General features: G+C 40.3%; 2 protein-coding genes across 2 annotated transcripts; both read left to right on the top strand.

Moving 5' to 3' along the window:
- Positions 1–14,382: 14,382 nt before the first annotated feature.
- On the top strand, positions 14,383–16,971 carry LOC127527709 (zinc finger protein 239-like). Its single transcript, XM_051927327.1, has one exon. The coding sequence runs from the start codon at positions 14,591–14,593 to the stop codon at positions 15,503–15,505; it is 915 nt and encodes a 304-aa protein (XP_051783287.1). The 5' UTR covers positions 14,383–14,590; the 3' UTR covers positions 15,506–16,971.
- Positions 16,972–44,248: 27,277 nt separating this feature from the next.
- Positions 44,249–64,395, top strand: LOC114664609 (gastrula zinc finger protein XlCGF26.1-like). Its single transcript, XM_028818806.2, has 2 exons — positions 44,249–45,058; positions 61,237–64,395. Exons 1-2 carry the CDS (start codon positions 44,596–44,598, stop codon positions 62,484–62,486), a joined length of 1,713 nt encoding a protein of 570 aa, XP_028674639.2. The 5' UTR covers positions 44,249–44,595; the 3' UTR covers positions 62,487–64,395.
- The last annotated feature ends 7,694 nt before the right edge of the window (positions 64,396–72,089 follow it).

Below are 72,089 nucleotides of genomic sequence, written 5' to 3'. Positions count from 1 at the left end.
TGCTTCGCGGGTTTCTGCGGACAATGGGTCTTTTAATTTCTGGTACATGCTTCCTCAGTTGGTTTGCCCAGTTGATTTCATACAAGGGACGCTATTGGCAGATGGCTGAGAAGCTACCCGGCTTACTTTTCTTTCTTTTGCGCTGACTTTCTCTGATCCTGACGTAGGGGGATTGAGCAGGGGGGTTGTTTGCACACCTAGACAATACGGACGCTCGTCTAAAAATGCTGAAAGATTATCTTCACGTTGTGATCTTTTGTGCAGCTGCTTCCTGAAACGACATGCTGCACGGAGCTTCGCATACTTAAAAGCTCGAAGGGCACATATTGATTTTTGATTGAAAAACTAACTCTGTCTCACTTTGTCTGCTCCTGATGGAGGGGGTGTGAGCTGCCGCCTTCAACAGCTTTGTGCCGCGGTGCTACACATACTTAAAAGAAAAACAGCCCTATTGATCTGTTTGCTTTTCTCTATCTCTGTGACATGATCTGCTCCTGACACGCACTCCTTTGAAGAGGAAGATATGTTTGCATTCTTTTAATTGTGAGACGGAACTGTCATCTCTGTCTTGTCATGGAGCACAGTTTAAACTTTTGAAAAAGAGACAAATGTTTGTTTGCAGTGTTTGAATAACGTTCCTGTCTCTCTACAACCTCCTGTGTTTCTGCGCAAATCTGTGACCCAAGCATGACAATATAAAAATAACCATATAAACATATGGTTTCTACTTCGCGGATTTTCTTATTTCGCGGGTGGCTCTGGAACGCAACCCCCGCAATGGAGGAGGGATTACTGTACAGCATTTCACCTTGAGTTATATTTTGTTTTGCCACATCTTTTCTATCTCATTACCTTATTATTATTTGTTAAATTTATGCTTTCTGGTAAATAAAGCTATATTTTCATTCGTTTCATCACAATTCGTGAAAGTCTTATACTGTATATCATAATTAAAATATTCATGTTTGTGCTGTATATGCAAAGTTATGGAGTGATTGAAAAAAGCCTCTCACTCTGGCTTCAGAAAGCTTGAAAGGTTTGACGCTGATTCCAGCTTAAATATGCAGCTTTTATATGAACCATTTATTTATTTATTTTTAACCATTTATTATTCTGATTGATTGGTAATTATTCTTTTTTTATTTTATTGATTTTATTTAAATCACACAACATTCCATACAAATAGATCAATTTTACAAAAATAGGATTGAAAACAAATCAACCCCCACCCCTGAGAAAGAGAGCGTGGGCAGCAGAATAAAACTTAAAGCTAGTAAAAATAAGTAAATAGATGAATCAGTAAGTGAATAAAGATAAATGGAGAAGAAAAAGAAATAGGGAGAGAATCTTATTCCTCGGTGCTTTAAAAGCTTATTCTAAAATGTTATTGATTAGATCCTGTCAGGTTTTGAAAAAATTCTGCACAGATCCTCTAAGTGAGAATTTGATTTTTTCCAGTTTCAAATAATATACAACATCAGTTACCCACTGACTTAAAAGAGTTGAGTTAGGATTCTTCCAGTTTAGCAAGATAAGTCTATGTGCCAGTAGTGTAGTAAAGGCAATCACAGTTTGATTGTCCTTCTCCACTTTAACCCCCTCTATTTGAGCCCACCAAACACAGCAGTTAATGAGTTAGGAGTTATTGTGACACCATGACTGTCTGAAAAACATTTAAAAATTTTGGTCCAGAATGATGTTAATTTGGTGCAGGCTCAAAACATGTGACCCAGTGATGCTGGAACCTGATTGCAACGTTTGCAGGTCAGATCTTGCCCTGGAAACATTTTGGACAATTTTAAAATGAGACAGATGTGCTCAATATATAATTTTGAGTTGAATAATTGCATGCTTTGCACATACGGAGTTCGATTGAATTCTCTGCATTGCTACCTTCCATTCCTTTTCTGAGATGTTGAGTGAGAGATCCTTTTCCCACTGTCCTCTTGGATCTTTGAAAGGGAGGGACTGTAAAATGGTCTTATATATTGCAGAAATACTGTCTAAGTCCTTGAAACTGAGCAATATTTTTTCCAGCATAAAGGGAGGTGGGAGGTGAGGAAAATTGGGCAGGTTCTGTTTAACAAAATTTCTAATTTGATGGTAGTGAAAGAAATGTGTTGCTGGAAAGTTAAATTTGGAGTGTAATTGTTTGTAGGATGCAAAGATGTTGTCTATGTACAGATCTCTAAGTGATTTAATCCCAAATGTTTTCCAGACATTATAAACTGTATATGTTTGCAAGGGTTGAAAAAGTTGGTTCTCATGCAGAGGAGTCACTGATAAAAGATTCTCTATCTTAAAATATATACATACAACCTTGTTAGGTTGTGTTAAGTTACATTCACTTACTTACATAATAACTCATTTTTAAGAAAACAATAGTACTAGGGTTTTGTGCCGTGTTAGCCATTATCGATGTAGTGAGAAGTTAAGCGAAATGACACCTTTTATTGGCTAATAATAATAATACTTATTTGCATTTATATAGCGCTTTTCTCACTACTCAAAGCGCTTACTAAAAAGATTACAATATGCAAGCTTTCGAGGCAACTCAGGCCCCTTCTTCAGGCAAGATGTAATACAGAAACTGGAGTTCCCTGTGTTTATATACATACTAGGACAAGAAACAACATTGGTAAATCTAAAAAATTAATAGATTTCTTCAGGCTAGGGTTCATTTAACAAGAGAGAGAAGAACAATGTCTGGTCAAGATCTTTGGATAAGATAACTGTCCAACAAAGTCTTTTGAAGTTTCTGATGAGTTTTTCAAAACAATATGGGTCTGTAGACAGGTTGTCTGTGTCAGTCCGAGAGATGCAAACAATCCTCATATCTGGCCATAAAACTCTTGTCTCTATTCAAACCATGTTGTAATGTGTTACATTTTAGCATTAGTTTAACTTCCCATTCTTTTCTCTCTTGCTGTGTTTTGAAGTTGTCCATAAGCACTGTGACTTTAAACATATTGTAATCTTTTTAGTTAGTCAATAAAAGGTGTCATTGTGCTTAACTTCTCACTAAGAAAAAATAGCAAATGCTTTCAAAAGAATTATCATCATGTACAATTATATTACTCAAATATTAACAAAAAATACTCGGTTAAGTCTGAATTACATTACAACAACGTTTTTTTTAAATAAGTGCGCTGTGAAGAGTTCAAGTGAGACTTTTATTTTGATACTTTCATACAAGTCTTTTTTTATTTTAGGACCGGAAATACTTTCCCCTCTCTATTGTGCAATAACTCTGGCGCGGAGTTCGAGTGGGTGAAGTGAACGGTTCAAGTGGGGCTTTTATTTTGATACAAGCAACAGCGTTTAGAAGCGGACTCTCCCCACCCTCCAACTGTTGCTCGTTTCACACGGCACTCTGGCGCAGTCGACTTCGCGAACTGGGACGAGGTAAGCTACAAACACCGAAAGCCATGTTTTAAATGTGTTTTTTGTATCTGTTTATTGATTTAAGGCGATGTAGCGGGAAGAAAAACTTGTAAGAGGGAACACGAGGTACGTGCTGTTGTAAGAACGGAGCAAGTAAGAAAGGAAGTGACGAAGCAAACTCAGTCCTCGTTAAGCTCTGCTTAACCGTCCGTATGGGCCACGTATTGGAATAGCGCACAGACTTCTGTGTCCATGGTCACGTTACAGTATCGGTTATCACTTGAACTGTAAAGTGTCCGGACTAACTGTCATTTTCGTCTGTCTATAATTTCCATTATTTGGTGCGTATTGGGTTTCAACTTGTCTAGGCCTACCGCGCCATTTTTCACAGTCGACTTTGAAAGCAGCATTTGTTGCGGGTGTGACTCAAACCGTGATTGTTACTTTGAGTTGAAGCAGGGCACAGGGACAGCTCATAAATACCATAAGATGCATGCTTATTGAACATAAGAAATGTCAGATATGAATGCATTCCTGCATACCCTTGTTTGATACGTTGTAAAAGAAACAAAACAGTTTCTTTGGGCTGTACGCAACGTGACTGCTAAGTTGGCATATATGTTAATGTAAAGGGGTTAACCAGTTTATTAAAGCACAGTCTTTAATTTCAATACTGTTTAAAAATGTCTAGTTCAGGGTGACCATATTATCGTTCAAAAAGAGGAGGGCAGTGGGGGCTGAAGATGGTAACTGATATTAAATTATCAGCATTTATCACTTTTTCTAACCAAAGTAAACTTTGTAAATGGTTGTAATATCGCTATTTCTTTTTTTTATATTTAAAAATTTTGTTGAATTTTTTAAAATCAACACTCCATACACATAACTCGAGCTTTACAAAAAGAAAAACAAAGAAAAAGGTTTGAAACAAATCAACCCCCGCCCCTGAGAAAGAGAGTTAGGTCAGCAGTGTAAAACTTTGCTAGTAAAGACAAATGAATAGATAATAAATGAATAAAGATAAATGGAGTAAAAGAGGGGGGAGAACCTGCTTTCTCAATTTAAATGCTTATTCTAAAATGTTATTAATTAGATCCTGCCAGGTTTTGTAGTATTTAACATCAGTTACCCACTGACTTAGAATAGGTGAGTTAGGATTCTTCCAATTGACCAAGATAAGTCAACGTGCCAATAGTGTAGTAAAGGCAATTACAGTTTGTTTGTCTTCTCCACTTTAAGCCCATCTGTGAGCCCACCAAACACAGCTGTTAATGGATTTGGAGGGATTGTGACACCAAGGCCATCTGATAGGCATTGGTCCAGAATGATGTAAATTTGGTGCAGGCCCAAAGCATGTGACACAGTGAGGTCGGAGCTTGATTGCAGTGTTTGCAGGTTGGATTTTGCCCTGGAAACATTTTGGACAATTTTAAACGAGAGAGGTGCACTCAATATATAATTTTAAGTTGAATAATTCAATGCTTTGTGCATATGAAACTCGAGTGAATTCTGTGCATTGCTCCTTTCCACTGCTTTTCTGAAATGCCGAGTAAGAGATCCTTTTCCCACTTTTCTCTTGGATCTTTGAAAGGCTATTTCTTTTCCATAATGGCAACATTAAAAAAAAAAAAAACATTTTTAATCTTAGTTTTGTTTTTTCCCTGTTAATACAACAAAGATTTTTCAAATTTGATTAAACAAGAAGGTTCAGCATAATTTAGGAGAAATCCTAATTGATTTTAAAAAGTCAGTTTTAATGACATAATGAAAGAAAATATTTCTCATGAGCATAAAAATAGCTAGACATACAGACAGACTTAGTTGTACATTCCCATGACCTGGCACTATTTACCCTCTGGTACAGTTCTAGCTTTCTCTATTTTACTGGAGCTTACAAGCAGTTTTTGTTTAAAGCAGTTGGGTGCATTCTTTAGTGGACATCAGAGAAGTTTACACCTTTTATTTACTACTGACCGCTATGAGAGAGTTCTACAAAGAGTACTTTTGGGTTCCCATTCGCTTTGTTTAGGTTGAGAACAAGCATATTTATTTTACAATTCATCTTTAAATTGACTCTTTCATTGAGGCATCTTTTGTACTGAAGCTTTGCCTTGGCCAATTAAAAACGGTCAAACTGTCATGTATGCTTACCACTGAACAAACCTTAGTGTTTTTCTATCAACATTTGCATCAAGTTATAAGAAGTTCAAAACATCCTCTGGCATTGCACACAATGATTTTTTTTTCTCAAGTAATATCTGGTTTATGTAAAGAAAAATGCAAAATTTTGGACAATTCTAACAACTAATGAACCAATATTTTAGGCATTTAAAAGAGGACATATTGGGGGAGAAAGAGGATGTCTAGACACCCTCTGATTGTTTTATATCAGACATTTTTTAGAAGGTTATTCCCAGGCTAAATGGAAAATAGGAGGTAAAAGATTGAACATTTCAGTACTGTAGCCTTCAATTGTGTGTATGCTGTTTATTTTTTAAACTTTTATTTGTGACCTATTAGTGGCATGTTATTGTGACTTGACTCAAGGGACACAAGTACTTGTAATCAACCAGCCATGCACAACCTAAAGATGACATCTCAATGTGACTTTTCCAAGGATTTACAGTTATAGTCTTTATTACAGCATCACACAGAGTTGAGGACTGTCAAAAGTTCACGCCTGTCAAGTGGCCAGTCTTATTGTGTGACTCCCAAATCCAGCTGGTTTAATTTTCTCCTATAGAGTGCTAGACTTGACAGCCAATGAGTACTTGGTCAGAACTGCAATTTTTTCCAATCCCTGTAAAATGTGACAAATGAGGGAGGATGCAAGGGAAGAAGGAAAGCCAGTGTTGTGGATGATGTAAATGGAAGAATGGCTTATTGAACTTAAAAGCCTTGCAGCTGTATGTGTTTGGAGAGAAAAAAAAAAAAACATCGGCTGAGGATGTGGTTGAGTTCAGCATCTGCCAAGTGTTTGTTCAGGCACTAGGGTGACTACAGAAAGTCATTGAGGATTGACTGCCAAAGTTGTGTGTTCTGGCAGTACTGTTGGAATACAATATTAAATTGAGAAACGTGATGAAGAGTTGTAAGGAAAATCCACCCTTACAATTCCTGGTCATTATGTCTGACTCCCATAGAGGCAACAAGGTTAAAAAACCGTAGTTATATTCGCACGCTCTCTGGTTAGAAATCACGCTCGTATCATAGACTTTTTTGTGATCTTTGCCTGCCAGTCCTAGTGTGTGTGTTTGTGTTTTTTGAGACAAAGGACAATAACTTCGGCGACCTTGAGTTGCAGTGTTCTGTGTCAGTTAGGATGGCACTAAGGAATAACTTAAATTATTTTTAACTGGCAGGGACAAATTCTTTACTTTTACTAACGCACAATCAAATGTGTGGTTCTGTGTTGAACACTCTCTAAGGTAAAAGAAAATTAGGATTTGCTTTGATAGTTTTGATTAAGAATTAAGGTTGACTTTTTTTTTTTTTTTTGTTTAGAATTCAAATCAAGGTTGTTGTAAAGTTTTAATGTCACACCAGAAGTTGTGGTTCCCTCTAACACCTGTCGTCCTACTCACCGACTGTACTTATTTCTTTTTTCATATATCTTTCAATACAACATTGAGATTCGCTTCACAGTTTGCATAATTTGTTTTGTGGTCTAAAAATTTTTCTAAATTGGCGATTGAGTGATTAAAAAAAAATAACTGTGTTGGTGTGGAATAGCTTTTCAAATTTACATTTCTTGGCCTGTCATGTAAGTAGACTGCTTTGATTGGCACTGCACCACACCCCTCCAAGTGGTTAATTCCAATGCATTCGTCCTTCACTGTGTTCCTTACACCAGTGTTTATTAACCATTATTGTCCCGTGACCCAGTTTTGTGTTCTTAACTGGCTAGGCGACTCACTGATGGAACAACCTAGTGGTTGTGGAATGCCTGTCTTGCCATGTGGCTGCCAATATGCAAAGATCGGTTCGTGCTGCTCCATACCGGCAGTTAAAGTATGCAAAAGGCACAGCATGCTGAGTGTTACAATAGTAAAACCCAGACAGGCAAATGGTCAGAACCGGAGATCAGTAGAAACTGGCAAACTAGAAGAAAATGGTGAGACGAGAACTGAAAGTCAAAGCAAAGTTGAAACCAAATCTAGTGCTAGGGCCTACTTGTATTTTAAAACAATTCCACAAAATATCTTAATGGAGTGCATACTGTAGGCACCGCCATACGTATATTGTCACAGCCGTGACCTTGGAACCGCAGTGAACACTATCACATGCCACATCCAAAAGGCATCACAATAAAAACAATAATAAAAAAAAAAAACTACTGGAGAAAAAAAAAAAAAACAATTGAGACTTAAACTTTAGAAACATAATCCTAATTAAAGATTACTGGAGAGACAAAAAATACTTGAGAAAAACATTAATATCACAAACAAATAGATTCACTTTTCTGCTGTCGACATCCTCCACACATACTTGTATTGTTATGATCTAGTTGATTTTGAAAACTTGTTTCTACAATTTCCTGTGCTTGTCATCGTTTGTGTGTGAGCTTGTTTTGATTTGTTAAATTTCAATTTTGTTTTCTTAGGGTAAAGAAATTCAGACTTGAGTGTCGGTAGGCTTTGCGCCCTAGGAACCAAATTCCCCAAACTATTCAGTAACATTTCAGTAATCATTTACTGCTCTGATTCTGATCCTTCTGATCATAAAATAGGTCATTATGATAGCAATTGATGAGAAGAATTCATAATTAATAAGTTTAGTGTATTTTCCGTCAAGCTGTTTTAGCTCTAGACCACTGTGACACAGAGACAGACACACACCCATCATAGAGATGTCAGTGTTTTCAGTATGTGGTAACTCTAAAATGCAGAGATCTGTCAAACTGGAAATTGAAAATTTTGACAAATCTAAAGCTTTTGCTCCTCCCCTATAGATTATAGGTTTTGGTGGGGGAGGGTGCAAAGCAAAAAATGTCCTTTCTCTGCAGTGCTGTTTTGTTTTATATGGACGTTAACCATTTTGTGAGTGGTTTGCTATATTGCCAAGTACAGACGGATGGATACCTGTGGCACATGCTGTCACTGTAACGATAAAGGTCAGTATCCTGCATGTCCTTGTTGTCTAAGGTTACAAATTCAACCAAACCTTTTGTGTGCTTTCTAAAAGAAATTTGTTTTTTCTGGATTTCAAATTTCTGACTACAATTTAGTTTACTGTTTTGGTAGTGATGACAAGGTTGTATAGCTTTAATGACAATAAATGTTGGCTTGCTTTTCTGATAGCTTTTAATCTCCTGATTATTTATTCTATTTAACTACCATTTGTCTCCTTGGCAGAGTATCTGTAAGCTTTTGCTTTTTCTGTAGTTATCCATTGTTTATCTTGATAGTGCACTTAGAGGTCATCACCAAGCTCCTGTGAGCCATCGCATATGTTTTTGGTTCTGTAATTGTTAAATCCGGTGGCTTACATGAAAGAGGGGTTTATCTGGTCAAGCCCAAGGCAGTCTGCTCAATTTTGGAGCATTCAAAGTGATGCAAGGGAGATTTTTAACCACCGTAGCAATATACCAACACATAAATTCCCTTAGTATCTTGAAAACTGATGAGTCGTGTGTGGAAATGCTTTTTGTTCAAGGCACAATAGCTGCAGCGTACATCTGCAGAAATCATACTTGTTATCCTATTATGGAATTCAAAAAAATATTTGTTTGTGCTTTGAGAGTGAAATAACCAATCAGATGAGGTGTAACCATTTAACTTGTATTGGCATGTATTTGTAAGAGGAGATAGAGACTTAAAAACTTTTTAGTACACTGGCCTTCCGATAAATCAATGGAAGTTTCATAGTCATTCCCTGATTATAATGAGCTGTTCTACAGTTGTGTTTCACTCCAAGCATCTGCCCATTTTCTAGCTGGTGTATACTTTTCAAAATCACAGGTTGGGGATGAACGGGTTTTGTGAAATTGACCTTACACACATCCAGAGTTACACGTACAGGAGTTTGAGACTGGAAGTGCTAACAGCTATAGCCAATAAGTGTAGAGGCAAGATTTAAACAAAGTGGCCATTTGTCGTATCCACACCAGCAGTGACATGAGCTGTTCTGTTTGTTAATATCAAAATGAAATGTATTTAGTGCTTTGAACGACAAGGCATATTTCCCTATTAATACGCTACCCCCCCCAATTATCCATGTCATACACTTGTCTTATAGTAAATTTATTAAGTACAGGTATTGACTGATCAATGTGACCAGTAGGATGTTGGAGCAATCACAGAAAGGATAGTTGGGGCACCGGATGAAGGATCCCTGTTTAATATAGAAAAAAAATTTGCAACAATAACAAAAAAGGCTGCTTTTTTTTATATATATATATATAAATAAAAAGTGCACACAGCAACGTGAGCTGCCGGATTACTTGCCTTCACCCACAATTAAGGAGTTCTGTATCTACTCTGACCTTGAATCTGTCAACAGATCTGTCATTTTTGGTACAATAATGAAATATAGAACTGCTTACCTAGAAGGGTTGCGTCATCAGATAAGAGCTGGGGGTGTGGTCACTCCTCGGCTGGGCGTTTCTTTCCATTGTAGATGAAGAAGAGGAGATAGTTAGCAGCAGCACTCCCTCTCATCCTAGGGTGGTATTTCTCATCTGAACAAATGTCTGCAGGTGATTCCTTGCTACACATTATTTTTCTAATTCTGGATTTATACACAAGCACAAACAATAACAAGGTGTCATTACTTTTGTAAGAAACATCTAAAGCAGTTAAATAAATGCTGCTTAACAGGAGTTCTGAAATAAAGGATAAATGCTGATTTCACAGTGGAAGCTTCAAAGCTGGTAAAAAGAAGGGGCAGATTTAGAAAATTAAAGCATGACAAGCTTGTGACATTTGATTTTTGATTTAATTTGACAATTCTGTTAAATATTGCTCTTTAGTAATTTTAACCAGCTAATGATGCAAATTTAAATCTTAAAATAGCAAGTGTTGCAATTCAGACAGAATGGGTCTGTGATTAACTAGACTTTAAAACCATGTTGTTACAAAAACATCTTAGAGTTTTTATTTAAATAAAAGTATCCTGAATAATCTTGGAATTCACTAATTCAACAGTACAAGTATAATAATGTTTTGAATTTTAATTTTTAGTATGGATTTTAAGCAGTGTTTTTCAACTACTGTCTGATTAGAAATGTGCACATGCTAAGATAAATGAGAGTTCATGATATCATTCTTTTTAAACTCTATGCTAAAACTCCCACCAAGATTATAAACCCTACCTTGTGTTATTGCACTGGGGGCTGGGGGATCTCCATCTTTGCCCCACATTAAATTTTAAGGCTTGCATTATATTTTGAGATTTATGAATACCAGTACTACTTTAATGGGAAAAAATGAATAGGATTTCTGTGTTTGCTGTGGTATCAAAAGGTATCCAGCATTGTAAAATTTCATTGTATTGGCATCACATACAAAAGTTCTAATATCGACAGATGACGCAGAGTCATAATGGTGTGTCATAAAGGCATGAAACACTCTCTGAGACTTTCATATCTGGTCACCTGGTATGAAGATTGATTACTTACTCTGCCCATGTGGTCTCAATGAATAACTTGATTTAGCTCCTTTCTTAACTGATCAGGACATAGAAAAATGGGACTTAAATGTGTTACATTTGTATTGCACTTCTGAATTAATTAAACCTTGTGTTCTGTACAGAGAAAAAGATGCCAAAAATGTATCCAGCTGGCCAGAAGAGTTTACAGAAAGATTGTAAACATGAAGAGGATGTCTCTGAAAAGAGGAACAAAAGAAAGGGTACTACTAACATTCAGAGACCCCACAAAATTATAACCTGTATCAAGGTGGAAGACTGTAATCCTCAATATATGTGCCCAGATGAAGACTTAAACAGATTAGGCTCCAGTTTGGGCAGACAATGCTACTTGAAGGACAGTAATGCCCACAAGCTGTCAGAATCCTTGAAGACTAACACAGTGAAGCCCAAGAAGAAATTGTGTCCAAAACAAACTGGAGAAGGTATGTGCTAAAATAAAATGTCAATGTAAGGCAGTTGTGATTTATCTGAAGGGTGCTTTCTTGCATTTTCACTCTGCTTAGAAACAAAGGCTTTTTTAAAAATATGGGTTCCATTTGTAAAGTATAAGGAACAGAAGCAGTGAATCATTTTGAATGGAATGAGGAGGCATGGCTTAGTTGTTCTTGCAGTTTTTTTCACCTAATACTATCAGTTCACAATTTCCTTGGTTTGGGTTTATCTCTTTTTAATAATAATCACTAGCTTAATGTCTTTATTATGAAGAAAACCTTTTTAATAGATTTTAGACAAATTAAAGAGAAGTCATAAGAAAAAAAATAAAATCTGTTACTAGCTTTCTTTAAAGAAACCCTGTCAAACAATAATGTATTGCCTTTTTACTTTCTCCATATGTAGTATAGTGGAGTAGACATTTCACCCATTTGACTGTTCAATAAATGTGCACAATTTAGACACTCCTGAATGAAAGTGTTTCACGCCTGCCTATGTGCAAGAATCTCTGTGCATCAGCGGAGTGCAAAACCTGTGAATGGATAAACCAGTCCTGTTCAAATTTATCATTATGTATTTTGAAATTGCAAAGACTTTGTTAATGTGAACAAAATTGGTTCACTGAACTTCACTGAGTTAAACTTTTTTTTTTCTTGATGTGACATAAACAAAATTGTTAATTAAAGCAGGATTTCATCTAAAATGTGTGAAACATTCTATGAAATTAGTTTTAAAGGATTTTGATGCTTTTAGCCATTTCCTGCTTACTGTCAGTTCAGTTGTACCATTTGAAAAGGGCCTGTTCTTTGTGATGTGGTGACTTTATTTTTGAAGTGGTTGAAAATACAAGTTGGTACAGTACTTGCAATCTTTTTTTTTTTAAATTCTCATCCATTTTAGAGCAATAGAAGAAAAATGTTCATTCAGTTCAGGTCATTTTTATTTTGTAGCACTGTTCACTGAGTGGTGGCTCTAATAAATTCACATGTATGATTAAACATTTTACATATTATTAATCACATAATGAGTTAAAACAGGCAGGAAAACAAAGCCGTTTCAAACTGATTAATGCAAATGGAACAGAACAGTATCTGTCCATGAAGATTTTCATTCAGATATGACAATGGAGTAGAGGACAACAAAAATTCTAGTCGACAACATCCCAGGAGAATATAAACCTCTGGAGTGTCCACGGTCAATTATAATGGATAATCACCAGTGTGAAGACCTAATGTTGACAATGTGCCTCCCCATCCACCTTCAAGAACCCTGCACTTAACAAAAATTCACACCATGTTTATTTCTGTAGAATATTATTTGTTCTATTTATCATTTTTGACCATGAATCTGGGATCTGCTGCCAACTATACTGATTACAATATTGACAAGTCATAAGCCCATCTGAGTCCATGTCTTTGGTTTATATAAAACAAACTACTAGCACTTGTCTATCAAAATATTAGTAGGATGGTAATGGGAAGCCAGTTACACAGTTTGGCTGCTATACACACCACAAAAAGAATTGGCACAACAGCACAGAGTGAATGAAAGTAAAAATATTAGAAATTAAAAATGTGATGAAGAAACATCCCAGTTTGACCTTCATAATATAACACTTGTTGTTTAAACGTTTACTTAAAAACCATTATAATGCATGGACATTTTAATTTTTATGAAAAGGTGAGTAATCTGATAAGAAAACTTAGGAGGTGTATTCTTAACATCCAGCAACCTCGATGTTTACAAAGACCGGCAGGGTCAGTCCACATTAAAGCAAACAATCTGGAAACTTAAGGCAGAATTTAAGGTAAAAGCACACAACAAGTTCCAAGTCCGAAATATGCAAAAACAAACTTTAACTATAGGAAGACAGTTCAGTTAGTACAGCCAACATGACTGTGCCACCCAGTAAAGGCATTTAGTGTTAGGAATTTATTACTTTTTTTTTTTTTTTAAATAGCTAAGGCAAACTGCAAAAATTCAAAACAATTGATTTAGAAGAACAGTCCATCCACCAACAAACCATGGATGAGTCCATCAAAAAACTACGTGGAGTGAAGGAAAATGTCAGAATTAAAAGCATGATCTTCTCAAAATAAATACTATTCTGGTGCCGTATCAGTTTAAAAAGGGTCACTATGTAGACTGATGTCTTGGGTCTCTAGCCATGCCTTTGCCCAACTTTAATGATAGAAGTAGCCTTACATTTGCAATCAGAAAATCATTTGGCAAAGAGCTTTTCAAAAAGTTTTTGAGCCAAATTCAACTTTTCACAAAACTGTTAAATATGTATTTATTTAAAAACTGATGGAAAAGTGGAGAGGAAGGTGACTCAAGGAATCTAGAATGACAACCATACAGGCACTCAAATGGTGACATTTTAGGAGCAGAGTGAACTGGTACATTCCTAGCAGAGTCCGCAATGGGTAGAAAATCACTGTGCGTGCAGATGTACTGGCTTTATCATCCTTGACATTTCTATAATGGGTCTTCTCTAAAAGGTCTGGAAGTCATGTTGGCCACCATTGCTGCCCCAGTTGTTCTCTTTTTTCAGGCCGTCACCAAGCCATTAATGATAGTTACTCATGGCTTGTTCCTGGTTCATGGTAACTGCATCCTAATATGGCTTCATGTGTTTGCTAATTCAGGCTGCAAATGTTGGGATTGTTGAAGTGTTAACTCCATTAGCATGCTTTTGTAAAGTGGCTTGCAAAAGGAATATACTGTTAAACACTGAATAATCTCTTGTAGTGCTATTTTAAATATTGGTCATTTAAAACTTTTAACTCTTATTTTTATTTCTGTAGATTTTCAAGAGAATGACAACTTGTCCTCTCTTCAGGGCCGTCCACAAATTAAGCAACCTGATAAGAATAGGAAGAAACTGGCATCTGCAACAGAGAACTTGGTAACAGCCTCTCAGCACCCTAAATTTCAGCCTATTGTGAAGCTAACAAGGGTCAATGCCATCGAATCTCAAGGAGTGTACAATATAAATCATATCCGCCAACAGTGTGTGGAAACATTTAAATACAAATTGAATTCTAAACATAATGAAGGGATTCGTGGGAGTAAGAAACCGTATCACTGTCCTGAAGGTGGGAAACAATTCTCAGATAGTCACATGCCTAAGAAACATAGAGAAGATAATACAGGGAAGGAGCCATACCACCGTTCTGAATCTGTTAAGAACTTTTCAAAACACAGCCATACCACAACTCCCATTATAGAGAAACCATATTGTTTGTCTAAACGTGGCAAACGATTCTCACAAATAAGCCACCTTCAGACACACATGAGAGATCATGGAGGACAAGGTTCATGTCGTTGTCCAGCATGTGGTAAACATTTCTTTGACCAGAGCAGTCTTTGCAAACACAAAAGAATTCACACTGGAGAGAAACCATATTGTTGTTCGGAATGTGGCAAACGGTTCTCACAAACAAGCCATCTTCAGGTACACATGAGAGTGCACACGGGAGAACAGCCATTTTCCTGTTTTGAATGCGGCAAACGATTTTCAGATAGCAGTAATCATCAGAGGCATTTAAGAATTCACACTGGTGAGAAGCCCTATTGCTGTCCTGAATGTGGCAAAAGATTTTCCAACACGAGCAGTCTTATGAGTCATGCAGGAGTCCACACTAAAGACCATCCTTATGCCTGTTCTTATTGTGGCAAGACATTCTCACAAAGAAGCAGTCTTCGTATACATATAAGAACACACACTGGAGAGAGGCCATACTCTTGTCCTGATTGTAATAAGCTATTCACCGATAACAGCAGCCTTCATAGACACAAAAGAATTCATTCTGGATTAAGGCCATATTGTTGCTTTGAATGTGGCAAGCGATTCATACAACCGTGCAGTCTTCAGCGACACGTAAGAATTCACACAGGAGAAAAGCCATACCATTGCTCTAAGTGTGGAAAAAGATTCATACAGAAAACTCATCTTCAGGGACACATGAAAATTCATGCTAAAAAGGCAAAATCCAAAGAGACTGTAAATAACAAAAAGAAAAAAAATCTGAAATAATTCAGTCAAGTGTGGAAAGAAAATTGGAATTGCTCTGCTAGTTGGTTACACAGAATGCATTTGACAAAAAATTGCAGACTCTTTTAGGCAACCCTGCTTATTAATTTCAGTTCATTTACCATAAGAAAGAGGCATTTGCTGCTGAGGCCAACACAGGTCTTACGAGTCTAAAAAGTCAAATGTAATGTACAAAACATCCAAATGCCACAAGAGATGATAAACATGCAGACTTCAAAAATACAACAACAGAAGCAAAATCAAACCATACAAGGATGAGCAAATACAACCATTTTTAAAAGGGGAGAAAGGTGTCATTAATGGAGGAAACACAGATCTCATAGTTAAAAAGAAAAGGCAGTTGGACATGGTCAAGATGGGTAGATGCACAAAAGAAACAAGTTGAAGAAGATAAGATGAAAATGTACTCTCTTGAATCCAAAGTGAAAAACTCCATAACAGAGATAAAATCTAAAAACTTTTGAATATAAAGAACACTGACTATCTTCAGCCTCCTACAATACCAAACCACAATGTTCATTTCCATAGCAATGGAAATCGAGCCCAAAGAAAAGGACATACAACTAGAAACTTGAAACAAGTTTACATTTTTATTCAGCTTTGGTTCCCCTTGTTGAGCATAAAATATAGCTCATTACCATCTGTGCTGTTTATTTCCACCCATGTTTACATTTTTATATCCAGTCAGTCCAGCTTAGGGTATACTGGGGGCCAGAGGCTATCCCAGCAGCATTTAGTGCAGAGCCTTTGAAAGTTTTAATTATTACACATTCACAAATACTCTTGGGAGTTACTAAAAGTTTAACCTGCAAGTTTTTGTAACGAAGGAAAACTGGAGGCGTAATCAATTCATAGGTAGAAAATATTTGTAGAGATTTAGAATTCTCTGCAGATGATTGATTTTATACAGGTATTGTAGTGTTTTGTTTTTGGCCTCCTTAAGTTTTCTTATGTAAATTAACATGCTTTTTATCATAATTTTGCACCAAATTTTTTGTCATCTTTTTATTAGTCAATTTACATTATTTTTATCTTAATAGTGTAATATATTTCAGAGTGTAGGGTCATTTTATTTTATTTGGTTTTCTTCTGTTTATTTGTGTAATATTCTTTGTATCATAGTTATGCAATTGCATTTTAATGTATAGTGTAATTTTATTTTATTTGCTCTTCTTACATGTATTGATTAATTTAAATTTAACAGTCTTTCTGTTTTTATTTGCCATATGTAAAATGTCCGGTCTTGTACTAACTGGGCTTTCCATTTATAGTGCATTACCATTAACTGGTAAGCAAGTGAAATTCCCAACTGCTTTGCCAAAGAAGAGCCAGAAGTGCAGCGTGGGTTTTGTCTTTGGGCCTTTCAGCTGCTAAGACCGGCTGTGTCTGATTTTGGGAAACTGCTGGATGAATACAGAACAAGAAAGATATGGAAGGTGGTGTGTTTTTTTTTTTTTTTTAACTTTCTGTAGCCCGTGAAACATCCATGTTTATTAAAAGTGAGACTGTTTTTTTTTATAAAGATTTGCTTATGTAAAAGGCAGATTAAGAAATGCTAAGTATATCAGTTAGGAAACTGAACTCTTCATGTCACTCCTAGAAATCTGTGCATGCTCCCTACCTAGAACCCACAATGAGGGAAACCGTGAAGTCTGTTTACCATTGAGCTTCATGCCACTGCCATGTTGTACTATGCTGGAATTGCTTCTATGGAAACATGAACATACCTTGCTTTGATCTGTCTATTGTGCACATTTACAAACAATAAAGTGGAATTTAAACCCATTCTTAGTTGCCACAGTTATTGTGCTGCCTGTCTTCTTTTTTCTTTTTTTTTCACCATACCATCTCTGACTCCTCCAGAAGGAAGAGACTTTTAACCTGTTCCAATGTAAGTAAGAAATAACAAGTTAAAAGAATTAGGTTTTGTTATATGCTTCATTAGTGTCAGCATCCTAGGTAGATGACAATCCTCCTGTTTCCTCAACCCAGTTATCCAGAGCAAGGTCATCAGATGGCTGTGGCCTATCCAGCAAGCACTGGGTGCAAGGCAGGGTCAATCCCCAGACAGGGTGCTAATCCATTGCAAGGTGAACTAGCACACTCAACAAAACTGGAAAAAATTGGAGCACCCAGAGGAAAGCAATGTAGACACAGGAAGAACACACACAGACCACCTGGGACCTAAACTATGGAGTCCTTGTGAGGTAGTAGTGCTACTTACTGCACCACCATGCTTCCACAGGCAAATCAAATGGAGGCAGAAGTCGAAGAACATGTCTTTTACCGAAACACTATACAGTAGCAGACTTTGCAGGACAGGGGAAAAATCCTATTGGTGTGCTTCTTCCAAAAAAGCTGTGGGTGTCTGGAATGGTTTTGAGGATTATCTGCGAACACTCCAGTGTGTGTTTTTGTAGGTGCCTACATAGTCTATAGTGGGTAAAGAAAGTATCTAACCACCAATCCTGAGCAGGATAATCCACCTCATTAGAGCAACTACCACAGTTTGTTCTGATACAAAACACGTAAAGTGGCTTTTTGTTCATCAGAACAGTATAGTTGACAAAAGACTGTTCAGCCCTACAAAGCTTGCCAGTTCTTGCAAGTCCCTAAAGTCTTACTATCTACCATACTACTTGGTAGCTTATTCCAAGTATCCGTCGTTCTATGTGTAAAGAAAAACTTACTAATGTTTGTGTAAAATGTACCCATGACAAGTTTCCAACCATGTCCCTGTGTTCTTGATGAGTTCATTTTAAAATAACAGTCTCGATCCATTGGACTAATTCCCTTCATGATTTTAAACACTTCAGTCAGGTCACCTCTTAATCTCATTTTGCTTAAACTGTAAAGGCTCGGCTCTTTTAATCTTTCCTCATAATTAATTCCCTGTAGCCCTGGAATCAGTCTAGTGGAACTTCTCTGGACCTTTTCTAGCGCTACTATGTCCTTTTTGTAGCCTGGAGACCCAAACTGCACTCAGTACTCCAGCTGAGGCCTCACCAGTGTGTTATAAAGCTTGAGCAGAACCTCCTGGGACTTGTTCTCCACACACCGTGCTATATAACCTGACATTCTCTTAGCCTTCTTAATGGCTTCTGAACGCCGTCGGGAAGTGGATAGTGTTGAGACCGCTGCAACTCCTAAATCTTCTTAAGATGTATCTTCGATTTTCAGTCCTCCCATTGTGTATTCAAACCTAACATTTTTACATCCTACACAATTTATTTACTGACATTAAATTTCATCTGCCACAAATCTGTCCAAGCCTCACTTTGGACAGTCTGATCATATCCCTGTATTCCTCTATCCTGCAAACAAACAGCACCAAAGACAAGAAAAACTGTTCAAGTGTGGAGAGAAGGTCTGAGCAGGAGCTTCAGGGCTGCTTGCAGTGACCGCAGTGGAATGTGCTATGAATGAGGACAGCATGGTTAGCCTGGAGGAATACAGTTGAGTAGTTTCTATCTACATAAACACTTGTACAGATTATATTGTGCCCCTCAAACACATCTGGTCAAATCCAAACAATAAATCATGGATTAATTCAGAGGTCCACGCCCCAAGGTGATACCACTGAGTACAAAACAATCCCAATACAAACTACACAGAGCTATTAGAAGAAGCCAAGAAGAAGTACAGTCTTGAACTGGAAGGTCACTACATAACTGCTGACGCTCAGAGTCTGTGACAGGGACTGGGAAACATCACAGGCTACAGAGACAGGAGTAGAAAGTTGACCACTGACAGCCAGTTCTGTCCGGATGAGTTCAATGAATTCTATGCCCGCTTGGAAGCCTACAACACTGAGTCAATGGGCAGGAAGGGGGCTAATGAGGGTTCAACACCACCATTCACTATATCATCCGTCTAGGTGGAAATGTCTCTGAGGAAGATAAACCCCCCCTTGAAGGCAGCCAGCCATGATAATGTCGTTGGACAAGCACTCAAAGCTTACCCTTGGACATTTGTAATCTCTCCCTTATGCAAGCCAGAGTCCCCACCTGCTACTAAAACAACCACCATGATACCAATGCCACAAAACTAGGAAAGCTAACTGTCTGAATGACTACCGTCCTGTTGCATTGACTCCTATATTGATGAAATTCTTCGAGAGAATCATTATGAGTCACATTCAGATATTCATACCCGACACAATGGACCTCCATGCAGTCTGCATACAGACCAAACTGTTCGACAGGGGACGCGGTTTGCACAGCATTGCATTTCTTACACACCTGGAGGATGAGGACTGCTACGGCCGACTGCTGTTCATTGATTTTAGCTCGGCTTTTAATACTGGGATACCAGCCAAGCTCACCAACAAGCTCTCCAGTCTAGGTGTGCCATCTCTTTAACAGGCAGACCCCAGTCAGTCAGGCTGGGGAGCAACATTTCCAAAATAATAACCATAAATACACGGTTGTGTTTGGAGCCCCATTCTGTACACCGTTCATTCAGAAGACTGTGTCGCTTCCCAGCATAACACCAGCATTACTAAATTTGCGGATGATATCACCGTCATTGGACTGATCTTTGGGGATGACGAGTCAGCATACAGGAGGGAGGTGGCTGGCCTTGCAAAGTGGTGTAGGGACTGTAATCTCTTTCTTTACACCAGCAAAACGAAGGAGATGATTACTGACACGTGAAGGGAGAGAGAGAGGTCAGCGCCCACCACTGTACATGGGAGAGACTGAGGTGGAGAGAGTGGCCACATTTCTATTTCTTGGCATTAACATCTCTGACGATCTCAGTTGGGACCTACCGTTTCACAGCAGCGTTTGTATTTTCTGAGAAGCCTCAGGAGGTTTGACGTGCCAAGCACTGTCCTCGGCAACTTCTACAGATCTACAATTTAGAGTATCCTCACCTACTGCATCACAGTACAGCATTGGGACCACAAAACTCTACAGTGGGTGGTAAAATCAGAGCAAAATATCACTGGAACTACAGCTCCCTGAACTAGAGGACATCTAAAGCACCAGAGTTCTCTGGAGGGCCCATAACATTGTTAAGGACACCAGCCCCCTACAACATGAACTGTTCATACAGCTACCATCAGGGAGACACTTCAAGAGCATAGCAGCGAGAAGAACAAGGCTGAAAGATGGTTTCCTCCATTCTGGTATCGGGCTTATAATAAAACCCATCCACTGGAGGAAGTCTAGTGCATGTCTGGAGGATGGAAGGCCATCTTGAGACCATATACCTGCGGATCTTACATTGGACTTTTTATTTATTTGCTTGTGTATTCTTATTTCTGTTTGTTTCTTGCATTTTTGTTTGTTGTCATGTAATCTTGTTTATCGCTGAATAAGATTTTCATTGTACTGAGTACATATGACAATAGAGTTTGTCACACACGTGCGCATGGGAGGAAGCTGAATGGACCAAATGAAGATAATTCCACGCCAGGCCAGGGGTTAGCGGGGTGCATTAAAACTTCCTCTGTTATTTGTGCAGACCAAATGCAGGAAATTCTGCCTCATTCAGCCATAACGACACCACTTCTGGTTCCACCCCCAAGGATGACGTCACTTCCAGTTTTGGGCCCCAAGGGTGACGCCACTTCCGGCCCGACCCTCAAGAACATCACTTCCGGTTCCAGATCTTGATGACATCACTTCTGGTTTCCTGCCAGTCAAATTCCATGTACCTCAGTTCAGTCTGGAACTCCAGCCTATGCACATCAGTGCCAATTTTCATACCCTTTTTGTAGCCAGGGACAGCATACGGGTGGCTGCACCCAAACTTTTTTTGTGTGTGTCGAGGCTGGATCTTGTATAAGTTGAAGGTCAAGTTGAATGCTGTCCAAGTAATGACTCAGTGGATTCCAGATTATCTGCCAATCAACCAACTTGGTATCATCTGCAAACGTAACCTGCTTGTTACTTATATTCTTATCTAAATAATTTGTATATAAATTAAAAATAGCAGTGGCCCTAGCACTAACCTCTGAGGATCACCACTCTTAACATTGTCCAATTCTGAGGAAGTTCCTCACACCATCACCCTCTGCTTCCTGTGTCTGAGCCAATTCTGGACCCAACACACTGAACTCCCACATCTTTTACTTTGATGCCCAACCTCTCATGTGGTACCTTATCAAATGCCTTCTGAAAATCCAGATAAATAATATCATCTGCTCCACTTTGGTCCTTGTCTTGCAATGAATTCTGGGATGTTGGTAAAACATGACCTTCCAGTTCTGAACCCATGCTGACTGCTCAGTTTGACATTTTCATGGGGTCTAAATAAAATACGGATCTGAAAATTAAAACTAGTGTGAAGTATTAACCTCCTTTATTCCTTTAGATATTTAATATGTGGTAGCTGCTCCCATTCACAGCAGTTATTTAGTGGTGGTGGTACAAAATCTTCCCAACTATTGTGGGTTACTTGAGATGGACAGCATTTGGTAATCATGAGCTGCTGACCTTGTATAAGTCTGGATTTTGACTGAACTGCTAAACAAGTTTCACCATTAAATCTCACCATTAATGGGCTCATTATGGATTGTGACAGATTAAGGTCTCCGTGACCCCTTGAACCCTCAGACTACACGTCAGACACCAGGTAAAAGTCCAAATATTATATTTATTCAGACAAAATGTGCACAAAGCACTCTCTTCTCCACAACACTCATATAAATCAATAAACAAATCACAATAATCAATAATCCTCCTCACTCCCAGACGCGTTGCCACCCTTCCACCCAGCTCAGCTCATCTGTCTGGGATCTCCCACAGTCCTTTATAGTTCTCGACCCGGAAGTGCTTCTGAGCCCTCAGTCCATGTGATTATCCAGCACTTCCGGGTCAGGTAAAAACTTCTCTTTTTCTTCAGCCCGGAAGTATATCATTTCTTCCATTCCCGTGAGTTGGAAATACTTCCGGGCTATATGGAAAATATAAATCCCTGGGCCTCCCTGCAGCGACTCCTGGCGGCCCCGACGTTATCCAGCAGGGCTGTATATTAAAACTTCATAGTCCATGATGCTCTGCTGGAATTCGGGGCATCTCCACGTTGCAAGGAGGGCTCCATCTAGCGGCCTGGGGGTATTGGCTGGGATGAATGGCCGGCCATATCCCACAGGATGAATTGTCAGATAGGGCCCCGATTTCACATTGTTAGCAGAGTATACAGGCCCCCAGACCCCTCCAATGATCCCTCTCTATCTCATTCCATCATCCTGTTTTGACAAAGCAATCCCGCCACATAATGCTGCTGGTGCTATATTTCAAGATGGGGATGAAGCTTTGGAAGCAATTAGGATTGAGTGAGTGCTGTGATCTCTTCTTGCATTTTGCCTTGAGAGTTGTCACATCACTCTGCGCCTGAACTGTGCAAGAACAAAGTAGTTTGTACTGTTGTGTTGTATCTGTGAGGTGGCCATGATAGACTGGCCTTCTTGCTTTGTGAAGAGGATTACTTGTGCTCTGTTTTGTCTTTTCACAGCCATTGCATGCCCAAAACCTCTCTCTTTGAATTGCTTTTCTCACGATTTCTTCCATTTTTTTTTGCTTTTTTCTTGTCTGTTTAGCGGGTCAAGGCTGGGGTTTGGGGGCTACAAAAAACAAGGCCTGTTAACGCCCATTGAGGCATTCCCTTGAGCGATAAATTGTCATTGTCGTTCTTGATTAAGGCCAAATAACTCCAATTCAGTCTTCTGTGAACCAAACTCCTCTCTCTTTCCACATTCCACACAGAAGTTGCCATGTCAATCAGATGCTCTGATTATTTAAAACTACCTTCCTCCTCACCTGCACTGAACAGTCTGGATTGGTGGAATTCCTGATAATTGTACCGTGATTTCCAGATACTCAACGCAGTTCCTATCCTTACAAGTTTGTTGTTTTTTTGGGCCTCTCGATGGCTTTTCTGACCAAATGTTGTTCTTGTTTGGCTGCAGTGTTTTGCAATCGGATTGGCTCTTTGAAGATTCTGGTAGCTCCCTAATCCTTCTGTTTCCTAATCATTGGTTTAGTGGTGCACCTTGTGGTTCTTGGTGGCTTTGAAATCTTTGCTAGGGCTCACCCTAACTGGTGTCCATCTCTTCCTCAGTTCCTTAATCTCCATATTACTTTGCATGAAGTGACCAACAGGATGACCTTACACACAGATAGGGGGATTTACCTGACAAAAGCTGAGGCCTTTGGTTTAAAGTGAACACTGGTGGATTCTCATCAATAGAGACTACTTGCAGCAGAGGAAGAGAAACAAGAAAACACAAACACATAACCCCAGCTCTTAACTGCTTACACTGGCTCCCCGTTAAGTTTAGGGCATATTTCAAAATCCTTTTAACATATAAGTCTCAGCTGAAGTCTCAGTTTAGCATACCCTGACTAGAGCTGCTGATTAGCTGTACAGACTGCATCTCTGTTGTTAGTCATTAGCACTAAAACATAAGTAACATGATAGTTATAATGTGTGACTAGATAGATAGATAGATAGATAGATAGATAGATAGATAGATAGATAGATAGATAGATAGATAGATAGATAGATAGATAGATAGATAGATAGATACTTTATTAATCCCCAAGGGGAAATTCACATATTCCAGCAGCAGCATATTGATAAAAACAATATTAAATTAAAGAGTGATAACAATGCAGGTATAACAGACAATAAATTTGTATAAAGTTAATGTTTACTCCCCCGGCATAGTGTGGGGGAGGAACGATCTCCTCAGTCTGTCAGTGTCACTAACCCTCACCTATTCTGTTTCTCTTCTCGGTACTCAAATGTGGCACTTGGTGCCACTGCCCACCTGCCAAATTGTTCTGCCTGCCTAAGGTAAAGTCATCTCTGATGGAGGATCGCAGGAATCGTGGGGTAGAAGGGTCCTTTCATTGGATTGGCTGGCCTAGCGCTGTTTCACCTGTGGAACGGCCAAATGGGGGAGGCAGCTTGATGGCTGAGGTCTCCAGAACTCTGAACAAATCCAAATCATATTGTGTGATATCATCTACTGTTGAATTCTGGTCCGTACTTGTAATGTTTTTATTTTTATACTGTATTGAGGATTTGTTCTGTTCTGTGTATTGTATTGTCTTGACACCCTTCTTTTTGACACCCACTGCACGCCCAACCTACCTGGATGGGGATCTCTCTTTGAACTGCCTTTCCCAAGGTTTCTTCCATTTTTTCCCTACTAGGGTTTTTTTGGGAGTTTTTCCTTGTCTTCTTATAGAGTCAAGGCAGGGGGGCTGTCAAAAAGCAGGGCCTGTTAAAGCCCATTGTGACACTCCTTGTGGGATTTTGGGCTATACAAAAATAAACTGTATTGTATTGTATTGTAGCTCATGGTGAGGAAATAATAGACAATGAATACTTTTCAAAGCAGGATTTATTTGGCTTTGTTTGTTTTCTGTACTTTTTAATTCTAACAAACATAATGTGGCGTGTCTTGCCACTGAATTGGCTGTAGGGGGTGCAAGCAGTGTTGGTGTGGAGTCTTGGAGCGCCTCCCTAGAGAGAGAGTTGAGTGACAGGGATCAGGGTTAATTAATGGTGCGTGGAGGAAAGGGGATGGGGTGATCTGAAGTGGTAGTTGTTGCTGGAGCGAAGGGAAGACAGCATCAAGTGGTGAAGGGAGCGAACAGTGAAAGACAAGGCAAGAGGTAGATAGGACAAAAGCAGGTTATTTTTGTTATTTTGGAGGTGTCCCCATGACCCAGACAATGGGCAGCGGTAGGACACCATTTATATCGCAGCATATCCAATAAAAAGCCAGTCGGCATTTGAAAGACTCCCCCAGACAAGCGGGATGTCACAATAATTATGGCTCATCAAAATGCAAATAATGTTATGTTAATCATATTCAAATATATAAAATGTGTTGTAACAGCAAATTTGTTAATTTATTGATTCAATGATTGTTTTTAGGAGAACAGTAATTAACAGTAGAAGAGCTCTTTGCAAGTGGCTTGCAAATAGCAGATCCATGCTTTTTTTCTGTGCAGTTGCTTCCTCATTTGCCACATATTTTAAACTAAGAGTTGCAAAGTTGAACTTGTTTATTGTTTTTTTAATCAATATTACAAGAAAGTGACTGTAAATATGATTAGTAACTTATTTCTATATAAATGCATTGCTGCAAGGATTGGGTCATTGGTGCAGGTTTTCCGTGAAGATGGCAGTTTCACAGGAAACTGCATGAGTAGGGACGTTAGACTGAGTTTGGCTCTGATCAGCACCAATCCTGCTAATGGGCAGGTGCTACACTGCTTCTTTACCTATTAGCGGTGTTCAGAGGCGGCCTTAGAGGTATGCGGGGCCTAGAGCTGACCAACCCCACGCGGGACCGGTTACATCAAACGCTGTTACCAGAATGTGTGTACTGTATAAACTTGTGCGTGAATTTAATAATAATAATAATGTTAACATATATTGGATTTTCTCATTACAGTATTCAGCTAAGTTTTTGCACAATAACATGTGGACTTCATCAAAATATAACGATATAATCTATTAAAAAAGCGCAATTCATAATTTATGAAAATACCATGACAGTGCGAAATGCGATGTGGTGTCATGCAGAAATTAGCAGGGCCTCTTCTACAAAAGTACCCAAACTGCAAGTACTGCATACTCTGAATCTCGATATGCAGGATGTCATAGTTATAACACACATTGATGTCATGTAAGTCGGTTATCATTAGCAATACTTGTTTTTGTGCATTAATATCCGGACTATGAAATGTTTTCAAAGACGGACATTTTGGCGGAATTTGACCTTGAAGAGGTTCCTCTTAGAAGCATCTCATATATATATACTTACTGGAGAATATAACTTGATAAATCCCCTCAAAAGCGGGGCCCCCTTAGGCATGGGACCTGGGGCGGTCGCCTCAATTGCCACCCCTAAACGCCGCTTTTGGTGGTTTAACTACCATTGCAGGCTTCAGTGAACAAGAAGAACCAGTAGCGGCAACTATAGTGTGAAATTAATAGGTGCAGTACTGATTTTTGGACAATTACAGTACTTTCCCTACGAGAAAGTAAATCATACACATGGAGGTCTAAAACGTCGAGATTTGTCAAAATCTTGACATGAAATCTTTGGAGTATTCCAATACTTTCCCTGTACTTCATATATGAGAAAATCAGGTAGGTCTGCAACGTCGAGATTCATCAAAATCTCGACACCAAATCTTTGGACGATTACAATACTTTCCCTGTACTTTGTATATGAGAAAGTAAAACATTTTGAACAGATCATCTGAGTGAGCGTTTGGTTTTTTCCAATTTCAGATAGTGTAGGACATCAGTTACCCACTGATTTAAAAGTGGTGGGGTGGGATTCTTCCAGTTGAGCAAGATAAGTAAAGGCAATTACAGTTTGTTTGTCCTTCTCCACTTTAAACCCCTCTGAGAGCCCACCAAACACAGCTGTTAGTGGATTAGGAGGGATTGTGACTCCAAAGCTGTCTGATAGGCTTTTACAGATTTTTTTCTAGAGTGATGTTAATTTGGTGCGGGTCAAGAACATGTGGCCCAGTGAGGCTGGAGGTCGATTACAATGTTCACAGGTTGGATCTTGGTCGGGAAACATTTTAGACAATTTTAACTGAGATTAATGCAGTTAATAGAAAATTTGGATTTGAATAAATTAATGCTTTGTACATATGAAGCTTGAGTGTATTCTCTGCATGGTTGCCTTCCACTCCTTTTTTGAAATGCTAAGTGAATGATCCTTTCCCCATTATACCTTGGGATCTTTGAAACAAATGGACTTTAAAATATTTTTATAAATTGTGGAGACGCTGTCTGAGTCTTCAAGACTGATCAATATTTCTTCTGGAATAGAAATAGGTGGAAAGTGAGGAGAATTGAGCAGGTTCAGTTTAGCAAAGATTCTAGCTTGAAAGTAGTGGAAAAATTGTGTTCATGAGAAGTTACATTTGTAGCTTAATTGCTCGTAAGATGCAAACACATTATCAAGGTACAAGTCTCTAAATGTTTTAATCCCAGACATATTCCAAGCATCAAATACTGTGTGTAGCTGCGTTTTCCCAAAGTTTCCAAAATTCAGCAGCTCCAACTCAAAAAATGGGATTCAACAAAAGCCTGACGCGCAGAAATGATTCCAAGACAAAATATTTTCGTTTTTAAAAGTTTAGTTAAGTTTCAAAGTAAAACAGTTCACACAAAAAAGAAAATTAAAATAGCAAAAAAAAGGAAAAATTATAATAAGAAAAAATTTAGTTCTAAGCTTAATCTTGTTACATCTGAAATCGTTACTAGTCACTTATAATTTCTGAACCATTTCAAAGCGGTCAGAAAACTGTATGCTTATCCCATTTCTGAGTAGAAAATGGGTCTTTCAAGTCCCTGTTTACTAGGACCTGTTCTAAACACAACAACAGCTTATTAACTCACAGTTTCTCAGTTATAGTAAGAAGATTCTATATCTTGCTAACTTATAGGGGGAAAAGACTATACCATTGTCTATGACTATAGAAGATATTATATTCTATTCAAATAAAGCAAACATTAATATGAGTTTAACTCAAAACTTTAACTTTCTAAGATTGGCTCTTACACTGTGTATGTTTCAGAGGGTGGAAAAAGGTGGTTGTCATGTAGAGGTGCAACAGATAAGAGCGTCTCTGTCTTAAAGTGCTTCCTACAGTGGTTCCATATTGTAAGAGAATAAAGGGCAATTGGAGTATTGGTGTATTGACAGCAGTCTGCATTTACTTGGGCACAGACCAGGGAATATAAAGAAGTACTGCAAGATTTAATTTTATTTTTATCGACTTGGTCTTGTCCTTTGCGTGAGATGGATGGCTAGAGCTGAGCTCCATTAGCAGTGGCGTTATTTTACCCATTTTTTTTACTATCATCCCTAGGTATCCTATATTAACATTATACGTGAGTATAAGTAAGCATGAACTAAAAACAAAGGGTTCAGAAAGAAAATGAAACGGATAAAGATAAGGCAGCTAAACTTTCATCAAAGTCAAGGCCGGCCTCAAGGTCACAGTATGGCCTACTAGAGACTGACCTGGAACAGGCAAGTGAAGGAACTGATTTGCAAGCACCTTCTGCTGAAAGCAAAAGTAGGAACGAAACTACGAGTGAGGCAGGTAAGGAGGATTTGTCGATTTCAGGAAGATTACTGGAACTGAGCATGGCCCTTCATCCCCGCTGTCAACTGCAGTTAAATGATATAAAGAATGATATAATGTATTATATAAAGAAAGAAAGAATTGACCTAAACAAGAAGAGTGATATAAAAGACCTGTAGAAATGTTTAAGTAATACGTTTACTACAGCCTTCACAGAAATTCTAAAAATGATTAATGAAAATATGAAAAAGTTAGAGAGTAAAATTAGAGTACTTACTGTTCAGCGTTAAGATATTAAGCAAATATTCACAATTTATATTGAAATAATTGAACAATCGACTTCTACAATGGCTGCAAAATTAGAATGCAAAATGTTCTCTGACAAACTGGCTGCACTGGAAGATAATTACATAAGGAACAACATCAGAATCAAAGCTCTCCCTGAAAAATGTGAAAGTTCAAACCCAGTGAAATTCATAGCTGAACTATTCTCTAAATAGTCTGGGAGATAAAATCAGGGGGTGGGGTCCATTTTGGGGGTGAGAGAAAAAGAAAACAAGAGCTTTCCCATTTCTTATTTATCCTTTCTACCCCAACAACCATTAACGGCAATACAACAATAAGCTTCATAGTCATAACAATAAGCTTCATGGCAATAACGTGAAATCTAGGTCAAAGATATCATATATAAAAATGTACTACCTTAACTTAAGGCTGCAAAATGTCAACAAAAGTTTAGAAGCAATGTTTTTATGACCAAACAGTGAACTATGTGAACTGGAATGTCAAAGGTCTCAATCACAAATTAAAGAGAAAGAAAGTCTTCATTCATTTTTCAGGTTTAAATGCCAACATAGTAGTTTTACAAGAGACTAGCATAATAAGTAAGGACAAGGTTCAGATGCAAAGGGATTGTGTTGGCCAAATTTTTCAGTCCACCTATACAAAGAAAACTAGGATGTGGGAATTTTAATACAAAGAACTATCCCATTTGTAGCGTCAGACGTAATATGTGATCCTGAAGGGTGATATGTCATGGTGTTGGCCGATTTATTTAATACTACAATGATTCTCATAAATATTTATGCGCCTAATGTGGATGATATAGATTTCATCCAAAATGTATTTGCATCTATTCTTACTGTGGACACTTATAAAATTATAATGGCTGGAGACTTTAATTGTGTTTTAAATCCAGACCTGGATAGGTCTTCAGCTACAGCAGCAATAACATCTAATACTGAAGAAATAATTACACGTTTGTTGTGGATCAGAAATGATCAGACATATGGAGGTTTTCAAGTCCTAACCTACGAGCATATTTCTTCTTCTCACAAGTTCATCATTGTTACTCAAGAATTGATTATTTCTTTATAGTCAATTATTTTCTTGCCCATTATCAAATTGTGCAAGTACAATGCTATTGCTAATAATGAACACACCCCACTGATCATGGAGCTTGACTTACTATGCCTAACATAAACATCTTGTAGCTGTCATCTTAACCCCCTGTCATTAGCTGATGAGCACTGCACAAAATTTATATCCAAGCAAATTGAATATTTACTGGAGACAAATGCATCCCCTGAGGTCTCTGCAGGTATACTCTGAGAAACTCGGAAGGCATTTTTAAGAAGATAGATTATTTAATATCTTTCCCACAAAAATAAACTGGAAACCAAGAAGGGTCTGAGTTATTAGCAAAATTATCAGAATAGATCTTGAATATGCCAGGTCTCCAAATGAGGCACTTTATACGAAAAGACATGTTTTGCAGTCAGACTTTATTGATTACTAAAGAAACAGAACAGCTCATCTTTAAATTACAACATCATTATTATGAGCACAGTGAGAAGGCCAATAAGATCTTAGCCCAACACATCCACAAGAAGGAAATCTGCAATGCAATAACAGCAATTACCATCATAGACGGAGATAAAATCACAGACTACAAAAATATAACCCACACATTTAGAGAATAGTATAAGTCTTTATATTCTACTCAGTAAGACACAATCTAGTGAGTTCTCTGACTCATTACAGATACAACATCTAGATACTCTAGGTGCTGTGGAACTGGATGAACCTTTGACACTCACAGAATTACTAGACGCTATAAACTCACTTCAAAGTGGGAAAGCAACCAGCCCTGATGGCTACCCACTGGAATTTTATCAGAAATATTCAAATACGTTACCTCCACTATTATTAGCAACATTTACAGAAGCTAAAGACAACAAAATTCTGCCTCAAACGTTTCGCCAAGCATTAATTTCCACCTTTTCTATGAAAAATAAGGACTTACTACAATGTGCATCATACAGACCAATCTCACTTCTGAATAATGATGTTAAGATACGCTCCAAAGTTCTAGCTAGCAAGGACTGAGAAAGTGTTTCCTTCTGTAATATTACAAGACTAAATTGGATTTATTAAAGGCAGACACTTAGCTTCTAATCTTCGACTTTTGATTAATATAAAATATTCACCCATTAAATCTAACACCTAAAAGATCTACAGAGAACAACAACTGCAAAGGAATGATTTCCCCATACACTTTAGTCTTGATTTAGGGACCACCAGAAGCAACTGATTACAAGACCTATGTGACCTTGATGAAATTTATAATTGTATAAGGTTGGAGAGGTAAGAGCACACTATGCCAGGGGTGGGCAGATTCAGTCCTGGAGGGCTGCAGTGGCTGCAGGCTTTTGGTCCAACCCAATTGCTTAATAAGAAGCCCTTATTGCTCAAGTAACACTTCAGCTTCACTTTAGTTGTCTCGCTCGTTAAGATTTTGAACCCTTATTGCTTATTTTAGTCTTAAACAGCTGTAGTCTTGGTTTTTAATTGCTCCTAATTAGCAATACCATGCTAATGACAAAAGAGACCAGCATTTCTCCATTTAGCTTGTTTTCATTTACACCTGTGTGTATTTATTACGCACTATTTGGTTTAATTAAATACTTGGAAGGAAAGTGAAAAGAAAAAAGTGAAGCACTGAGAATTACTTATCTGTTTTAGACTTCAAATCATTTGGATGATATCCTTAGAAAGGAAAATAAATCTAGGATATGAGAATGACCTGACATGGCAGAGTTAAAGCACTAACAAGCCATGCAATTTAATAATTGACAAGGATTGGTTTTTAATTAAGCAACTGGATTGGAACAAAAACCTGCAACCACTGCGGCCCTCCAGGACTGAATCTGCCCACCCCTGCACTAGGCCATTTAGTACTTTATAAGAAAACAATGTAATCTTAAAATCAATCCTAAAATGGAGCCAGCATAAGGAGGCTAGCAAAGGGAAAAGGTGTTCTCGCTTGATTATTCCCATTAAAAGATGAGTGACAAAATTTTGGACCATCTGTAAACGTGAGATAGAAGCCTGACTAACATCAACATAAAAAGCATTACAGCAGTCAAGTCTTATTGGGACCAATGCAAGTTCTACTCCAAGTCCTTGCTACAAACTTAAGGGAATAAGAGCTCCAGCAGTACAACAGGACAGTCTTCACCTAAGATTGACATTCACCCCTATCTTAACAAAAAGCAAACTGAGAAAATTTGGAGAAATTAACCCTGAGAGAAACTACTACAGTTTGAGTCTGCAGTGATTACTCGGTTCTTAGACTGGAGAGACAAAAATAACAAAATATGAATACATGCAAATGTGGAAGAAAATGACAAGAATTGCACTAGTTGTCCTGAGACCAACAGGACAAATTAACTCTTAAACTGCCACCTACTCAGGGGGCTAATGCCCCTCTGGACACTAAATAGTTTTTTGCTGCACTTTTTAAGGAAACGTCACAATTCATCAAAAAAAGTGAAATTTTAATGGAACCCATATTTTTTTCATGCAAAGGGGATCACAATTACTGCAACACTGATCATTTTACACATTGCCAATGAAGTGTAAAACCTATAAAAACCTACTGCAACAATCACTTATTATATGTACAAGGTGCAACCAACGCCATTGATGAAATTCAGTACATCACCGAGCCAACTTCAGTTGAACTGGCTGCACGTAAGCACACACAGAGGTAAACGCTGACGCTTGCAGGCTAGTCTAGTGCAGCAGCTCAATCCCAGGGACAGTGAGGCTGAAGTGCTGTCAGGGCCAGCAGTGGTCATTAGCTGGCTGCTCACCGAATATACGGCACTGACTGATCAGCTCTGGCGTGCTGGCAAATTGCACTGGGAACCGACTATAGCCGGTTGTGGCAGTTTAAGGGTTAAAAAGAACTTTCAGGCCCACCTTGACATTCTGCCAATCATCTGTATGAGCTGCAAAAATAAGCTCCACCAAGAACAACGCAGATGCTACACTGAAACCTGTCAGCAAATTTTAGAAAATGGCAGCATCAGCAGTGCAAAAATCACTTCATGACCCAAGATCGAGGTTCACTCCTAGCTTGAAAGTAAGCAAACCAAGCCTTTGAGTGAGACATCGACCAGAAGAGAAGCCATATTGTTGTTCTGCACATGGCAAACAGTTTCCAAAATGAGCTGCCTAGAGAAGTCTCACTGGATATAAAGCTCAGAAGAAATAAATTGGGCAAAAAAGGAAGGTGGGTAAAGTGAAAAGGCAGCTGAATACCCTCTTAACTATTTAAGACTTGCTAAATACCTTCACAGGGTGGGATCCATTGATTAAGATATTTCCAATTTCATTAAAGTGGGAGTGCTTTCACTGTAGCAAAAAGAATCAACAAATCTATTCATACATCTTGCATTGTCTAAGGACAACATGGTGTCCACTAGACTGAAATTGCATAAGGGCAGTTGATGATAGTTGTGAAAATGAAAGAGAAGATCTTCAAAATGATAACAGTCCAGATAGGCAGTGCTACTGGAGTCACCACCAAGGAAGAAATTAGAAAACATGAGGATGAAATGAGGAAGAAAGAGGACAGTCCAGAGGTTGACTGAAGATAAAGAGCAGATTGTGTACTGCTACTTTCATCCAACAATTCCTTAATTTCTAAATACAGGCTAAGTCAGGGTGGCTTGAACAAACTTGCAATCCAAATGTTCAAACGTATAGGATAGCCAATGTAAATATAAGCTATAACCCAAATTTATAGGTACAAAACATCCCAAAAGTCCTATGCCCTAAATGGAAATTTGAGACAATTTCTCCTAACATTACAAGCTTTTGTTTTTTTGTGAAGGGATCCAAAATCTTGGACACCAGGAGGAGTGCATTATTGCCTTGGTCCTGGTTAGTGACATGATAACAATAAAATGAGGTGCAGAATAATGGCAGCAAGTGCTCTGGACTGATGAATCAAAATGTTATTATTTTTGGCTAACAGAAAAGACTTTGCTTGCTAAAGGACTGGAGAATGGTACAAGAATGAAGTCTGCAGGCAGCAGTAAAGCACAGTGGAGATTCTCTGCTGGTCTGAGGCTGCATTTCAACAAATGGAGCTGGAAATGAGATCAAATTGGATCTCCCTGTCACTGCTGAGGAGTGCAGGCTGATTCTCATATGTCATGCAATACCATCAGTGAGGTGTTTTATCTGTCCCAATTTCATTCTGCAGACTGACGATGACTCCAGATACACAGCCAAAAATAAAAGAAAAAAAGAACAGGGAATGCTGCCTGACTCCACCTCTTCTTCAAGTCCATCATATTTGTAGATCAGTTTCATCCTGTTAGTCAGTTCTATTTTGGAACCTTTTTCTGTGAAGAGGTATTTTCAGTTTTCCCTGCATATTTTCAAGTATACGGTGTGACCATTCCCAAACTTTCCCCCTCGTAGTTTTTACCTATCAGGAGGTGCCTCAAGCCTTATTGGGCTTCTCCCCTTTTGAACTGCTATATGGGCATTAACCCTGAGGAATATTGGACATTCTAAATGAAGGATTGCCAACCACAAACTCTTGATCTCCATATTATCAGGCCAGTCTGTCATTACAGGCCAGGCAACCAAAGTCTGCAGTGGCACTGGGGCACATTCAACAAGAGGTATGTGAGGATGTTCAGCATATTTTTTACAAGTGCCTGTGGTTTTTGCACCATATGAATGAGTATGTGTGTGTGTGTAGAAGTGGTACTATATGTCTCTCGTGGGGAACAGCCCGGACACAGACAGGTAGACACGATGATTTTAACCACACACGTGTTTATTTACAAATAGAAGTGCACATACCCAGTGCCAAAGCACCAATCACCCCTTTAAGTCCTGGCCACAATACAATGCCTTTCACAGACTCTGGTCCGCCTCCACTCCTCTCCAACACGCTTCGTCTTCTTCCTCCCGACTCTTGCTCTGACTGAAGGGAGGCGGCCCCTTTTATATGCCCCGGATGGGCTCCAGGTGCATCCTCAGGGCTTCCGTAGTCACACCCCTGTGTGGCGGAAGCTCCCATGGTGAAGCCGGAAGTCCACCGGGTGTCCACAAGTCTCTTCCCCCCAGTACTTCCCGGTGTGGCGGAAGTACTGAGGGCCAACACTCCCAAGACATTGGGGCACCCCCTGGCGGTGACCACGGGCCCCTACAGGGTTGAGCTTCCAAGCTCCGTACCCGTGGTCCCCAAAGCCACCAGGGAGGAGGCCCCCTCATGTCCTGGAGGAGGCACAAGCCCTCCTCCACTCCTCCTGGGCGTCCCGGCCGGGCATGGACGCCCGCCGGGCACCACACTCTGCTCAGGATAATGTCAAGCTTTCTGCTGCTCATCCTCACCCAACTTGCTGTTACCAGATTGAAATGATAAAATGAACAAGTACTCTGAAAATATTTAACTTAAGCCTGCACCATATTTTAAGGACTCCACCTGCCCCAGGTCTGTCAGAGTGGCATGGCAGGCTGTGAAGGCATCTGAAGTTTTCCTGTTTATTTGCTGAATTGTATGGGCTGTTTCTCAGAACTCCTCAGCTTTATCTAGGAACATCATATTTACTCCTGTAGTAGGTGTTTTCCTTCATTTGTCTTTTAAAATTAAATGCTCCGTATTTTTAAAGTCGTACTGTGATCGTCCCTTTTCCCAAGATTTTCTTTAAGCTGAATGCTCTTCTTATGACTGTTGAAAACCATTTTATTTCTTTTTCTGTGAGACCTCTGACTTTGTGCAAGCTGTCCTCATTCAGAAATATGGCTCTTCTTTCAATCCACAGCAAACGAACAGGGGTACCTGCCACTGCCCCGAATGGAATAAAGTGCAAGCAAGGCCACTAAAATATTCTCCAAGGGGAAAAAGTTTGGCCCCAAACCAAAAACTTTTACCCACTAAACCCACTGTATGAAGCAACTTGATATGTCTGCGACAAATCCCAAAAATGCTACCTTGGGGTAGTAGAGGGGTCCTAGTTAAGCACAGGTGTGAACACTAAAATTTCCATGTGAGAACTATGTTTTGTTCCAATATCTGTGGTGTTCCCCTGAACAAATGGGGATCTGTCCAAAATTTGGAAGAGACAGTTTCAACAGTGTGCACTTGCACACCAGACAAGCACACGTTCAACTTTAAGTAAAGGATTATAGACTTACCTGTGTCTTAGAGATGGCAGCAGCTGTGCACTGTGCCATAGAATTTATCTCTTTATCTCTTATCTCTTCCTCCCTCTGCAGACCGGAAGATTGATGGCTTTTCCGCCCTTGACGTCACTTCTGGTGTCCGCCCACCTGGACTTGCCTCTTCCAGCCAGAAGTCCTTATCACTGGAAGTTCCTCCATGTTGGAGCAGTCAACTTTAAGACTCATGTCTGCAAAGACGTTTTCATTTTCAAATGTATTTATTGCCCATATTTTCTTTCAGTTATACAGGGTTTGCCTTACAGGTGCCTCAACACTTTACAGATGTCTGTGTTTTCTTTTACAATATATATTCTAGAATGATACAAGGATCACCACCTTGGAAACCCTGTATAATTGAAAAGTCTGGGGGAAATAAGCTTGCAATAAGTTTTTGCAGACATGAGTCCAAATCAGAACTGAAGCAGGTAGCTGGTTTTCCAGGTTATGAGGATAAATGGCATGAACAAGCTGGTCCAAGAGGATGGACAGCCCTGCACCTCCATTCCCCTCACTCTTTTGCCCACATATTCATTGTCTCATTTCATGTCCATTCCACTATACCCTATTTTCCTGTACTATTTTTTTTTTTTAGATATTTCTCACATTTTTGTAGTATCTCTGATTATCCCATTTCTTATTCTGTCCTTTTTTGTAGCTCCACTCATCCATCTCAACATTCTCATTTCTGCCACATCTCACTTCTTCTCCTGCTGTGCTCCCTTTACTGACCATTTCTCAGCTCCATACATCACTGCTGGTCTTCCCACTGTCTTAAACACCTGGCCTTTAACCATGGCCTTAATTCTCCAATGACACAATTCTCCTGATACCTTCTTCTAATTAGTCCAGACACACTGCACTCTGTGGATTATCTCCAAATCTAATTTTCCATCTTGGGCTACCAGTGATCCATCCATCCATCCATTGTCTCCCGCTTATCCGAGGTCGGGTCGCGGGGGCAGCAGCTTGAGCAGAGATGCCCAGACTTCCCTCTCCCCGGCCACTTCTTCTAGCTCTTCCGGGAGAATCCCAAGGCGTTCCCAGGCCAGTCGAGAGACATAGTCCCTCCAGCGTGTCCTGGGTCTTCCCCGGGGCCTCCTCCCGGTTGGACGTGCCCAGAACACCTCACCAGGGAGGCGTCCAGGAGGCATCCTGATCAGATGCCCGAGCCACCTCATCTGACTCCTCTCGATGCGGAGGAGCAGCGGCTCAACTCTGAGCCCCTCCCGGATGACTGAGCTTCTCACCCTATCTTTAAGGGAAAGCCCAGACACCCTGCGGAGGAAACTCATTTCAGCCGCTTGTATTCGCGATCTCGTTCTTTCGGTCACTACCCATAGCTCATGACCATAGGTGAGGGTAGGAACATAGATCGACTAGTAAATTGAGAGCTTCGCCTTGCGGCTCAGCTCCTTTTTCACCACGACAGACCAATGCAACGCCCGCATTACTGCGGATGCCGCACCGATCCGCCTGTCGATCTCATGCTCCATTCTTCCCTCACTCGTGAACAAGACCCCGAGATACTTGAACTCCTCCACTTGGGGCAGGATCTCGCTACCAACCCTGAGAGGGCACTCCACCCTTTTCCGGTTGAGGACCATGGTCTCGGATTTGGAGGTGCTGATTCTCATCCCAGCCGCTTCACACTCGGCTGCAAACCGATCCAGAGAGAGCTGAAGATCACGGCCTGATGAAGCAAACAGGACAACATCATCTGCAAAAAGCAGTGACCCAATCCTGAGCCCACCAAACCGGATCCCCTCAACACCCTGGCTGCGCCTAGAAATTCTGTCCATAAAAGTTATGAACAGAATCGGTGACAAAGGGCAGCCCTGGCGGAGTCCAACTCTCACTGGAAACGGGTTCGACTTACTGCCGGCAATGCGGACCAAGCTCTGGCACTGATCGTACAGGGACTGAACAGCCCTTATCAGGGGGGCCGGTACCCCATACTCTCGGAGTACCCCCCACAGGATTCCCCGAGGGACACGGTCGAATGCCTTTTCTAAGTCCACAAAACACATGTAGACTGGTTGGGCAAACTCCCATGCACCCTCCAGGACCCTGCTAAGGGTATAGAGCTGGTCCACTGTTCCGCGACCAGGACGAAAACCACACTGTTCCTCCTGAATTCGAGGTTCGACTATCCGACAGACCCTCCTCTCCAGGACCCCTGAATAGACTTTTCCAGGGAGGCTGAGGAGTGTGATCCCTCTGTAGTTGGAACACACCCTCCGATCCCCCTTCTTAAAGAGGGGGACCACCACCCCGGTCTGCCAATCCAGAGGCACTGTCCCTGATGTCCATGCGATGTTGCAGAGGCGTGTCAGCCAAGACAGTCCTACAACATCCAGAGCCTTGAGGAACTCCGGGCGTATCTCATCCACCCCTGGGGCCCTGCCACCAAGGAGTTTTTTGACCACCTCGGTGACCTCAGTCCCAGAGATGGGGGAGCCCACCTCTGAGTCCCCAGGCTCTGCTTCCTCATTGGAAGGCATGTTAATGGGATTGAGGAGGTCTTCGAAGTATTCCCCCCACCGACCCACAACGTCCCGAGTCGAGGTCAGCAGCGCACCATCCCCACCATATACAGTGTTGACACTGCACTGCTTCCCCTTTCTGAGACGCCGGATGGTGGACCAGAATCTCCTCGAAGCCGTCCGAAAGTCATTCTCCATGGCCTCCCCAAACTCCTCCCACGCCCGAGTTTTTGCCTCAGCAACCACCAAAGCCGCATTCCGCTTGGCCTGCCGGTACCTATCAGCTGCCTCCGGGGTCCCACAGGACAAAAGGGTCCTGTAGGACTCCTTCTTCAGCTTGACGGCATCCTTCACCGCCGGTGTCCACCAGCGGGTTCGGGGATTGCCGCCACGACAGGCACCGACCACCTTACGGCCACAGCTCCGGTCAGCTGCCTCAACAATAGAGGCACGGAACATGGCCCATTCGGACTCAATGTTCCCTACCTCCCTCGGGATGTGGTCGAAGTTCTGCCGGAGGTGGGAGTTGAAGCTACTTCTGACAGGGGGCTCTGCCAGACGTTCCCAGCAGACCCTCACAACACGTTTGGGCCTACCACGCCTGACCGGCATCCTCCCCCACCATCGAAGCCAACTCACCACCAGGTGGTGATCAGTTGACAGCTCCGCCCCTCTCTTCACCCGAGTGTCCAAGACATGTGGCCGCAAGTCCGACGACACGACCACAAAGTCGATCATCGAACTGAGGCCTAGGGTGTCCTGGTGCCAAGTGCACATATGAACACCCCTATGCTTGAACATGGTGTTCGTTATGGACAATCCGTGACGAGCACAGAAGTCCAATAACAAAACACCGCTCGGGTTCAGATCAGGGGGGCCATTCCTCCCAATCACGCCCTTCCAGGTCTCACTGTCATTGCCCACGTGAGCATTGAAGTCTCCCAGCAGAACGAGGGAGCCCCCAGAAGGTATGCCCTCTAGCACCCCCTCCAGGGACTCCAAAAAGGGTGGGTACTCCGAACTGCTGTTCGGTGCATACGCACAAACAACAGTTAGGACCCGTCCCCCCACCCGAAGGCGAAGGGAGGCTACCCTCTCGTCCACCGGGGTAAACCCCAATGTACAGGCTCCAAGATGGGGGGCAATAAGTATACCCACACCTGCTCGGCGCCTCTCACCGGGGGCAACTCCAGAGTGGTAGAGAGTCCAGCCCCTCTCAAGGAGATTGGTTCCAGAGTCCAAGCTGTGCGTCGAGGTGAGCCCGACTATATCTAGCCGGAACCTTTCAACTTCGCGCACTAGCTCAGGCTCCTTCCCCTTCAGAGAGGTGGCATTCCACGTCCCAAGAGCCAGCTTCTGTAGCCGAGGATCGGACCGCCAAGGTCCCCGCCTTCGGCCACCACCCAACTCACACTGCACCCGACCTCCTTGGCCCCTCCCATAGGTGGTGAGCCCATGGGAAGTACCAGTGATCCTAAATATCTAAATATACAATATCCATAGTTCTATCTGTAGGCTTATGAATCCTGATCACCATTAAACCTCATATATTCTGTCTTCTGTTTATTCATCTTCAGTCTTCTATCTTCTAACTACTTCTCCACTTCCTTTTTTTCTAGTGCTACACAATACAAAGGAATCAGCAAAAAGCATACACCGGGGGACTGGTCTTTTATCCCACAACTCAACACCTCCATAACCACATCAGAGAGGTAAGGACTTAAAGAAGATCCCTGGTACAGACCTACTGCAGCGGTTAACAAAAAAGGAGGCGCGAATATTGCCATATATGGAGTAATTTCGCTATTTGTAGGAAACTTTTAAATTTGTAGTAGTGTATCGGCAGCAAAAAATATAGGAATAAATTTTATTAGGGTTTCAAAAAAACATTGGGGGGGGGGGGCGATTAAAACTGTTATGAAAACTCGGGTCGCAAATACTTAAAGGTTGAGAAACGCTGACCTACTCTAACAGGGATTTTGTCTGTTACCCCAACACTGCACTTAACATGAGTCCTCATTCCCTCACACACATTCTGGGCAATGCTCACATAGTTCTCTGGTACTCCCTTATCCCTCATGTCCCTTCAGACATCTTGACTAGGCACTCTGTCATACGCCTTGTCCAAATTAATAAACACCATATGCACACCTTTCTGTTTTCCTTGAGCGGTCTCAACACAAAGACTGCTTCAGTTGTTCCACTCCCTGATATAAAGCCAAACTGCCTCTCTCCTATGGAGGTGTCTTCCCATAAGCCTTATCTCTATAATCCTTACCCTAATGTGTGTGACATCAGCTTCAACCCTCTATAGCTGCCACTATCCTGAATTCATCCTTCTCCTTATAAATGGGTAAAATCACACTGGTCCTCCACTTCTCTGATATTCACTCCTGTTTATAGATCTTCTGCTGGAGATCCCACAACACATGTACTCCATATTCCCTGTGAAGCCCAGGGCACGTACAGCTGCCCTAACCCCGACTCAAACAGGCAGGACACCAATTGCCACACAGCATACAGTTTATTTATACAGTGTTGCCTGCCACAGCACACAAGACACAGAACATAACACAGACCCTCTGCTGCCAGTCCTTCCACCTCCACTCCTCCTCAGGCTTTGTCCTCTTCCTCCTGACTCTGGAAGTCGACTGGACCCTTTTTATAGGACACCCGGAAGGACTCCAGGTGCCCAATGAGATTCTTCCGGCCGTACTTCCAGGTGTGGCAGAAGTGCGGCCAAATAGGGAACTGAATAATGTCCATGGCCCCAGCAAGACTGAGCTCCCATGCTCACTGTCGGTGTGGGGCAGGAAATTCCCTGGAAACACTCTCTCCCCTGGTCCTTCCATGATCCACATCCCCTAAACTCTTTCACATTTCCATGGATATTTCATCTTGTTCTGTTGCCTTTCCATTTTTCATCCTTTCAGTGCCTCCTTTACCTCCTTCATCCTTATTCTTGGTACTAACCCTTCATTTGGAACTCCATCAGCAAATACTACCCTTGGATTTTCTTCATTCAACAGCTTTTCAGAGTACCCCCTTCCATCTATTCTTGCTCCTATCATGCTCACTCAAGACCACACCTTGCTCATTTTTCATTTGCCTAATCTGACTACCTTGGTGCCAGTTCCCAGACTAGATAAACATAAAGGGAGGGTTATTGTCTGAAAGGGCATCCTATTATACATCCATCCATCCATTGTCCAACCCGCTGAATCCGAACACAGGGTCACGGGAGTCTGCTGGAGCCAATCCCATCCAACACAGGGCACAAGGCAGGAACCAATCCCGGGCAGGGTGTCAACCCACAGCAGGACACACACAAACACACCCACACACCAAGAACACACTAGGGCCAATTTAGAATCGCCATACTACCTAACCTACATGTCTTTGGACTGTGGGAGGAAACCAGAGTGCCCGGAGGAAACCCACGCAGACACGGGGGAGAACATGCAAACTCCACGCATGGAGGACCCGGGAAGCAAACACTACCCGAGGCAGCAGCACTACCACTGCGCCACCGTGTCGCCCTCCGATTATATCCGGATTATATCCGGAGTTATCTGTCTGCATCTGACTGCTGTGCCTCTAGCTGTCACATCACACACACAATCGGTCATCTTAAATTATAATAAAAATGTTTGGGTGCTCTACTCCAGTAGATGCTATTGCAGAATCTCCTCATTTCCTCGTTTTCCAGAGATGAAGCGGATTCCATATCAGCAGGGCATGACCTGAAAACGCTGTAGCCTGTTGAAGTAAAAAGGAGCCAAAATTGTTCACAATCCTGCATAGTATCAGCCAGCTGTCACTTGAAAAAGATTCCATCAGTAAGAACACGGGATATGGATGGATGCTGCCTAAAAACAAGTTTAACAAAATGATTAGAAAGATCTTTCCACTGAGAATCACAGAAACCCACGTAAGGTTAGGTGTATACTACGGTGTTTTGATTCTTCGGGGACTTTTATTTTGACATTGAAGATTACATTTAGTACAGGAAGCAGTTTTCTGACACTGTGGCCGCAGCGGACGCTGAACTGGAAATTTCAAGCGTCCGGTTCAGGAGACAGAAAAAGGTACAAAACACGTATAGTATTCGAGAGCTAAAGGAGAAAATAAAAGGACGGCGTCACGAGACTCAAGACACAAGACGCAAAGACTCGGATGACTGCGCAGAGCAGCACATGAAACCCCATCTTTGTTTCTGTCTGTTGTGTTAAAGGCGCTGCTGTCGTGAGCGTCCCCGTTATCTGCAGCTCGTTACCGAGATTAAAACTGCATATTTGAGAATAGGAATTGAAACTAAATACTAAATGTCATTGTTAATTATCGACGCCATATGCTGCTCACAGGTCGCATTGAACTCTCTTTAGGATCTGACTGTCATTCCTGAGGTCCACTAACATCTTGCCTCTTAAACAACTAACACACCACTATCTACCAAGGTCAGTGTTTAAAAAGTTTTTTTTTTTGGAAAGTGCGTTTTATGAATAAATTGCAAAAATATTATGATTGTTGTTTAAACAAATAGTGTGTGTTCACCTAGAAGACCTCGTCTTAGTGGCCTCGGGACGGTTTCTTGAGCTGCCGACTGCGGGCTATCTGCCGTTTCAAGGTGCAGATTGAAGCCGGAGAAAGCGAGCAAGGTTGCGGACTCCCCTAAATCAACTCGTGAGCAGGTTTAACCGACAAAAAATATGGATATCGAAATGAATACTCACACGGATCATGCACATTGCTTGCATATTCATAAATTGGAACCATAAAAAGATGCAGGTCATACATTCGCCCATCCTGAATCAGAATTGCTCAGAGGGAAAGGATATCCTGGCTCCCAAGCGTTGAGAACCTGCAAAATGTTCGCAACAGCTATAGGGAGATATCAGCATAATTGTTAAAACTTAAGCATGTATCAAGCACTTTTCTTTTCAAGTCATTGTGCTACTTTGTGTCACATATGCCTGGTGGGGCAGATTATCAAACTACGTCACTGGAAATGGAGTTTGCCGAATTGGGGCGCAACTGCATCGACCGCCAATGTCTTTTGCCCTGTCAGAGGTTTTTCAAGCTCCTAGCTTCTTTCTCTTCCGCTGATTCTCGAAGGGTAATAAAGTGCACATGATACGATTATACAAGTTTCACTAAAGCCTTTAACGCCTCGTTCCTTCAAAGTACTTTGGATGTGTCTGCGATTGCTTGATATTACGTTTGATATTAAAATTTCCACAGTATGGATTGAAATGACGTGTTGTGTGGTTCACACTGCGATTCTTACAAATTATGTGCAGCATCTGACTGAATATTTTATGATTGGATGACTAACATTATTAGAAAAAGCTGTGTGCATAATTGCTGTCGTGTATCATAATTATGAAGAGCTTGGCATTTGATTGTTTCACCAGCTTTACTTTATTAGCTACAAAATTGGAAAATTACTCAAACAAGGGGGTGAACTTTGCTTAAAATTAGGTTCCAGTAATTTTTTTTTCTTGTTGGAACCATGATGCATGTTCTCTTGATTGTTTCTCAGCCCTCCCTAAATATCACAAGTGTGACTGCTATATAATCTTGGATTGCCAAAGCCTGTATTGACTTAATGAGAAACACTTTGCGTTCACGCAACTGATTGAGCCTCATTAAGGCTAATTCAATCAAGAATTATAAAGCCAAGTCTCAGCTTTCATAAATTTGTATCGTGGAATGCCCTTCAATCCCCTGGTGTACATCTACTTAGACCTCAGAGGATCATCTCCTGCTAGTGCCGTAATATGTCGTCTGGTCATAAACTGTTTGTGCTCCAGTGTGTTTTCTGTAAACTAGATGATTTGCATCTTCATCAAAGAGGGAACAAAATGTAAAACACAAATGTGTTCTTTTTCGCTACTCCTGTTGATTTCACCGTACTCTGTTCTTTCTAGACAGAAAACGAGGAAGCTGCTGTATCTGGTAATGACAGATGTACAAAATGGAAGAGATGTCCCAGGCTGTCCAGGAGCCCTTAGAGAAGAAATATAAATGTGAAGACGAGGTCCCAGAAAAAAGGAACACAAATGAAGAATGGGAGAATACAACACTACCCAAGAGCCTGGTTTGCAAAGATACCACAGAGATAAGTAGAGTAGTCGTTAAGGAAGAGGACTGTGAGTGGGAATCTGTTGGCATCAAGGAAGAGACTGAGCAGAAATCTGTCAGCACTCACACACAAAAACTCGAATGTATGAATGTTGTCAAAGAAGAAGACCTTAAAACAGAGTATCTTCCTCAATATATGTATTCCGATGAAGAGGCCACAGGCTTAGGCTTCACGCCGAGTGGACCCTGCTCCCTCCAGGATCATTCTGTCCAAGTGAAGGCCAAGTCACTGAAGTCTAGCATGATGGGAACTGAGGAGGCATCATGTTCAAGTTTTCCTGAAGAATGTAAGTGCTAAAATAAGTTACATATTTATATTTAAAGGTCGACTCGGATGGGATTTTACTCTCTAGAATTTAAAAACAAAGTTTTTTTTATGAAGTGAAGGAATACAAACACTGAATTTACCAATAATGGTTGAATTGAACAAGCTGTTTCTCTTAGAATAATGTCAGAGCTTGGCAAATTTTAATTAGCACAGCATAGAAATACAAAGTAAAAGGGGCAGTATGAATGAAGAAGAGTCAGGTGAGCGCATATTAACAGAGCATAGTGGGGATTGTTAATGCATTCAGAATCCTATGCTTGTAATTTTGTATGCGTTACATGAATATGCGCATACCCTAGTGTGCTAATTGAGATGGCAGGCAAGTCCAGGACTAAGGGAAGTGAGAGCGATGAAGCACAAGGCGGAGGTTGAATATGTCAAATGCACCCCTGCCAGGCACTCATTCAGCCTGCACCTCCTCCTTCTTGTTTGCCAGCACTTGGCTCTTCAGTGACAATTTTACTGAACTAAACACCAGTAGTCTACTGTGTCATGCCATGCTTACTTTCCTTTTATGTCTCTGTTCTGGAAACTAAAAAGCACTTTCTTAAATTCCATACCATACTACACCATTTTCTAAGCCCACTTAATCGTGAGTAGGGTTGTTTGCTTGAATTCCAAAATTCTGAAAGGAGGTTAACTTTTCCGGACGACAACACAATTTTTATTTTCTTCCACTAAAGGGGTTCACTTGCCAACCCCTTTCCCAATGCCAGCACTACTTCGCCATTGAGAAGAGGGGTGCTGAACGCATCCAAAAGAAACGCGGTCACTCCTCAGAGACCCCTCTTAAATGGTGATACAATGGGAAACAAATAACAGTTATGTTTTTTACCTCCTCTTTGCTCGTTCAGCTGCTGGCTTGCTGCTGCTGCCGTGCCATGTGATCTGCATCTCGTGCTGCGCTTCGAACGTTTAAAAGCCTGCACAACAGCTGTCCTTTTGTCTCACTGCCTTGTTTCTCTTCTCCCCCAGACATCCTCGCTGTTCCGTTATTTCACGGAGTAATATTTTCTGTTTGTTTGCACTAATGCAATCTTTACTATCCTTTTTTTGAGACTTTTGAATTTTCCTACTTCCATTATCTCTGACCTGCTCAGCATGTGTATCACGGGGCTTTCTTCCAAAGATTGTAAGTACGATGTGACTTGACTATTTCACGGGACGTGAAAGTGTCTCTCTGTCTCTTAACCAAAGATCACATCTCGTCGCAAGATTTTTTTATAATACAGAGACACCTAGAACAGACAATATGTGCCTGTATTGAAGCATGAGCTAAATAGAAAATGGTGAGTTTAAATCATTAAAAGGAAACAAAAGAAGTAGTCAGAGTAGTGGTGGTGCTTAACACAACTCAAGACAGGTTTTTTGTCACGTGTGCTCAGCACAGTGAAATTTGCACCTGCATGTCCCCTCCGAGCCATTGACAATGAAAATAAATAAACAAAAAATACACATTAGTTAGCATGCTGTATATGTGCAAATAAACTGCTCAAAAAATTAAAGGAGCACTTTTTAATGAGAGTATAGCATCAAATCAATGAAACTTCTGGGCTATTGATCTGGTCAGTTAGGTAGCAGAGGGGCTTGTTCATCAGTTTCAGCTGCTTTGGTGCACTAGAGGGGCAACAATGAGACGACCCCCAAAACAGGAATGAATGGTTTAACAAGTGGAGACCACTGACGTTTTTCCCTCCTCATCTGTTTTGTCACTCGTTTTACATTTGGTTATGGTCCGTGTCACTACTGGTAGCATGAGGTGATACGTGGACCCTACAGAGATGGCACAGGATGGCAGGCACATCAATATATGCCATTGCCAGAAGGTTTCCTGTGTCTCCCAGCACAGTCTCAAGGGCATGGAGGAGATTCCAGGAGACAAGCTGTTACTCTAGGAGAGCTGGACAGGGCACCTCGTAGAAGGTCCTTAACCCATCAGCAGGACTGACGGGTATCTGCTCCTTTGGGCAAGGAGGAACAGGGTGAGCACTGCCAGAGCCTACAAAATGACCTCCAGCAGGCCGACCACTGGTGTGAATGTCTGTGACCAAACAATCAAACACACTTAATGAGGGTGGCCTGAGGGCCAGACGTCCTGTAGTGGGTCCTGTGCTCACTGCCCATAGAATACCAGAATTGACAGGTCCACCACTAGTGCCCTGTTCTTTTCACAGATGAGAGCAGGTTCACCCTGAGCACATGTGACAGACGTGAAAGGGTCTTGAGAAGCCGTGGAGAACGTTATGCTGCCTGTAACATCGTCCAGCATGACCGGTTTGGTGGTGGGTCAGTGATGGTCTGGGAAGGCATATCCATGGAGGGACGCACAGACCTCTACAGGCTAGACAACGGCACCTTGACTGCCATTAGGTATCGGGATGACATCCTTGGACCCATTGTCAGACCCTATGCTGGAGCAGTGGTTCCTAGGTTCCTCCTGGTGCACAACAATGCCCAGCCTCATGTGGCGAGAGTATGCAGGCAGTTCCTGGAGGAAGAAGGAATTGATACCATTGACTGGTCCCACACTCACTCACCTGACCTCAATCCAATAGAACACCTCACGGTGTCACATTATGTTTCAGTCCATCCGACGTCACCAGGTTGCACCTCAGACTGTCCAGGAGCTCAGTGATGCCCTGGTCCAGATCTGGGAGGAGATGCCCCAGGACACCATCCGTCATCTCATTAGGAGTATGCCAATCCTCCCCCAGTGTTGTCAGGCATGCACACAAGCACGTGGGGGCCATACAAACTACTGAGTATGATTTGGAGTTGCTGCAATGAACTTTTGGCAAAATGGACTCGCCTGCCGCATCATTTCTTCACTTTGATTTTCAGGGTGTCTTTGAATTCAGCCCTCAGTAGGTTGATCATTTTCATTTTCATCAAACGATGTGGCATCCTTTTGTTCCTAAAACATTACCATATCAATCCATATCAGTAGAGATAGCCAGCAGGATTTACTTTTCCCATTGAGATCAGATGTGTTTTTAAAGTGTTACTTTAGATTTTTTCTGCAGTTTATATACAATACATATGAAGGTACAGAATGTAAGCATTAGAACAATTTATCTACCTTATATTTACTGTTCCTCATAGATAAAGTGAGAAACAAAAATATTGGTGACAAGAAGGTGATATAGGTTATTTTTGTTATTTATTCATAAAATAGATGTTTTATGTGAAAAGATGAATATGTGACCAAAGTACAGAATGTCAGCTTTTATTTCTTATTTCTATAACACATTACATGACATTTGTTGGGTTTAGACGTATTGAGCCAAATGACTGACCGGTGCTTCTAACTGCTATCAACACATAAAGAGCTCCAAGTGTGGAGGGTTGGCTGAGGTCATTGGACTTGGCATCAAAGATGCAAAAACAAAATGAAAATTACAGTACTGATTATGATAGAAAAACAAGCAATTTTGAGAAAGAAGGAAACCACTGGAGGTGTAACAATAGCAACAACATTTATTTCTATGGCATGTTTTCATACAATTGATGGAGCTCAAAGTGCTTTACAGGATGAAGAAAGAAAAAAGAAAAAATCTAAAAATAAGATTATGCAATACTAAGTAACAAAGAAGTCAAGTCCGAGGACAGAAAAAACAAGAAAAAAATTCCAGACGGCTGGATAAAAAAAAAACAAAATCTGCAGGGGTTCAAGGCCCACTCAGCCCCCACTGGGCATTCTACCTAACATCAATGACCTCAATCAGTCCTCATGCTTTTCAGGCTTCACGTGGAAGAATTAGATGATCCTGGTTATCTGGCCCTCTGGCCTTTAGTCCATCACGGTGCTTTGATCGGGTGGTGGAGGTGCAAATCGCCTCCACAGAAAAAATAGAGAAAGTAGGGGTTAATACAGACAGTGGAGATATGATAAAAATGATAATTCAATTCATATACAGAATATCAGAGTTAAACTAAAATGAAACTGTGAGAAACCCATGTTAAAGTAATGAGTTTTTAGCAGTTTTTTAAAGTGCTCCACTGTATTAGCCTGATGAATTTCTATTGGTAAGCTATTCCATATTTTAGGTGCATAACGGCAGAAGGCCGCCTCACCACTTCTTTTAAGTTTAGCTCTTGGAATTCTAAGCAGACACTCAGTTGAAGATCTAAGGTTACGATTTGGAGTGTAAGGTGACAGACATTCCACAATATAGGATGGAGCGAGATTATTTAAGGCTTTGTAAACCATAAGCAGTATTTTAAAGTCAATTCTAAATGACACAGGTAACCAGTGCAGTGACATCAGAACTGGAGAGATGTGCTCGGATTTTCTTTTCCTAGTTAAGATTCTAGCAGCTGCATTCTGCACTCGTTGCAGTCAATTGATGTCTTTTTTGGGTTGTCCAGAGAGGAGTGAGTTACAGTAATATAGCCGACTGAAAACAAAAGGGTGAACTAATTTTTCAGCATCCTGAAATGTTATGAGAGGTCTAACTTTTGCTATATTTCTTAGGTGAAAAAATGCTGTCCTAGTAATCTGAATAATATGTGATTTAAAATTCAGGTCAGAGTCAATAATTACCCCTAAATTCTTTACCTCCGTCTTGACTTTTAAGCCTAATGGATCAAGTTTCTTCCTAATAACCTCATTATATCCATTTCTGCCAGTCACTAAAATTTCTGTTTTCTCACTGGCCTATGCCGATGATGTAGCTGTTAGATGAATTGCGAAGTGTACAGAAACATCTTTTCAAATTAAAACAAATGTCTCCATGCTCATTGGAGGGTGGTTCATAATTCAGGAAGACAATGACCCTAAATGTACTGCCTGCCTAACCAAAGGGTTCACCAAAAACAAAAAAAGGAAAAAAAGTATAATTTAATACTTAGTGGAAAAGCCTTTGTTTGTAATGACAGCTTCCAGATGCTTCCTGTATGCTCAGGTGTGATTTTGACCCATTATTCTAAAGTGATTTGTCTTTAAATCTTGAAGATTCCAGGGTGGGCCCTCTTGTGATCTCTGATCTTTAGCTCCTTCTACCAATGTTCAATTGGATTTAAGTCGGGTGATTGACCAGGACATTCTAAGAACTTGACTTTCTTTCACTGAAACATATAGAGCATTTCTATGTGGCTGTATGTTTTGGATTGTTGTTCTGCTGGAATATCCAACCTTCCTTCATCCTCATCATCCTGGAGGATGGCAGCAGATTTATTTCAAGAATCTCTTGGTACATGGTGCTATTCATTGTTCCTTCAATTACATGAAGTCTGCCAATACCATGAGATGAGAAGCAGTCCCACATCATGATGCTTCCACCTCCAAACTTCACTGTCAGTATGGTGTTTTTCAGGTGATGTGCAGTGCCATTTCTCCTCCAAACATGGGGTATAGGACAACAGCCAAAACGTTCAACTTTGGTCTCATCTCACCAGACTATATTTTCCCAGTATTTCGTTGGCTTGTCTAGATGTTGTGTAGAAAACTTTAAATGAACTTCAGCATGCCTTTTCTTCAGTATTGGAGTCCTGCAGGGTGAGCACACATAGAGACCGTGTTGGTTGAATGCATTGCCTATTGTTTTCTCTGCTGCCTCCAAGCCTTTCTGAAGCTGTTTCCAATAAGTCTTCTGACTATCCTTCTGACTCCCTGGTCAGACATCTTGCGAGGAGCTCCTGTGTGTGATCGGTTGATGGTGGAGTGATGTTCCTTCCACTTGCAGATAATGGCTGCTTTCTGGAAGATTCTGAAGGTTTGAAATACATTTGTAACCAATAACATCAGAATGTTTTGCAACAATCAGGTTGTGAAGGTCTTGGGAGAGCTCTTTGCTTTCACTCATCATGAGATGTTTCTTGAGTGACACCTTGGTAGCAAAACACATTTTTATAACCCATCAGTATGTACTAACCCAGCTGATATCAATTTGCACAGATTGTAGATGGAATTACTTTTACAGATTTCAGCTCGTTCCTACATGGCCAACATGGAAAAGCCTTAACTGCCTGCGTACCAGGACTGGCAGATCCAAAGTCAACATGACCAAGTGGGGTACTCTGATGACAATGACCTGTGTGACTGTGGGGAAAGACATATCATGGAACACCTCCTGATCTGCCGATTCCTGGACGAAACATACATCATGGAAGACCTCACCGTGGCCACCAATAGTGCCATAGCCTTTGCTCGCCATTGGAATGGTATATGAAACTTTTGGTTTTAAGGACCCAAGAAGAAGAAGCTCATTTGTTGCCTTTCCTTGCATTGGTGTACTACTTCTTCTTAGTGTGTTCAATAATTTTTCCTGGTGTCATTCCACTTTATTACACATACCTTCCTTTATGGCCTCTTTTATATTTGTGGATTTCTTGAGTTAAGCCCAATGTCTGGTGAGAAATTCATGTGAATAACCTCTTCGGAAATATATTTACTGAAACAAATGTTGGTGCATTCAATACTTATTTCCTCCACTGTATGGAATATCAATTAGGTCTATAGGTAAAATGTTTCTGAAAGATATTTATTGGTTGCTTTTTTTGTAAAACTGAGTAAAAATAGCATCATAGGCAATAAGGAAGTCGGGAGTGGCAAAGCAGTATGTAAGAGTTGTACAGGATATTTTTGAGGGAAGTGTGACAATGGTACGGTCTGATAGGAGTGACAGATGCATTCAAGATGGAGGTGGGATTACATCAGGGATCGGCTCTGAGCCCTTTCATATTTGCAATGGTGATGGACAGGTTGACAGACGAGATTAGACAGGAGTCCCTGTGGACTATGATCTTTGCTGATGACATTGTGATCTGTATCAATAGTAGGGATCAGGTTGAGGAGACCCTGAAGAGGTGGAGATATGCTCTAGAGAGAAGAGGAATGAAGGTCAGTAGGAACAAGACAGAATACATACAGAATACTAAGAGGAAGGCCTAAGAGAAGGTTTATGGATGTGGTGAAAGAGGACATGCAGGTGATGGGTGTGACAGAACAAGACGGATAGGACATAGGAAGAGATGGAAGAAGATGGGAGCAGCCGAAAGAGGAAGAAGAAGGCAATAAGGTGAATAGTAGTTTGGTAGAGTTTTGAGCAAAAAAACCCCACTAGTACGTCTACCCTTCCTCCAACCAATGGACAATCTTTTTTCCCCATGTGGAGTTGTTCAAAACTCTTAAGGGAGAAATGAATGTGAGCAAAACAATTTCAAATAACAAGTATAAGCTTGCATTTTGCTATGGCTATGATTAATGCTGCATGGTCATTTGATCAATTTAATCAACTGCAACTGTGTTGCAACTGCACCCTCATATCTGTTGATCATGATGTAGTCCTCTGTTTTATCATGGATGCATTCCAGATTACACCTTGCAACAATTCCCTTAGAGTTCTACATTCACAGAGTGGTCACAAATGCAAAAGTAAAATGTTTAACGGTGCATATAAACACACTTTTGATTTGTGCATAATTTTGATAGTGTGATCATAACACTTAAGCCTTCACATTCAAAAGTGAATGTACTCTAATGCCACTTGCACGATGTAAAAACCAGAATTGCAGCATTGCTGAAGCCGGTAACGGTGTAACAGTGAAGCCTGATTTGGTTCCCTTTTAAGATGACATCTTTAGCTAAATCCAGCACATCTCTGAAAAGGCATTTTCCAAATACTGCAAGAATGCATTGCCAAGAATTCTTTCGTATCATTCACCTTCATGTATTTATCTCTACACAATTGATATTTTGTGGAAGCTAACATCTCCGCAGATGCCTCTCTGTAATAGTCCATGTGCGCATAGGTGGGTGACATCTCACACAATGGAAGATGACCCATCTGAAGAGATTTGAGAGGTTCTTCCTTTATGTCTCACTGTGATGGGCAGTGCCATTTGTGACTGGAAGGCAGCAGTTTGCTGTGACACCATAGAGCAAATTTTAAAAGTCTTTAAAGTCTGAAAATGTAGTAGTTTAGTTACGTGTAGTAGTGGAGCTGTGAGGGCAGAGTGTGAGCAATTGCTCAGAGGCATCAGTGCATGTTGTTGAATTAGAGTCCCCTTATTGTTCATGGCGTAAAAGAAGCTACTTTTGAAGTTGGGTTCACAGCTAGCCACCGGCAGTTACTAAAGTACAGATGTCTGGATTCTGAGGTGGATTGTGGTGTGTGCAAACCCAGTGCACGACAAGACGGGGCACAGGGAAGGAAGAGTACTGTTGAAAGTTAGAAGCTGTCAAAAGTGAACAGCAGGAGAGAAGTTTTTCCTTTATTGCTCAGTAAGACGAGAGTGCTACTTCACAATGCAAAGGCATCCAGATTACAGCTAAAGGGTGCCATTTAGAACACATTCCTAGACTGAGACACTCCCTGAACTCCTGGAAAACAATATTAAAGCAGATCAGGGGATGCAAATCATTTGTTTCACATATAATCTAGGGTAAATAACCACTAAATCAGTGAGGCCAAAAAACTTGTATTTAAAATATTGTAGAACACAATAGTAATTTATTAAGCTACCTCGTGACTGAGTCATCACTTGTTTAATTCTGTTAAATACCTAGTGCTGCATCTGCTACTGTCAAGCTTAATATTCTACAGTCCAGAATGGAGAACATTCTGGGTATCGCTGTCACTGCCCTTCAGTGGTTCATGTCCTATCTGGGTGATGAGCAAGAGTTTGCTAGTCTTGGCAACAACAGATCCAGCTCATGTAAGGAGCTCCTCAGGACTCCTGCTGTTCTCTATCTACACGTTTCCCCTTGGTCATGTTATTTGTAGGTCAGATCTGTGATGCTCCAATCTTTTTCAGTGTTAAAACTGAAAGCTCATCAGAGCCTTTTCAGCTTACAACTTGCCAAAGTGAAATTAAACCTGGATGGAATAGAACTCTTTAAAATGAAACTACAACAAAATCAAAGCCCTGCTAATTTGCATTAAAACTCATCCCAAGAAATTATCTCATCAATTATTCTTCTTTTGCTAGGAAGCTTGGTGTCATTTTTAATTCCTCCCTTTCTTATTCTAACCACATTGAAAAACGTTTTTTCTTCCGCCTCCATTACATATCCCATTTTTGCTCATTACCCTCCTTTTTTAATGCGGAGACACCTGAGAAATCCTGCACTGACTACTGTAACTCCCCATTGCCAGCAGATGCCCAATCTAATCTGTTATTATAGCTCCAGTTGGTTCAAAACTGCTGCAAGAGTCCTTAGACAGACCAATAACAGCAATAACACCCATCTTGCTCTGCCTTCACTGGAATCCTGTGTCTCATAGGACTGCATATAAAATTCTCTTATAACCTATAACATTTTAAATGGCTCTGCACCGGACTTCATTAGTAATGTCCTCTATCACAAGGCTCTTCTTCACCCACTAAGGTCCACTGATCTTGATGCACAATAAACTAACCTGTGCTGTATGGGAGACTGAGCCTTTAGCTCCAGTGTGCCGGGACTTTGGAATGGCCTCTCTCAATTAAGGAGATCAACTGACTCCATGTAAAACCCATTTGTTCTGGAAGGCATTCTAACATTCTGACCCTACTTTCTGTTTATGTCTCTGTCCAGGTGCTCAGGATGATTTGTGTCTCTATCACAAATTACAGTATGCTATTTGATCATGGTTTTCTTGCAGTAGTATTTCATATATTTCTGTATTTTTTTTCTAGTTGATTGTCTCCTATTCTATTTTAAAGTTTTGTATATCCTTTGTTTATGTTTGTTTAATTTTTTTTTGTGCAGATCCAATGTTGTATATGCCCTGTTGTTCATTTTGAAATTCTGTGAAGCACTGAGCTTGGGAAAGGTGTTTTATCAAGAAAATGTGACAGAGGACATCCTTGTCAAGTACCACTTCTAGTTTAAAGTATTCAGAAATAATGTTGTTAATATAAACTGAGGAGTCTGGACCAGTATACAGTAGTTCAATCCATGCACATATGTTTGGGCCAAATCCAAATTTGTGCATTGTAGTGAATATGTAGTCCTGCTCAACCTTGTTAAATGTTTTTTTCTGCATCCAAAGATAGTAAGGGATGTTAGATTTTAAGGGTGAATATATTATATTAAACAAACATCGAAGATTAGAAGCTAAGTATCAGCCTTTAATAAATCCAGTTTGGTTTTGTGATATTTCCGAAGGAAGCACTTTCCCAGTCCTTCTGGCTAGAACTTTGGAGAGCATCTTAACATCATTATTCAGAAGTGAGATTGGCCTGTATGATGTAGCAAGTCCTTATTTTTCTTGACAAAAAGTTTGAGGCAGAATTTTCTTGTTTTTAGCTTCTGTTAAAGTTGTTAATAATATTGGAGCTAACTTATTTAGATTTTCTTTTATAAAATTCCATTGGGTAGCAATCATTGCTGGCTGTTTTCCTGCTTTAAAAGTGAGTTTATAGTGGCTAGTAATACTGAGAGTCAGAGGTTTATCCAGTTCCACAGCACTAAGAGTTTCTAGCTGACGCATGTGTAATGAGTTAAAGGACTCATTAGATTGTGTCTTATCTTCTTTAAACTGAGTTAGACCCTTTAGACTTTTCCACCCTCTCAAACCTACACAGTATTTAATTCCTGGAAAATGTCTGGAATTAAAACATTTAGTCTTTTACATCGATTAATGTTGTTGCATCCTATGAGCAATTAAGCTACAAATTTAACTTTTCTTAACTGAACCTGCCCAATTTTCCTCACCTCTCACCTATTTCTATTCCAGAAGAAATATTGATCATTCTTGAAGACTCAGTTAGCATCTCCACAATTTATAAAAATGTTTTACAATCCCTTCCTTTCAATTATCCCAGGGTACAGTGGGGAAAGGAACTTTCACTCAACATTTCAGAAAAGGAGTGGAAGGCAGCCATGCACAGAATTTACTCGAGCTCCATATGCTCAAAGCATTCATTTATTCAACTTCAAATTTTCTGTCAAGCGCATTTATCCTGATTAAAACTATCCAAAATGTTTACAGGGCAAGATCCAACCTGCGAACGTTATAATCGAGCCTCAGCCTCACTGAGTCACATGTTCTGGGCCTGCACCAAATTAACATCATTCTGGACCAAAACCTTTAAATACCTTTCAGACAGCCTTGGGGTCACAATTCCTCCCAACCCATTAACAGCTGTGTTTGGTGAGCTCACAGAGGGGCTTAAAGTGGAGAAGGACAAACGAACTGTGATTGCTTATATACTGATTGATTATATACTATTTGAAATTGGAAAAAAAACAAATTCGCACTTAGAGGACCTGTACAAAACTTTTTTTTTTAAATGTAGCAATAACATTTTAGAATAAGCTTGTTGCTTCAAAGATTTGCTTTCTTGACTGGCTCTCCTGTCTTTCATTCTATTTGGGTGGGAGTTGATTGGTTTTGTTCAGTGTGATAAGATTGCATGGATTGTTATTTGCTTTTAATTAATATTAATAAAAAAAATGCCTTAGCCTATTGTGGTTGCTCACTTGCTTTTCCATTCCTTGTTGTTTTCACTGATGGGAAGCACTTCACGGCTTCTCTTAGGCTTTGAAGAACTGCTAGCATCACTACATGTACGTTGACACTTTTCAACCATTATTAAGTGAATTTAAGGGTTATATTTCCACAACAGCACTTTGATAACATGGCAACGGATGCAGACAATGAGAATCCTGGGGGCTATAGGCTGGATTACACTGTACTCAACGTGTCAGCATGTCGACAGTGATATCAGACACACAGGCATACCCCAACATGCTGGGTTTTTACAGCACACTGGGCACGGATTGTGGTGATCGCTTATTTCTAGAATTATCCATTAAATATTTTTAAGCCTTGGCAAATTGATAAAATGGGGGTTTTGCTGTATTAATAATTATTATCTCACACTGTTGTCAGAGGACAAGTACAAATGTGACAAGTGACCTAAAGTCAAACAACCAGAAAAACTTGATTTTGTTATCATATTTGACCATATGACACGGTCCCTGACTGATGTTCTCTATTGAACTCACCAGGGTTTTCATTAATGCCTGCAACCACTTATTGTATTGGGGGTCATGAAGTCTGACTCAGTACTCAGTGGGATGTGACAGGAGTAAAAGTAATTGTGAGGTGTTGTGGTTAAGTTGATTATAGTGATGCATAAGTCTTGAAACATTTTTTTATGAATTTCTGCTGTATGTTATAGTACTAGGGTGTTGTACCATGTTAGCCATTATGGATGTGGTGAGAAGTCAAGCCAAATGACCCCTTTTATTGGCTAACTAAAAAGATGACAATATTCAAGCTTCCGAGGCAACTCAAGCCCCTTCTTCAGGCAAGATGTGTGTGGCTGTGAGTTAGGAAGACCACTTCATGTAGTGCTGAGAAAAGGAAGTTATGGACTTGTCACTGTCGACATCTTGAGAATGTATGGAGGTAATTGTGTATCCTGATAGGCTGTTCGGTTATATAGCAGCCCATGATGTGCAGAGTACAAGTCACAGGAGCTTACATTTAGATTTTATAACACACTACTGGGGCCTTTGTGTAGATTTGGTCTCAGTGTCACAGCACTAGAGAAAGTCCAGAGAAGAGCGAATAGGCTGATACCAGGACTACGGAGGATGAGTTAAAACAAAAGGTTAAAGGAGCTGAACTGGTTCTGCAAACTTTATGATTAAAGTGTTCAAAATTATGATGGGATGTAGTACAGTGGGTCCAGACTGAAGTTTTAAACAAATGGGAACTTGTCCAACAGTTGGAAAGATTTGCTTTCACGCAGAGAACCACAGACACATGCAGCTGTTACAATTCAGATGAAAAAACATTAATCCTACTCTGAATATTTTTTTTGTTTGGCACTTATTTCATATTTTTTAAGGATTTGGTTATCAGAGGATTTCTCTGTATTGTTATTTGTATTAGTTATTATCTCTGGACTTGTTTGTTTCACTGCAATGCCATTTTGTTTGTTTGTGGCTCTATTGCCATGATGCAGTGCACAGTCATTGAGGGTTGTGGTTCTGGAAGTCAGAATCTTAAAAGCTGGCATCAGCATCTGAGATTGTAGAATGGTAAATAAAAATGTGTTTGAGTCTTTATAGTGCTTTATGGTTTAAGAAATGTTGTTTGCATTATTTGACTAAAACCTTCTGGTTTTGGCATCTGATCTTCTCTAGTTTTGACTTTTGCTGTATTTGAAGTTAGAGCTCCATCTTTCTGATCCTTTTGCCTAAAGTGCATTGTCTTGTACCACTGCAGTTAGAGCAGGAATACACTTGCCGGTGTTTGTGTCATCTGTTGCATATTCATCCAAGTCAAAACTAGTTTATTCCATTAAAAAAAAAAAAGGAAGTCGCTTATTAATCAAATTCAGCTGAAGAGGATAAAGTATTGAGTTTTATGTGCTTGTTTGTGTTTGTAGAATTGCTGTAAGTTGAGACTGCTGTAACCCGAGGTTTATTTGTACTGATTAATACGAGTCTTGTCAAAGGAGTGTTAATTGTTTTGTGGTTGTGGCAAGGTTCAAGCTAAAGCATTGTTATTTGATTTGCTAATTTGTAACATGTTACATCTTTTATGTATTGCTTTTATTATATTCAGTATATCTCTATTTACTATAAATCTATATATATAGTAAGGTTTGATTTATATTCATTTTTTTAAAATTTTTGAATAGCAGAACAATACTACTGTATTTGATACTACTCAATCCAACAAATAATAATAACATAGCCAATATCAGCCATTTTCTTCAAAACCAATACATGATGTATTATATATTTAATGAAATTTAATTGATTGTAACTATACCTAAGAGCAGGAGCTCATAACCTGTGACCTTTCATACCTTAACAAGTTCCTGGATGTAAATAATGAAGTCTGAGGCAAGGCACATTTTAGCCCAACACAATCAAATATCTGTACTAGGTACAATCCACCTACAACGCAACAAGAGCTGTGGGCTTTACAATACCATACTTCAATGATACAGTGCATCCACAGAATAAAGGATAAAATGAAAAAGAATTAAACGTAAGAAAATGGCTTATATTATTTTTTGAAAAAATGAAAAAGATTAGCTTTTAAACATTAAAAAACAGAAAATAAACATTAAAAACAATAAAGTGTACATTCTTCTCTACTTCCATTTGACTTCCCACTCGCTTCTCTAAACACTTTCATGATTTCCAGCTTTATTCATCAAGATAAAGGTGCCAACCATTTTAAACTTAACACATGTAGTACAAACTTGAGATATTTAATGTGTCTGATGCCTAATGAACATTGCAGAAATAAAAAAACAAAATTACAAAGTGACATAATCCTATAAACATACACAAACACACACACATATATATAATATATATAAAAAAAAACTTGCAATGAGATGAGACTTTTTCCTGGGGACGAGATGTGATCTTTTGAAGAGAGACACACTTTTCATGCCTTACTTACAACCTTCAGACACAAGTCCCGTGATACACATGCAAAGCAGGTTAGAGATAATGGAAGTAGAAAAATTCAAATGTCTCAAAAAATGAGTACAGATCACATGAGCTCAAACAAACTGAAAATATTACTCGGGGAAATAACGGAACAGCGAAAAGAGATCGAATATTCAGGTGCTGTACAGGCTTTTAAACGATCGAAGCTCCGCATGAAATGCAGATCACGCGGCATGCAGCAGCAAGCCAACCGCTTCTCGAGCAAAGAGGAGGTGAAAAAAAAACACCGGTTACTTGTTTCCCAATGTGTCACTATTTAAGAGGAGTTTCAGAGGAGTGACCTTGTCTCTTTGGGATGCACACAGTCCCCCCCTCTTCACAACAGCACCTTGTTGGCAAACGAATTGCAGATCATGCGTGAGGGCAGCAGCCACATCCCAGCAGCTGGTTGAGCAAAGAGGAGTTAAAAAAAAAAAGTAGTATTTTCCCATTATATCACCGTTTAAGAGGGGTTTCGAAGAAGCGGCCGCTGGCAGTGGGGAAAAGGGGTTGGCGAGTGAAGCAAGCAAGGGGCAATGCTCCCTAGTGTATGTATATATAATATATAAATACACAGGGCTATTCAAATTGTATAAGACAGAAACGCATTTTGCACATCGCTGCATAGAGGAAAGTTCAAAGTTTGGTCCTATGGTCCTTGAGGTTGCATGCACTCAACATGAGCACCATGTGTAGCACGCCAAATATCAAAACGGTGGACCATTTCTTGCCACTTACCAGTCAACTGGTCCCTAGTTAGTGAATTCACAGCTTCCTCAATTCGATGTCGCAAATATTGAAGATTAGCGGGCATAGGTGGAACAAACACTTTCTTTAATGTACCACCGTGTATTAATTTTTTATGCCACTCGTAAATTTGCTTATGATGAGGCGGCTGTTTGTTGAACCATTGGTGGAATTCACGTTGCACTTGAACAATGGACTCCCACTTTGCAAATTGCACCACGCAAAATTATTTCTCTTGTGGTGTTGTCGCCATTTTACTAAAAAACGAGAAACCGTGGCATTCACTGGTACTTTTAGGTGGGCTTTTAAACTTTGCACTTTCCTTGATTCAGTGATGTGCAGAATGTGTTTCTGTCTTATACAGTTTGTTTGAAATAAATTTTTGAAATCTTCTGTTTCATTTTGAATAGCCTGATACATATACAGATATGTGAGAATCAGAACAATGATCATCAATATCATGCACCAACGCGTAGCTTTTCAACGCACTCATGTGTTGTTTTGATTCTCCAACACTCTGCCAATATGTTGTGAAGTATGTTCTGCAAAATGTGAAAATCTTTATCACATAATATTTATCACTGATTTTAAAGGTAGTATATAAATAAGGCTGTGGATGTGTGTGTAATTTATAAGTTTTATACCTCAGATTTTTGTTATTATGTATAAAGAAGAAGAAAAAGTTGCATGAAAGTACCACTCATGCCAAAGTGCTTACCTGAGACGATTGACTCGTCACCTCATACATAGTATTAAACACTTATTTATGTGTGTGTTTTTGTGTATTTTATGTGTTTTTGACCCAAAGATTCCACTTTTGTGATTTATATTTCATTTTGACTTAATGCTCTAAGGTCATCGGTATACATCATGTAACCACATTTGTTGCTTTGATGATGATGTCTCTTTCTTCAGTGCTCTTTGTCATTTACATTTTTGTTATCTTTTTATTTACAACTTTTTTTTTAAATTAAATCATATCTTTTTATTGGCAGATACTCAGAAGAGGAGCAGCACCTCCCTCTCTTCATTTTCCAAGTTCTTTGTTCATCGCATTCACATACTGTGTGATGAAAAAGTGAAGCAACCAATGTCTGGATCAGGGAGTTTGTTACCAAGCACTTTGCAGATAAATGGCAAATATAATTATAAAGATCATCCAGAAATTCATAAAAGACAAAAGCAATACTGCTGCACTAAATGTGGGGAACGATTCTCTGCAAAGAGCAGCCTTCAGAGCCATGCCGTCATTCACACTGAGGAGAGGCCTTATGGCTGTTCTGAATGTGGTAAACGCTTCACTAAGAAACGCTATCTTCACCACCATGGTAGAATTCACACTGGAGAGAAGCCTTATAGCTGTTCTGAATGTGGAAACCGATTCACTGATAGGAGCACTCTTGAGCAACACACAAGGATTCACACTGGCGAGAAGCCATATTGTTGTTCTGAATGTGGGAAGCGATTCTCAAATGGCAGCAGTTTTAAGCGACACAGAAGAATTCACACTGGTGTGAAGCCTCATTGCTGTTCTGAATGTGGGAAAAGATTCTCACTAAAAGCACATCTTCAGAGACATACAAAAATTCATACTGGAGAGAAGCCGTATTGCTGTTCTGAATGTGGCAAACAATTTACTGACAAACGGGGACTTCAGAGCCACACAAGAGTTCACACCGGAGAGAAGCCATATTGCTGTTCTGAGTGTGGCAAGAGGTTTTCACAAAAGAGCAGTCTTCAGATACACAAAAGAATTCATACTGGAGAGAAGCCATACTGCTGCTCTGAATGTGGCAAGCAGTTTTCACAACTGACTACCCTTCAGATACACAAGAGAACTCACACTGGAGAGAAACCATATTGCTGTCCTGATTGCGGCAAGCATTTTTCTGACAATAGCAGTTTTCAGAGACACCGAAGAATTCACACTGAACAGCGCACAAAACAAGCCCTAACGGAGAGCTTAACCCAGGATAAACCTTATGGCTGTCTTGAATGTGGCAAGCGATTCTCCATCAGGAGCAGTCTTCAGGCCCACACAAAAATTCACACTGGCGAAAAGCTATATTGTTGTTCTGAATGTGGCAAACAATTTACTGATAAGCGCTATCTTCCAAAACACACAAGAATTCACACTGGAGAGAAACCTTATGGCTGTTCTGAATGTGGCAAACGATTCTCTGACAATAGCAGTTTTCATAAACACAAAAGACTTCACACTAGAGAGAAGAGCCAGAAGGAGTAAGTTGGAGGGAAAGCGTGAATGGACAGTTGCCTTCTAACTAGTCAAGTCTTGGTGCATATTTTCACACGGTGAGCTTTGCTGTGTGAGGTCTCTACCAAATCTCATTACGGCAAAATGACTTCAACACTGTGAGAAGGATCCACAAAAGTCCTGATGGCCAGGATTAGTTGGCCATCTCCTCTGCTGCACTAGGGATGGCAATGACGGCAACAATCAGGCAGCGTTTTCAGGTCTAAAGAAGACCTCAGTATGGTGTGTGGCTGGTTGGACAAGACCTTGGACCACGATTACATACCTTAAGCAAGAGGGCAAAATACACTCCAAACGTCTATCATAAATAAGGAGGAGGCCACTTTTATGCAATAATTCATGAGTTTCCAACTAAAGGATATTTAGAGAAACACATCCGATGAAAATGAGAATATATTGCAATAACATCTTAAGAAAAAATAACATGAGAATAAGAAGAAGATCTAAAAGTGGGGAGAATAGAAATGCCAAAACCCGGGATAAGGAGAAGAGGATGGACCTCGCATGGTGTAGCATTTGTGCCAACATGAAAGCATTAGTCAAGTTCAGCCCAAAGGAGGAAGCAAATATTTCAGAACTAAACAAGTATGAATAAACACACATGGTTTGATGGTTAGCCCTCAGACACGACATGTCCTCAAAAGTAATGGATTACAAGGTAACACGTCTGAAGGCATTCAAATTATGAAAGAGATTAATACAGCGTTATTTTAAAATAGTTTGGAGTACTGTGTACACTTTTGAACTCCATATTGCAAAAGAGTTGTAGCAGCAGAGGAGAGCAACTAGGCTGATTCAGGACTGAGAAGTACAAGCTATGAGGAGTTGAACATGGAGGTGACCTGATTGAAGTGTTTAAAATTATGAAGGGAATTAGTCCAGTCGATCCTGGCAGTTACAAAAGCAAGAACATGGGGAATTACCTGGAGACTTGAGAGTAAATTTGGCACAAACACTAAAACGTTTCTTACAGGGAGAACAAAAGATACATAGGGTGGAGCACGATGACAACAAAATTTGACTTGATTTTCAAAGAGTGATACACGAATAATAAAGTGCTGCGAAAAGAAGAGATGAATGTAGACCAAGTTGAATGTGACTGTGAAGACATCGTTCCAAAACAAATTACCCAAATACTCCAAAAGAACTTTTCCTTGGAAGTCAACAAGGGGAGCACACACAAACAGAAAAACAAATAAATAGCAGGACAATTGACAAAGTTTACTTTAACTCAATCAACAGGAAACAAAAACAAGAGAAGAAAACAAAATCAGAAAATGCACCAGCAGTACAGGAAATTAAAGATGAGCTCCTGGATCTCATTGAGACGCCTAACATGTACACCGAAATCCACAGAAGAGAAAATATGCCAGGGGTATCGTTACACAACACCCTTTGAATTTTTAGATCAAAAGTGAACAAGGCCAGAACTAAAACCTCAATATATAATGGATGTGCTATAACAGGATTCAGTGCCACTCAGAGAAACTCGTCACTTCTAAAGTGATAGCACAAAGGAACGACAAAAACTACACCGTGCCCTGGGGAAACAAATTGAAGAGAAAATAAGATTCTGCACTGGAAGGTGTCATTCATTAACGTGCTTCTAGAAAAAGTACAATAAATGAAGTCCCAGTTCTGTACTGTATATTAATAGTTGAGGAAACATTTGCAAACAACAGCCTTGCCAAATCAAAGATGAAATGCAATAAAATTATAGAGAACGGCTCATTCTGAGCCAAGCCAAGTAATTGTCCTTGATGATTATGCAAAACATCTAATGAGTAATTCTACCACCAGACAAAAATGAAACTGACAGATTCTGGATAAATGTAACATGAAATCAGACAAGAATAAAGAAGCAGAGTGAATATGCCAGCTGCGTAATGGCACCGAAAACACACAAATGAGAGAAAGCGACTGGACGGAGGTAACAAGTGAGCATAAAGAATGCAAACTGAGAACAAACTGGAAGACACCAGGACCAGATGGCTTCCCCAAATTCTGCCTTAAGCAACTCTTTAAAAATGTGGAATTGTAATTGAGGCCGCAGTGGCTGTCTGCGAAAATTCACATTCAAAAAGCGAAACACCTAAAAACAGTTCAGTGATATATGTCTCCTCTGTGTAAAAGCTTTTTATACCGATAGGTGCTGACAGGATTTATATGCCCCTCGATCACAATGATGGAGTAAAAAAAGGGAGCAAAAGAAATTTCTACAACGCAAATGAAGAACTGTTGTAATAAACAACATGGAGTTAGAAATGGAGACATGGATTGAGCATTAAAAACGACAATATATCACACATGGCTGTTATGATGCCAGAAAATTTATGAACTCCACCCCGCTGACGAGTCTTGGCTATTATGTTATTAAATAAGATTACTGGCCTGAACACTAAACAGGCGGTATATTCCAGAGGAACTTTTCTGGCCCTGCTGTTTTTCTCTCTTTCTTTACACCCACTAAGCAACCCTCTCCAACATCCTCGGCCATAGAATAATATCAGCACTCAAAGTCAGCCTCACCACCACATAGTCACTTGGCTGTTATGGATGGAGAAACTGAAGCTCCACCAACTGGCATCTAGAAGAGCAATTGGAGATGGTGAAGTAATTCTCAGATGGTGATTGGTTACATAAGCATACCAAAGCAAGCTTCATCAAATGTGTTGCCAAGAAACCTGATCAAGTTTCAGATATAATCGTAAGTGTGGATATGTGTAGTATAATGGCGTTCCTCAGGACTCCCTAACCACACACAATCAAACTCAAGCCACACATCAACCAGCAATGACCATATTGGGTTGAAGAACTAAAAACATTCAAACAAGTGTTGAAAACTTTACAGTAACAGAAGAAAGGCTCCACTGCCTTTGTTGGTGAGGTTTAGATTGGGCAGATGTGGTTGGCTGCTTGTGATCAGTCATCTGACTGGTAGCTAGGGGGCCATTACTTTTTCACGCTGTGAACGTTGTTCATGAGATGACATCATACTTTTTAAATATATCTGTTCAATCACATTTTTTTTTTATCTAAGATAAGATTTTGATTGAAGACATGAAATAATCCACATCTCATATTTACAATAACAGAGGGAATCAGGAAAGAGTGTAAATGCAGTTTCATGGTGGCACTGTATATAGCACTTACAAACAGTCTTCAATAATAAAGTGTGTTTTTATCTGTAAGCTCCATCCATTGAGGCTGAGTGGTGGCTCTGTGGCTAAAGGATCTGGGCTGGCAACTTGAAGGTTGACGGTTTGACAGAAGAAATGCTACTCCTTGAGCAAAGCCCTCAGCCTGCAGTTGTTCCAGGGGTTCTGTACAAATAGCTGACCCCAAAACCCTCTGGAGAGTAATTTGGGGTATGCGAAAAATGACAAATTCCATCCATCCATTATCCAACCTGCTATATCCCAACTACAAGGCCACGGGGGGGTCTGCTGGAGCCAATCCCAGCCAACACAGGGCTCAAGGCAAAAAAATAAACCCTGGGCAGGGCACACACACACCAGGCACACACTAGTGACAATTTAGGATCGCCAATGCACCTAACCTGCATGTCTGTGGACTGTGGGAGGAAACCCACAGGGAGAACATGCAAATTCCACGCAGGGAGGACCCGGGAAGCGAACTAGGGTCTCCTTACTGCAAGGCAGCAGCACTACCCACTGTGCCACCTGACAAATTCTTAATGCAAGAAATTGTATATGACGATTAAAAATCACTAAACTTGCTCTGAGCAGTAAGAGGTCAACAGCTGGTTATTTGTGCACTTTGTATCATCATAGTCTTAGTGTGCAAACTGCACCCTGGTATCTGAACAGGGCCAAGTCTGCACTTTGGTTTGTGGCGGCTGTTTTTACTCAGTTATTCTGACCCCTTTTTGAACATTTTATTGGGAATTGTCTCTTTTGGTTACAACTTTTTTTTTTTTGGTCATTTACAGTCACTATGTGTATTATTATTGGTTATGTGCCATTTTACTATGCATTTTAAAAATGATGTATTTGATTTCTTTGTAAAATATCCTCTTCTTTTTTTGTAATTTTTTATTATTGAGCAAACATTTTTAAATAGAACTATTCCTTCAAATATGAAACAACCAGTGCTGAGATTAAACTTTGTTTAGATCCTTTGGAAATATGCTGTTACATCTCAGGCCTGCACATACGACTACATGTTTCTTTAGAAACGCAGATTTCTTCAGTCTTCATTTCACCCTTTGCTCACCAGCATTTATAACTGACTAAAGTGAACACTTCAGAAAACGTTGACCCCATTGCACTCTGGGTGGTTTGTGCTAATTTCATGGCCCTTCCTTGATTGGCTCCTACTCACTACAACAGCTGATTTTCTGATTGGTCACCCCTCATGGAAGACGTAGCAGGCATGCAGTAGAGTAGTTGCTTTCAGTGGCACTTGTTGTATTGCTTACCCGTATGTATTTCATTTAAGGTTTTTTTTACAGTTTGAATGCTGCAACCACACACAAAAGGCAAATAGGTGCTACAGATTTGCAATAAATCCTGTTGTCGATGGCGTTACTCTTACAGTGAAAGACTCCGAGCCCCTTGAAAATCACTGCAAAGATTTCTTGTCAGTTCAAAGCCGAAGCTGCCATCTCTTTGTCAGACTTAGCATTTTGGATATGAAACTTTCTGAGCCCAGAGCACTTCTAGAGCTTTTAACTCGGCTCTCTCAACAAGTGTTACAATAAGGCAGGGTCCTGCGCTTCCAGCTCTATGGACATGCGTGATTTATGATTCCAGTTATCTTTTAAGCTTTATAGGAGAACCCTATGTGTTGCACTGTGCTGGTAGGAATAGTTTGAATCATACTTATCTATCTATCTATCTATCTGAAAGCTCAGAGACACTCACCTACATCAAGTTCCAGAAAAAGCACAAAACATTTGCCACAGAAACTTACTAGGACTCTGTGCCTTTGCCACATAAATGGTGACTGCAAAAATTCCCAGCACCACTTCAACTTTGTTACGTTTTTCCAAAATGGTTTGGAATTCGTTTTTATGCAGCATAAGCAGCTAGGGATCTGCACCCTTTAAGATTCAAAAGGTATGTCATCCTCTATCCTACACTCTTAAAATAAAATAGTGGTTCTGTAATGATACTTTACTGGGTTGTATTGATCCTCTTAGAGCCATCGCTTGGCAAAGCACCATTTCATTCTGGGGATGGTTCTCTGCATATGAAGTTGGTTCTTTGGGCTTTAAAAAGGTTAATAATATGTGGTCAAACAGAAATCTTTCTTGTATGGTAGGCAAGCTAGCAGGATGCTAACAGACTAAGAATACCTGCACTTAGCATACAGTATGTTATTGTATGCAGTGATAGTCCTTTACAAATTATGAGCCATTGGTGTTTCACAGATCTGATTTTGGGATCCAAACATGGTTCCTCTATGGCATCATTCTTAAGATTGCTTTGGCACCTTTATTTTTTTAGAATGTAGAGAGTCCAAGAGATCCATTGACTCCTGTGTCATGGCTCAGTGCATCTCTAAAATGACGCTTGTGAAACTTGGCTACTCTTTATTTAAACTTTACTCAAGGAAGCTTGGTCTTGGTTCTTAACATCATTTGTCACCTTTTGATTGCGGAAATTATCAGCTGCTATTTCTTCAGTCTGTTCCAATTCAAGTACAGTCAGGTGTTATAGTTTGCATGTTCTAAACATGTAGTGTGTTGTTCTGGGAATTTATTAATCATTTGAAAAAGTTTCATTTTGTTTCTGTTCAACTTTCTTCCTTTGTTTATGTGACATGAATAAGGTACATCACATGACCACAGTCATCTGAGCAATAGCATTGCAGGATGGGACAGAATTAATATGATGGCAATTCTTTTACCCATTATCCCATAATGCATTATCATGTTGAAAACTAAGATATAACTATCATATAGTGCCTTATCTATCTATCTATCTATCTATCTATCTATCTATCTATCTATCTATCTATCTATCTGAAAGCTCGGAGACACTCACCTGCATAAAGTTATCTAGCATAAATCTATCTAGGAAGGATTCCTTATTGTTTCACATTACATTTGGTGTTTACTGCATCACTATTGTGTTTTTTTACAGGTGCTTTTATTCTGTGGTAATGAAACTGGTGAGTTCCAGAAGGACGGGTACATAAACACTTTCCAAAGTTGCCCACTAGAGGGGGCTAAATACCGTCATAAACCCCGACTAGAAGCCGAATAGAGCCTTGCAAAATCTTAATAAAAGGCTTTTTTTCCCAAAAGTCTCTGCGATACACAAAGCTCCAAAGAGCACAAGTAATTGTTTGAAAAGGCAAGGCAAGCCACAGTGAAACAAAGTCCCAAAACAGGTGGTGATCAAAACAGAGCAGGGGTTCCAAATAACAGTAAACACAGTTCAAAAACAGAATCCAAATATGAAGTTAAAGCATTAAGCAGAGGGTCAAAATGCCAGAAAATGAAGAAGAAGCAAAAACACAAAGCACAGTAATCTCAAGTAACACTCCACTCCCTAGCGCATTTGTAATTAACTGCCAGGATCTGTGGGAGGTCCTCCCTTAAATAAGGTGGAGGACCATACTTGGTGGTGATTGGCAGGTGACCCCGCCCCTTGGGGGAGTCACCCACAAAATATGGGACATAACATGGGCCACGCCCCTTTCCCAACACACACATAGCAAAATGTACATTATAAACAAAAGAAATATTCATACAAACAAATGATACAAATTTAAACAAAACGGCCAAGAAACACAGCTGTGAACAACGCCAGGTGGGGAAACCTGACAGCGTGAGGGGGTACAGTCCATGAAAGATTGCAGTTAAACATCTGTGGCCAGTAGGGGGCGGAGCAGAGCCACAACTTTACCCTTACAAGTCCAAGGTTCAAATAATACGTTTATTATATTCCATAACCAGCACAACACTTTTCTTTCCTCCACTCCTCTCAGGTGAGCTTTGCCCACCAAATGTTTGAGTAAAATGGAGTGACCTGTTTTAAGTCAGACCCAGGAGTACTTCTGGTGCCAAGGCATTGTACCCAGGAAGCACTTCCAAAGCCTGGTGGGACAGCCATTAAATGAAAAATGTGAGTCCTCTATCTGCAGCACCCCTTGTGGCACCTAAGGAACACAGCAGGGTTATCCTCCCAAATTACAGTTCCTAAGTCCTGTGGGATTGCAAACCAGAGGCACACCAGTGAAGCCCTGTCTCCTAGCATACTGGAGGAACATTCACCATTCCAAGGCAGTCGCCCTATGGCTGTCCATTATTCCTGCCCCAAACCTGAGCAGCACCCATCCTGGCCAGGATACCCATCCATCCAAGGACAGTTAAGGCAAGACCTTCCATTGTATTCTATCTCATGTCCTAAACAAACTGTTCTGTTCATACTGACTGAGTGTCCTGATGAGAGTCTCAGTATTTTATTGTAAGTAGTATGCAGGTTTTCTGGTATTGTGGATGTTTGCTTCTGTTTTCTAGAATTTCTGGCTGTGTCTGCTTTGGATTGCCCTTTGTAAGCAAACTCTTTTGTCTTATTTATTTTTTTACTTTTTATTCCTCTCTGTCTTGCCTTTTGTGCTTCATTTTTGATTATTTCAACAAATAAAGGATCTTGGTTTTCTTCTGTCCATTAACCCAGAGGTTTATGGTCATCCTCACCTCTGACAGGCAGTTTTGAGTATGTATATCTTTAAAAGCTTGTGCTCCATTTTGGGCTCTAATGCCTGCCTCTTGAGTTTGGGGCTGGGCTGTTTGGGGTGAGGCCTACTTTTAATGCCAGACTTGGAAGAGTCCTGGCCTGATTTCTGTTTATTTTGAGGCCTGATAACCCTTTTTGTAATTTTGGTTCTGCAGAATCACAACACTATATCATAATCCTGACATAAGAACATAAGAAATTTGACAAGACAGAGGAGGCCGTTCAGTCCCTCGAGCTCATTTGTTTAGCTAATAAATAAGCAGTCCCAATATCTCATCCAGATATGTTCAAGAGGTTGTCAAGATTTCTGCTTCAACTACACATCTCGGTTGTTTGTTCCAGATTCCACACCTCTCTGAAATTAAGAAGTACTTCCTGGGTTTAATCCTAAATGACCTTCATTTCCTCATGTAGAAAGGTTAAAAAAAGGAAAATGTTCAGGAGATTTGGGGAAAAAAATAGCAAGTGCGTTAAAAAAAAACAGGTAGACTATATCAAAAATCTTAAATTACAGAGCAACTTCATTGTCAAAATGTTAAGCAAAAATCAAAAGCCAGGAAATTCAAAAACTTGAGGTGAATGAAAATCTCAATCTCAGTCAAAATTCCTAATATTCAGAGAAAAATCAAAGAACCTTAGCAACTTGTGTTTTGTCCACAACCTTGGACAAGCAGAGCTTTATAGCACTGCCATAATGACGTGGCAAACACTTCTGGTCATCCCATGCTAGCAAACAGAGCAGCAGCCCTGGACATGATCTCCAGATGGCAACATCTACAGAGTATTAGATGGCAGCCTGAAAGAAAATAATAATAATAATATGAAAATGATCAGTTATACCAAAACAAAAGTGAAAGTAAAAAGGTGGGAGGGATGAATGGTCAATGCAAATGATTAGAAAATGTGTGTCAGTAACCTTCAACAGTTTGTGTGGGTCACATGTGAAAAAACAAAACAGATCAAATAGAAGACTGTCTGTGCTTCCCAGGATGAGGACCCCTGCATAAAGCTGAAGCCTGGTGCCACCACAGGTAATGCAGCATCCACGCAGCAACTTAAGAGTTTCCAGCACATGAATGCACATGAGAAGACTCACACAGCCATCGAGAGGCTCTCGAGTTCAGCATTTCCTGTTTTGGGTTTTTTTTTGCTGCAGATGCCCCTCAGATCCTGATGCCCCTTGGCACTTGTGCAAATGCCCTACACGGGTGATCCAAACCCAGCTGTGGCTACCTTCAAAAGTGCAAATGGTTGTGAACTTTTCCACTTCACTGGCATGTGCTGCATGGCCTTGACTGGGAAAAGTTTCCAAGTGGAAACATACCAGTAAAAATAAATTCAATAACAAGAGGCGGCTCTCATTTTATTATGGGCGATAAAGTTCAAGCCTCATCGCTCTATCAAACGTTTGCTAAACTAGAAGGCTGAGGTTGCACACTCACACACACACACACACACATGGGTATGGAGAACACTGCAGGGCCAATCGGTCCAGTCCCTCAGCTAAAAGCAGCCTGATGGTACCTGGTATGAAGTCAGTTTCACCTACGACAAGAAGCAAAACGTTATATTGAGCACTGAGGTTGAGGTTGGGAGCATGTGCTGATTACAGCGTGTTGTCGTATCCACCACACAGCAAACCACCCGGATTGAGATCCGAGTGCAGCTCTGCAATGGTTGACACCTCAGCAACACACGGAACAGTATGAGATTTATTTATTTTTTTTTACATTGGCTGGTGTGCCAATCCTGCCACCAATCCCTAAGTTTTCCCTGTAATTTGGAGGAGCTGCTTGCAGGGCTAAATGCAAATGAACGTCACGCCCAGGACGGAGCAAAAGTGCAGGTTAAGGACCTTGTT

This window comes from Erpetoichthys calabaricus, chromosome 1 (assembly GCF_900747795.2).
Source record: "Erpetoichthys calabaricus chromosome 1, fErpCal1.3, whole genome shotgun sequence".
NCBI lineage: Eukaryota > Metazoa > Chordata > Cladistia > Polypteriformes > Polypteridae > Erpetoichthys > Erpetoichthys calabaricus.
This window is presented reverse-complemented; position numbering and strand designations above follow the sequence as displayed.

Coding starts and splice junctions, on each gene's coding strand:
- LOC127527709 (XM_051927327.1), top strand. CDS start 14,591: ATGCCTAAGAAACATAGAGAAGATAATACAGGGAAGGAGCCATACCAC.
- LOC114664609 (XM_028818806.2), top strand. CDS start 44,596: ATGTACAAAATGGAAGAGATGTCCCAGGCTGTCCAGGAGCCCTTAGAG. Junction 45,059..61,236: donor TTCAAGTTTTCCTGAAGAAT/GTAAGTGCTAAA, acceptor TTTTATTGGCAG/ATACTCAGAAGAGGAGCAGC.